Raw genomic sequence first — 60,948 nt, forward strand, 5'->3', positions numbered from 1 at the left:
ACTCATCTAGACTACATCCAGACCTCTGCTATGGAGCTTCTGGGGGTCATCAGTGGCTGCCAGCTCTGATGGGGGGGGGGAGGAAATAAATGATAGGATCATAGAACTGTAGAGCTGGGAGGGACCCCAACGGTCATCTAGCCCAACCCCCTGCAATGCAGGAATCACAGCTAAACATCAGAAACCTGATCCTAATATTTAGTCAGAAACTTCTTTCTTGTCATCTGAATCCCTGGATTTAGCAGCAGAAAACAAGCTTGCTCCATACAGCAGCCCTTTTGGTATCTGAAGATGGCTTTCATGTCCAGGCTGAACATATCCAAGCTCCTTCAACCATTCCTCATCAGGCTTGGTTTCCAGACCCTGGATCATCTTGGTCGCCCTCCTCTGCCCACCTTCCAGCTTGTCAACATCCTTCTTAAATTGTGGCACCCAGAACTGGACACAGTGTTCCAGGTGTGGTATGACCAAGGCAGAATAGAGTGGGATTATGACTTCCCTTGATCTGGACACTAGACTTCTAGTCTTGGGCTTTTTTGCTGCTGCCTCACCCTGTGGACTCATGTTCAGCTTGTGGGGCACCAGGACCCCAAGATCCTTTTCACATGTACTGCTAGTAAGCCAGGTGTCCCCCATGCAGCCGGTTTCTTCTGCCGAAGTGCAGAACTTTATTCAATTTGGCACCCCTGGTTTTGGCCCAGTTCTCCAATCTTTGGAGGTCTTCTCGAATCCTGTTTGGTCTTCTGCATTCACTGCCTCTCCCAGTTTGGTGAGTGAGAAGTCCAGCTCCTCACCTGATAAGGAAAAATCCTGGGGTACTGATTTACTCCACTGCCCAGTTCATTGGGGTGCAACGCCCTGCAGGTCCCTCTGGTCAGCAGAAGAAGGAGACTCCAGCCAAGTTAAAAGAAGCAAAACATTGGTCAGTAGACCTGATCTTTATTTGCTGTGTTAAGGGGAAAATCCGAGGGCTCCCTCGGACAAAAACAAAGACACCAACCAGGATTACTTGGAGCAAAACAGCAGCCTGTAGGCTTGGCCTTTGTTGAACTGTTGCAACAGGGTGCTCCCCTCACTTGCAGGAGAGAGGAGGGACCCAGAAAAATGGTGTGCAAGGCCTTATAAAGACTTTTGAAATTGCCACCCTGTAGATCAAGACCACCCCCAGAAACATCATACATACATCACAGAAGGGGTGTAACCCAAGACCACCCCTCAGATACATCATACCTACATCACAGAAAAGGTGGTCTAAAACAGAACATTTGAATGTTGTTTGTTGTTTATCTCCTGTCTGGCAGGTTCCTTGATTGGATTGCCTGGGGAGCCTGGCCATTCTTTTGTAGTGATAAATACTTAGTTCCTGGGCCAGGTCACAGGCTCACGCCCTATTCAAATTACAGATAGGTAGCCCTGTTGGTCTGCCATAGTCAAAATAAAAAAATTCCTTCCAGTAGCACCTTAAAGACCAACTAAGTTAGTTCTTGGTATGAGCTTTCATGTGCCCTATTCATACACAGACATACCCTTAAGATAGGATTTGTGAAGGAAAAGACAAGGGGGAGGCTTTTCCATTTTGACCTTGCAGAGAAAGGATTTAGTCAGTTTAGGAATCAAAATGGTTCCAGGTGGGTCTTCCTGTGCTGATCTATGTATGTGCTTGGTTGGTACACTTATGAACATTTAACATATATCTAAGAGCATAAAATTCCTGTCACAGCTGCAACAAGCTGCAACACACAAAGAGTAGGGTTGCGTGAACCTTTAAGACCTCTCCCCATTTCCCATAATTTCCACCCTCCCTTCCCCACAGGTAGACGGGGTTTGTGGCACTGAGAGGGGGCTCACCTGGGCAGGTGCCACCTACCTGCTTGGGCCACAGGGGGTGGGCCTAAGGCCAAAGAAAAGAGGCTGACCCCATTGTCCAAGCCTATTTTGCTGTTTTTCCTTCCAGGATCAAGATCATCAGAAGCGTGTCCAGGCGGCTGGATTGAGGTAAGTAACCGGTCTCTTTGCGTTTTGCCTGGATGGGGCAAAAATACATTTTTCAACAGCATCATGGATGCATCACAAATATGTCACAATGTAGGAGTTACAGATAGGTAGCCGTGTTGGTCTGCCATAGTCAAAAAAAATAAATTCCTTCCAGTAGCACCTTAAAGACCAACTAAGTTAGTTCTTGGTATGAGCTTTCGTGTGCATGCACACTGTGTATCTGAAGAAGTGTGCATGCACACGAAAGCTCATACCAAGAACTAACTTAGTTGGTCTTTAAGGTGCTACTGGAAGGATTTTTTTTATTTTGACAATGTAGGAGTGTTTGGCATGTAGAAACATGAGCCCATCGCCCAACCCTGTCAATAACCCCAGGTGCCAACACCTTTTAACTATCCTCTTCCCTAATTAGCAGTAGAAGTATTTACACATCTCGCTGGCTGGAAGACTTGCCTGTGCTTCTCCTTTGACAGCATCAGGATGCAATCCACCATCCCGTCTTGATCGCCTCCTGCCTCCTATTGTGTGGCTAAGTTCCCACCTTGTGGAGGGGGAAGAAGTATGTTTTCTTATGCTTGAGGGGTAATCGAGTCAGGGGGAGCCCTGGGTTCCCCTCTTCCAGAGGAGTCATAAGCCGCTGGAACCAAGGAAATCGGTCAAACTGTTGAATTTTGGCACTTATGTGAAGCTTCTACAGTTTTCTATAGTCAGAGGAAGCAGTACGATTCATGGCATCCGGTTATTGCTACAATTTTATAGACTGTTTTTCTGAGCTGCTTTGCTGTTGTGCATGTGTGGTGCCCATGCCAATGGTCATTGTCCTGGCTTTAGTTCGAGGCTGTGATGGGGACTTGGGATTTTTGGGGAGTCGTTTAACTGCCCCCCCCCATTTCTGGTTTTAGCAGTTAAAAGAGCCTCTTCTGGCGGCTGGTCAGGCTGCGTCGCTCTCTCTGCTCTCCGGAAGCCACTGTGCCCCTCCTCACTCCTGCCAGGAGTCCTTTCCCAGTTCTGTTCATGGCAGGGATTTCTGGAGACTGGGAAGCCTCAGGCCCTCCCCACAGACTCTGGGATGGCACATTCTGACACTCAGCGCCTTGAAACAAAGCCATCCTGCCCAGCCCCCCTCCCCGCAAGCAGGCGGTCTGTTCTTAAGTCCCCCCTCAGCCCCCAGCAGGAGACCCCTCTGTGCAAAACTCCTACAGCTCCATAAACGCTGAGCTATAAAAACGCCATCTGCTTCTTTAGATTCCCCCCCTTCCATCTGGGCACTTTATGGAGAGGTTTTACACCTCCTGCACTTTTACAAGCCCTTTGCAAAAAACGAGGCGGCTAAACACACCAGGCCAAATGCTGAGATGCAAATGGGAGGGGCGTGGGGGGGGCAGGGCTGAGACCTTGGGAGTCTGCAGTCGGTCAGAGGAGAAGAAGGAATAGCCTGCGCTTGAGACGAGGCAGCATCTTCCTCCTCCTCCGCCAACTGAAAGGCAGGCATCTTGGCATCGGGTTGTGGACAGCGTCTTCCATGCGGCAAAAAGCCCATCAGGGTTTCTAGGGGAGGACAGCTGGCCTCCTCTTCCCCTGCTCCTCCCCGCCTTCTGAGCAGCAGAGACGGCATAGGAGGTTCTGGAGAAAGGGTAAAAATAGCCGCTTATTCCCTGGGCCCCACTGGGGGTCGCAGAAGTGGGGTGTGCCAGACCTGGCCCGGCAGATTGGGCCCTGCGCTCCACAGCGACCCCTCTCCTCGCTTGCTAGGCTGGGAGGGAAAGGTTGCGGGACCCCCAGCAAGGAAGCGCATTGCTCACATGGCCAGGTTTGCCTCCAGGGAGAGCCTCGTCTCCATGGCGCTGCTCTGCCGGTGGACACACACACATGGCAGGATCCAGAGCGTCCTAGAATGGTCGAGTTGGAAGGGACCCCCGAGGGTCATTTAGTCCAACCCCAAGGAAAGAGAGTCCACCACCTTGTTAACGGAGAAATCTGAGGGCTCCCTTGGACAAAAAACAAGGGCACCAGCCAGGAATACCAGAGCAAAAGAGCAGCCAGTAGGCTTGGTCTTGATTGAAGACTGTCGCCACAGGATTCTGCCACCAGGTGGAACAAGATGGAGGCCCCGAACAAAAGAAGACCCCAACTTTTATTAGCTACTAATCCCCCATGCTACACCCCAAGAACTACATCATGACTACATCATTGACACATCACAAAGAGGAGGGGTTGAGGGAGGAGTTGTGGTGGTAACCTGAGTGTCTTGTCACCTGTCCGGTTCCTCCTTTCCCTCCCCATGATTACATTCCTGAGGACAAAGAGGGGTTCACTGTTTCCTTCCCCCAGAGGGAAGGGCTGGTCACTGTCCTGTGTTTCAGTCCATACTGAATCCACTTCCATATGCAGGTCCTTTGTGAGTGTGATGGTCTTCTGTCCAGGACCATCAAGGTTGGCATGCAAACTGGGTAGGGCTCACTGCGGACGTGTTGGCTGCCTTGTGTCAAGTCTCCCTCCTTTGATAGTCTTTCCCTCATGGTGTAAAATAAAAGTGGAACGGTACAGATCTGATGTATGGCTGATTTTCTATGCATTTATAACAGAAGCATCGCGTATGTTGTGTGTGAGTGTGTGTGTGTCGTGTTTGTACAAACTGAATGATTGGGAGGGGTTTTCCTGCAACACCTTTTGAGGGGGTCCACTCTGTCTCCGCGGCTGGAGATGATCCCCTTGCTGGAAACCTCAAGAGGAGCGAGTGGGTTTCTCAGGTGGGGTACCTGGTCGGCCCCCTGTGTGAAGACGATGCTGGACCAGAGGGGACACTGGCTTCATTCAGAAGGCTCTTCTGGTGTACTTAGGGAGACTGAGGCACAGAGGGAGCAGAGGAACAGAAGAGCAGAAGGAGAGACCGGCAGCCGGATCAGGCCCAACGGGGCCCCACCTGGTCCAGCACCCAGTTCTCACGCTGGCCAAACACCCAATAAATCCTTTTTGTTGTTGTTTAGTCGTTTAGTGGTGTCCGCCTCTTCGTGACCCCCTGGACCAGAGCACGCCAGGCCCTCCTGTCTTCCACTGCCTCCCTCATGCTGGTAGCTTCAAGAACACTGTCCCACCATCTCGTCCTCTGTCGTCCCCTTCTCCTTGTGACCTCCATCTTTCCCAACATCAGGGTCTTTTCCAGGGAGTCTTCTCTTCTCATGAGGTGGCCAAAGTCTTGGAGCCTCAGCTTCAGGATCTGTCCTTCAGTGAGCACTCAGGGCTGATTTCCTTCAGAATGGAGAGGCACTGTATTAAAAAAAAAAAGCAATGAATTCCTACGCCCCACAAGTAACCCAGAGATGCATTTTAAGTAAAAGGACACATTCTACTCATGTAAAAACAGGCTGATTCCCAGACTGTCTGCCGGCCAGACTGAGAAGGCGATAGGGCCAGATCCGGCCCCCGGGCCTTAGTCTGCCTACCTCTGGTCTATGCAGAGCTCATGCAGCAAGTGTGTCTTTCTGTTCTATGAAGATGGGCTAAAATGTGAAGAGGCGGAGGGAGGGAGCCCTCCTCCCCACCGCCATGTGATCCATCAGGGATGTTTCAGTGGCAGGATGATTGAGAGCAATCAGAGCGGGCAGCCCCCCCATCCCCCCCGTCTCCTGGGAGGCTTTCCAGACAAACACAGGGAGTTAGCGGGTGTCAGGATGCTGTCAGCGTCTCCTGGCTGGTTGCCCAGGAAATTATAAAGACGAGGAAAAGTTTCTTACAGTCCTTTTTTTTTAATTTCAGTCTTTACAGAGAGAGGCTATAGAACCCAGCCTCTTGGATAATGGCGTTGTCCCAAGTGAATCTCCACCTGTCCATCTCTCCAACAGCTTCCTCATCCGTCGTCGTCATCGCCTCCTCTTTGAGCTCTTTGCTCTCCTACTTTTAAGTCTCACCGGGTTCTGGGAGATGGAGGGTCCGGGATGCTTTCTGTTGATAACGTGTCAGTCAGGTGTTGTTCTGGCTTTCCCATGATTCCCCCTCTTTCTCCCTCATCTGCCTCTTAGCTGCGACCTCCCTCAACCTCCTATTGTAAATCTATACTGTCTTCCTCTTGCTCCTCCCTGGAAGGGTCAGGATGGAGAGGTAGTCTCCACCATTCCTCCTCTGCCCAGTCCTTGAAATCAGGGGCCAGGTGTTGGGATGCGTCCGGGGAGACGGGGGCATTTTGCAGGCCCCCAGCTGGCTCCAGTCACCGGCCTGCAGCCGGGCGAACTCCGGTACTCGGAACAGCATCAATCAGTGACACAAGACTCAGAGACCTTTAGAGACTTGGCACGCTCTAATCAGCAGAGTGAGTAACTTCTCACAATGGAAGTGGTGGACAGAGACATAAAAGGTAAAGGGACCCCTGACCATTAGGTCCAGTCATGGCCGACTCTGGGGTTGTGGCGCTCATCTTGCTTTATTGGCCGAGGGAGCTGGCGTACAGCTTCCGGATCATGTGGCCAGCATGACTAAGTCACTTCTGGCGAACCAGAGCAGCGCACGGAAACGCCGTTTACCTTCCCGCCGGAGTGGTACCTATTTATCTACTTGCACTTTGATGTGCTTTCAAACTGCTAGGTTGGCAGGAGCAGGGACTGAAAAACGGGAGCTCACCCCATTGCGGGGATTCAAACCACCAACCTTCTGATCGGCAAGCCCTAGGCTCTGTGGTTTAAGCCAAAGTGCCACCTGCATCCCGGACAGAGACATGTGTAAGTGTTATTTACAGGCTTTTATTCAGCATAGTTCAGGAAAAAAACATGTCTGCTTCCCTTCGCGTCCAAGCAATACAGCAGTAGCAAAAGCAATATACAAAAGGGAAGTTCCCAGCAGACTGTGCTGGAAGTAAACAGGCATGTGACACACAACAGTCATGCCTGTTCCTTTTAAGGTGGGACGGAGCTATATCCTAACACCAGGACCCCCCTCCAGCAGCACTTCGGAAGGGGCGGATTGAATCATCCCTTACAAGGCACTTGATGAACAGCTGCCCAGATGTTCTTCCCTTTCCACTGCCCCAGGTTAGAAAGCCTCTCCACCAGCCTCCTCAGCACAGGCCCCCCCCCCACCTGTCCCTCACACGGCTCCATTAACCGCAACACAGAGGCCAAAAGGGAGAGAAGGCAGCCTTGGCTAAGCGGCTCCCTGGAGCTCCTTTGCTGCTGCCGCACCAGGCAGAAGCCCCCCCCCCCGCCTCCTTCACCCCCAAGATTCACACACAACCTTGTGATACCTGTAACGCTGGACTAGATTGTCCTTAGGGGGTCCTTTCTAACTTCTTGGAGGGATTTAGATGAGTAGGAGAGGATATTTTATTTGGGAATGACCCTTCCTCTTGGCATTTGTGAGAATGCAAATGCCTATTTTGGCAGAGCAATGTCACTATCTGTATGCAGCTGAACTCCAGAAGCTTTTGGGAAAAGGTTGCAAAACCTTCTAGAACAAGTATGATATCCATTGATGCTTTAGGCAGACTTTGTTTTTTTTTTAATTGTGAATAGTTTTATCTAAACCGGAATGCCAGAATGTTTCAAGATGTCTGTATATTCTGCAATCTTGCCCTCCACATTTTTCTCTGCCTGCTTTTGGAGTTTCTTCAGTTGCTTCTTCTTTGTGTAATTTGCCTTTGCCTTGTGCTTCTCCTCCAGGGTAGCTGTGATGGCTTGGTACTTCCACCCAACCTCATGGGCAAGGTGACCCAAATAGGCAAACTTGCATGTGGGCTTGAGGTGGACCACTTTCAGAGCTGCAGGGTCCCCCATCCTCTTGTGCTTATCGTAAGGAGGAGGGATGCCATCAAAGACCTTCAGCCTCTCCAAGGCAGCCTGACCCCGTTTGGTCTTGTGTGGGAGCATTCGTTGCACTGTCCTCCAGACGATCTGGCTAGGGGCACGGAAATGGTAAGGACCACAGGACGGGTTGGTGTTCATACCCTTACGCAGGAAAGCAAGGTACTTCAGTTTGCGCCCCAGCAAGACTTGCTTAGCCCCAACGGCAGCCAGATGACCCAGCAGGTGGCCACGTCCCTCAATCACCAATACCATGGCTGCTCCTCGGCGGCCGAACGAAACAGACTTAGGCAGACTTTGCTGAGTATTATTGTTTAATTAATTGTACATTGAAATGGAAAAATGATTCTGTATGGGTCTGTATGTGTACTGCTAAAAACAGTATGACATGGAAATTTCCACTGAGTTAAACAGAAGTTCTCAGAGAGCCTAACAGTTCAGCGATTAGCTGAGAACGTATCTCTGCTAGTTCTCAGGAGGTGTTTAACTTAGATCACATGAGGTATTCAGCTGCAAGTCTCCATTTTGGGTATGTGAGTTCGTCCTTTGCTCTGAAAGCAACCAAAGAGCAAAGTCTGCAAAACTCTCTCTCTAAGGAGATCAGCCTCAGGCTAATGGAGATTGTTTGGCGAGGCAGAGCTTTAATTTCAGCTCTGGATGAAGTTATCTTATGTTTCTAAGATTGTTGCATAATATCAACAATCTGGATGTAACATTATTTGGTTTATGCTTGTTTTGAAGTAAGTTCTGTTAGTAAAGCTTTTGAACCATATTTTTGGACTGGACAATTTTTATTTCAAGGAGTCAGTTTTTACTCATCCCATGGCTTCCATATTACGAACCGCAATGGACCCGGGATATCTTCTCCTCTTTATGTTTCCCTCTGAACGAAGAAACCACTCTCAGGCTTTTTAAGTAAAACAAGAAAATATAAGGTTTACTCACATCAAAAGTCTTGCCAGGATTCATCAGTTGCAGTGCTGAAAATCAGGCAGCCAATAAACTCTGCAAGTCCATAGTCCAGTTCAAAATGGAGTGTGCTTTTTGGAGGAGAACTCACTGGCACCCTGCCCCATTGCAGGTAAGACCCAGAGTGTGAGTGACAGGAAGAAGTTCAGATTAAGTTGTGGTTATCTAGCAGTCATGCAATCTGTGATTTGGTTGCAGATCCTCCTACAGAACTACAATTTTAGGAGATTTTTAAGCAGAGCCTGGATGTCCACCTGTCAGGGATGCTTGAGCTGTGATTCCTGCACTGCAGGGGGTTGGACTAGATCACCCTCTGGATCCCTTCCAGCTCTACACTTCTATGATTCCTCATATGGGGCACAAATGCCTAGATAGGCTCCTGACAGTAGAGCTGTTCTCCCACTTCCACTTTCCCTGTCTCTCTCAGCCCTACCTAGAGCAGGGACTGAACCTGGGACCGTCTGCTTCCAAGGCAGACCCTCTGCCCCTGAGCTATGGCCCTTCTGCTCCTCAGCACAAGCAAGTGAGGTCTCTTCTTCCTTCATAGCTGCTTTATCTCCAGGCCTGGAGCTCCTCAGTTTCCTCTTTGCCATTTCAAACCTGGCCAGAACCTGGGAAGAGACCCACCAACCCAGCAAGGTGCTGCAGTGTGAGCCAGTGTGGTGTAGTGGTTAAGAGCGGTAGTCTCGTAATCTGGGGAACCGGGTTCGCGTCTCCGCTCCTCCACCTGCAGCTGCTGGGTGACCCTAGGCTGGTCATACCTCTCTGAAGTCTCTCAGCCCCACTCACCTCACAGAGTGTTTGTTGTGGGGGAGGAAGGGAAAGGAGAATGTGAGCCGCTTTGAGACTCCTTAAAGGGAGTGAAAGGCAGGATATCACATCCAAACTCTTCTTCTTCTTCTGCAGTGGGGCCAAGTTCTGCTCAACCCCTGTGAGGGCAGGATGCTGGTGTAAAGGGGCCATTGGCCCAATCCAGCTGGCTCTTCTGGTGTCCTTACAGAACCTCCAGGTCCGAGGCGGTCTATCAAGATTCCTGGGGTCTTTTGCCACGGCAGGATCAGGATGCCTCATCCTGGCCGCATCCAGCAGGCCCTTCCAATGTTCCTACATACAGGATGGGGCCAGGTGCTTCGAAGGGTTGCAGGTGACCGATCGCCCCCCATCCCACAAGGTTCCCTTTCTCTGTAGGTCTGAAGGGATCTCCATCATGAGGGTGAAAGCCCACCCACCCACCCACCCAGCCCGCTGTTGCTGTGGCTTGTCTCCCCAGCAGGCCCCATCCAGGAGATGGCTGCCTGTGTCCTTGGCCGGCGTCCGGGTGCTGATGAGCGGAATGCAAAGCCTCCCGTCCCTTCCCTGCCTGAATGCAAATGACGGTGTCGGAGCCCTGCAAGGAAGCCATCTCGCTTGGGGAAGAACTAATTTCAGCCGCGTGCCCATTGCAACAGCCGGCTGGGAGAAAACATACGTTGCGTCAAGTGAGCCCCTCTCAGCTACTTAGTCTCAGGGGTGTTAACGGGAAAATCCGAGGGCTCCCTTGGACAAAAACAAAGACACCAACCAGGATAACTTGGAGCAAAACAGCAGCCTGTAGGCTTGGCCTTTATTGAACTGTTGCAACAGGGTGCTCCCCTCACTTGCAGGAGAGAGGAAAGACACAGAAAAAATGGTGTGCAAGGTCTTATACAGTAAAGACTTTTGAAATTGCCACCCTGCAGATCAAGCCCACCCCCAGAAACATCATACATACATCACAGAAAGGAGGGGTTGAGGGAGGAGTGGTGGTGGTAACCTGAGTGTCCTGTCACCTGGCTGGTTCCCCCTTTCCCCCTCCCCATGAGTACTTTCCAGGTGACAGAGGGGAGTTTCCAGTTTCCTGCCCCCAGAGGGAAGAGCTGATCATTGTCCTTTGTTCCAGTCCATGCTGAATCCACTCCCATATGCAAGTTCTTTGTGATCTTGATGGTCTTCTGTCTGGGATCATCAGGGTTGACATAGCAACTGGGCAGGGCTCCTGTGGATGTGCTGGTATGCTGAAGGGATTATGGCTGCCCTGTATCAAACCTTCCCCATTTTGTAGTCCTTCCTTCATGGAGTAAAATAAAAGTGGAACAGTGCAAATCCGATGTATGGTTCATTTTCTATGAATTTATAACAGAAGTGTAGCGTATGTAGTGTGTGTGTGTGAGTGTGTGTGAAGGTTGTACAAACTGAATGATTGGGGGGGGGGTTTCCTGCTACAGGGGAGACAGAGCTGTTGTCTTCTTCCTCCTCCTCCTCCTAGAATCATAGAATCATAGAGTTGGAAGAGACCCCAAGGGCCATCGAGTCCAACCCCCTGCCAAGCAGGAAACACCATCAGAGCACTCCTGACATATGGTTGGCAAGCCTCTGCTTAAAGACCTCCAAAGAAGGAGACTCCACCACACTCCTTGGCAGCAAATTCCACTGTCTCAAAGATGACTGCCAGTGGTTCTGAGATCACATCTGCCAGTTCTTTTAATACTCTTGGATGCAGTTCATCTGGCCCTGGAGACTTGAATACATCTAAACTAGCCAAGTATTCTTGTACTATCTCCTTAGTTATTCTGGGCTGTGTTTCCTTTGCTGAATCATTTGCTCCAAATTCTTCAGATCGGGCATTGTTTTCTTTATCGGAGAAGACTGAGGCAAAGAAGGCATTGAGGAGTTCAGCCCTTTCTGTGTCCCCTGTTTGCATTTCACCATCTTCTCCTCTGAGTGACCCCACTGTTTCTTTGTTCTTCCTTTTGCTACGAACATACCCATAAAAGCCTTTTTTGTTGCTTTTAACCTCTCCAGCAAACCTCCTCCTCTTCTTCCTCTTCCTCTTCCTCTTCATCATCTTCAGCTTCATCTTCATCATCTTCTTCCTGGAAAAACAGCCCTGCAGTGAAGAGCAGTTGACCTTCAGGAGGAGGAGGAGGAAATTCTTGCCCTCTGCCCAAGAGGATTCCACAGCCTTTGCTCACAAGCATGTGTTCCCCTTTGCTCCAGTCATGATGGAGGGGGCTGGGGGGTTTTCCTTTTCCTTTTCTGGACACCCCCACCCCCACAAACACATTGTGGGGAATGGGAGGGCATTAACCAGACTGGCTGCAGAGCTCCTTCCAGGACCCCCATGGCTCCACCGACATCCCACAACAAGCCTGTTTTGACCCCCCCCCAACCAGCAGAACTTTGCTGGTGGAACCTGCCCACTGGGTGTATCTGGAGGGGGGCACTTTGGTGACAAAAGAGCCCCCCTTCTGCCAGTGAGTCTTTGCTTCCGCCTGCCGTGGAGCGTGGCCGTTCTGCCGCATCTCCTCCTTTTGGCCTTTGGCTTTGGGAATGCAGCCAAAGATGGCAAATGTTTATAGAGGCTGCGATTTGGTTTTATGACCGTGGCTGAATTTGCTTTAATATCTGCCCTATTAATTCTTCTCTGTGTTTTGTTAGCTGATATGCAGTTGTTTGATCTGTGTTTTAAGGATCTGAGATCTTTTGTTGTGGTCCCGTAATAAGGGTCCCCGTCCGCTCTCTGCATTCCTGTCCTGCTCAGAGATCTTTCCTGCCTGAACTTTAACACCACCTTCCCCCATTTCCGGATGAAAACAAAGACAATGGTGGAAATGAGGGGATCAATCCTGCGTCCAGGCTTCACAGCCATGAGTTTCTGAGTTTTGCCCATTCTTGTCTCAAGGGAAATGAGCTCACATCCCACAGATCCTTGTGCCGCTCTCCCGTTATGGGTGGAGCTCTGTCCCTTGGACCTCTTCAGAGCAAAGCTGGAGAAAGAAGACATGGTTTTGTTTCTGAATGACAGTTGCTGGAAGCCTCAGGAGGAGAGAGTTGCCCTCCTGCCTGGATCCTGCTTGTGGCATTCCCTTTAAGGCATCTGGTTGGATGCTGGACTAGAGAAGCCATTGGCCTGATCTGCCAGACTCTTCTGATGTTCTTGTTGTTAGCAGAGAAATCTGAGGGCTGCCTTGGACAAAAAAACAAGGACACCAGCCAGGAATACCAGAGCAAAACAGCAGCCAGTAGGCTTGGTCTTGACTGAAGACTGTCGCGACAGGACTCCCACCTGCCACCAGGTGGAACAAGATGGAAGCCCCAACAAAAGAGAAACCAAACTTTGATTAGCTGCCAGTCCCCATGTTACACCCCCCAAACTACATCACTCATACATTATGGTTACATCATGAAAGGGGAGGTCTGGTGGCAGGAATCTGAGCATCCTGGACCCTGCCCCCTGGTTCCCCTTGCCCTCCACCAAACACCTATCAAGTGTAAGAAAAGAAACATTGACATTTCCCTGTTTCCCAGCCAGGTTTATCACACCCTTTTGTCTTCATCTGGGTTTGTTATTTCTGGCATGGCTACCTGTCTGGCACTCAGGTATCAGGATGCCAGGGATTATCCCTCAGGCAGAGGGGCTGCTGAGGAGCTGAGCTCACAGGTCTAGATGAATTTCTGAAGTTTCCCCTGTGAGCCAGTACATAGATAATTTATCAGTGAATTCTTACATTTGGTATTGTGCAGCAAAGGCCCTTTGAATAGATAGGAAGAAACTGTGATGAAGTGTTTTGTGGGGACAAGTCACAAAAATGATTTTGCTGGTTTTGGTAGTGGGCTGCATGTGCATGATATCTGCTGGAGGGGCAACGCCCCCCCCCCACCTATACATAAATTCCTGCAACAGTTGAGCACTTTAGGAAAGGGCCCTCCTGTCTCTCTGGGGACAGGTGCGCAGCTGGCCTTGGAGGAGATCAGGTCCATCCAGACACCATGTCTAGGCTCCTTCTTGTGGGCACAGCTGGGACCTTCCCTTCTGCTGCAGAAGCTCACCTGGAGACGCTGCTTCTGCCCCACAGTAGAGGGCGAGGCTGGGAGAAGTGGGGTCCCTTTCAGAAGCGTCCCCCTCCCTCTCTCCCACTGAAGGCGCCAGCCCAGAGTGGCTACAAATGCGTGGCTTGTTGTTTATACCCTGTTGTTGTTCCTTGGTGGCTCTGCGCTGAGCTACGGCCCCCATTACCTGCCAGCCCCAGATTTGTAACGGCCTCCGGGGCATTCCGTCTTGTTAATGCTCCTGGTCTCAATCCAGCTATTTGTAAATCTTTCTCCCACAAGCAAGGCTTAAGCAAGGAGAGCTTTAATATGTAACACAATTTTTCTTTTTATAGCCTGTAAAGCAGCTCCTCCGGCGAGTAATGGATGGCACCTGGGACTGTTTTTATGGAGTAAACAGAGATTAAAACCATTCAAGACCCCATTTTTGCTCATTGTTCTGTGCCAGGCGCTGAACTACGTCCTCCTCCCGCAGAGTAGGGAGGGCTCAGCGCGTAAAACGTGTCCATGGAGAAGCAGCTGCGGGATGAGGAAGGTGGCAAGGGGCAGGGGAAAGAGGCATGTGGGCATCCATCCATCATCTGGGGCGGGTTGGTGGCAAAGAGCAGCCTGGTGAAGCACTGGCTCTGCCCAGCTGTAGCAGCAGCAGCAAAGCCGGGCTTGGGAAGGTGCTGTCCCACAAGGCAAGCCCTGCAATGCCCTTTCACTCGCTTCACTTTTTCATAGAATCGTAGAGCTGGAAGGGATTCCGAGGGTCATCTAGTCCAACCCCCTGCAATGCTGGGGGGTGTTGCTCCAGCCAGGAGGACTTCCTGTCACACCTGGTCTGGGGCATCCTCACCCTGCGTGAGAGACCAGGTAGGTAGGCATGACCCTGGCAGACCCCATAAAAGGGGCTGGTCACTCAGCCACCACCCTCTTCGTCCTCTTGATACCATGCTCTCCTGATACTGATGCCTTTTGCTGTCTGCTGGCTCTCAGCCAGCAGCACATGGGCTTAATCCCCATATGGGATGAATTAAAACTCTCTTATGTAACTACAAGTTTAAGCCTTCAGGGATCCAGCTGTGAACTAGATGTGAGTAAACTTCTCATTGCTTTTAAAGAAGATTGTTGTGTCTTTATTCTGTTTAGGAGGGATAAAACCAGGAATACACTCCAATCTGAACAAAGCCAGATCGGATTGCTTAAACAAAGAGATTCAAACGAATCTACCAACTAGCTTCCTGCTATATATTGGGGGATGTCGCCCTGCCTCTGACTCAAAGCGTGAGTGAGGAAGGAGACTATTAAATCCATATATCCTCTCCTAGTATCCACAACAGTCCCACAGTCTGTTCCATGGTTGAACAGCTCTTACTACCAGAAAGTTCTTCCTGACTTTTAGTCAGAATCTGCTTTCTGGTAACTTGAAGCCATGGGTTCCGGTCCTACCCTTCAGAGCAGAAGAAAACAAGCTTGTAAAAAGCAGAGAGAATCCTGCCGGACCCTTTCAGACAACGAAACCAAGCGAATGCTCCCGTTCGGACAGGCAGGATCCGAACCGTGAGTCCAGGGCCACCTTCTCTGTTCTTGTGGAGCCCCCACCTTGGATGAAGCAGGAAGTTCCCCCTCTGCCTTTGCTTAGCCCCTTATAAATATATCTTATTAACCCATATAATAAAAACAGCAGCAGCTGCATTATTGATGTGACACTGCCTCTTAAAAAATGCCCATTTTTAATCGGAATCGGGATTTACGAAGACTTTCCGGTCCTGCTGGATTTAAATGGCTTTGGAGAATACCTCTTGCAAACAAGGGGGGGGGCTTTCTCTCAGTCTTGGGTGGTCACTGCGTGTCCTGTCTAGGCTGTGGGGATGAAGCCCCCCCCCCGGATCCTAGCAAGGGGTCCCACTGGAAACACCCCCCCCCAACTTTCTCACTGTGTACTGGTGGTGTGACAGAGTGGGGCAAACTCCATTATTAGAAAAAAATTATCTCATAAAGGTAAAGGTAACCAGGGGACGAAAGAAACATGGCGATTTTCATGCTATTTGGCATGGTTTTATTGTTCATACAAATAATGAAGCACATGGAAGAACAGCACCTGCAGCATATATTATGGTCTGGCTCCTATAAATTCGTCTTATTATTTTTTGATCCATTGCCATCCTGTAATAAAGAAAGCAGAGAAACAATTAATAGCAAAATAGATGCCATAATGAGAAACCGATTCAAATGTGAAGCGGGGGTCTTGCATATACACAGAAATTCCTTGACGGATTTTTCCATTATCCTGCATTTTATTGATTTTGAATTTGCTTTAAGTCATGTTCTTCTTTTAGGTTGTCTTTGTATATACGGTTGCACCAAGAATTCAATGAAAATGGTTTTTAAAAAGAAGAAAGGACCGCCCCCCCCATATCACCAGGGGGCCACGAGGAGCCTTAGAATCATAGAAGTGTAGAGTTGGAAGAGACCCCCCCCCCCAAGAGTCATCTAGTCCGGAGCTGGAAATCGGGTCCAGGAGAACCTTCAAGCGCTGGGCTTGTTGTCCGGAAGAGGCCGTTTCTGTTGCCTGACATCAATAGGCAACATCAATAGGCAGGGAGTTCCAAAGGGGAGCCTCCGCCGCCCCACGAGAAACAATCGAGTTCCTAAGCAGACCTAAGCAGGGAGGGGAAGGGGAGTCCACCGTCTGGAGCCACCTTTTTCGACACTCAATAGACAGGATGGGGGAGAGAGGGGTGCGAGGGGGAGAGGGCTCCTCTCGATGGGAGGCAGGACTCCCCCTCCTTGGCGCCCCCCAATTCCCTTTTGCCATGCTGCGGAGCTGCCCCGTTGCTATTGGGTTTCGGGGAGCCCCCCGTCGTCCTCCCCGAGCGCAGGATCGGACCCGAAGCCCAGCCCGGCCTCCGCAGAGTCGTGGGGGGTGGGGGGTGGTTTCCTGCCAACGAGCCGCCTCCCTTCGCACTTATCCAAATTGAATCCCATCAGCCATTTTATTGCCCAATCACCCATTTTCGCGAGATGATTTGGCAGCTCTTTCATCACCGGCGCCCGACTCAACCACTCCGAATCATTTTGCATCGCCTGCAAATTTTTATCTCTTCCCGGCCCGCTCCTCCTTTGATCCCCATCTCGGCACAGCAACCCCCCGACTCCCGGCAGTGAAGGGGACCAGCCTGCTCTCGTTTCATGGAGTCATAGAATGGTAGAGATGGCAGGGGACCCCCAAAGGCCATCTAGTCCAACCCCTTGCAATGCAGGAACCTCACTCAGGCGGCCAGCCAAGCTCTGCTTAAAAACGACCCAGGAAGGAGAGCCCGCGTGTCGCTTGTTTTCCTCCTTTGCTCTTCCACGGAGCAGATCCGATCAGACGGTGGAGCGAAGACTCGAACTGGGGACCGCTCCCACCCGGCTGCCCTGAGAAACGTCCTTCCTGCACCGCGGAGGGTTGGACTAGATGCCTCGGGGGGTCCCTTCCGACTCTACCATTCTGTGATTCACGAAGGGAGCTGCTGGCGGTGGGTCGCCGCTCAAGATGACCTGGCCTTCCCCACAGAGCGCCCCACGTGCGCGCGCGCGCGTGGATGAGGAAGCCCGGCCAGCGCCCTGCTCAGCCAGAGAGGCCGTGGCAGGCAGGCAGGCAGGAGGAGAAGGAGCCTTTCTAAGCCCCTTGCGCGGGGCTTCCCTTGCGCCCGGCCCAGGGGCTGCGGTCAGGGCAGGAGGTCCGCATTTAACACCTTCGTGCTGGTCTACGCTGGTCTCCCATCTGCCACTGGGCTGAGTTCGAGACGTTTACCTGCGAGGTAGCCTCGCCCGCCCAACCACTTCGACCAGCATCACCGGCAGAGTTGCAGGCGCAGTTGTAAGAACTCGGTGGTTCAGTGTGGCAGCAGCACCTGACCCTTGGAACTCCCTGCCTCTTGACATCAGGCAGTCGCAGCTGCCAAAAACGGGCGCACGTGGGGCTCCTCCTTGTTCTCCTTGAGTTGTCATCACACAACCCGGCGAGGCTGACTGGCCCAAAGTCCCTCTGGGGGCTGTGTGGGAATTTGAACCCTGCTCCCCCCCCCCAAGGGCCTCCTCTGTCACTCTAACTGCACCCACACCCTGAAAAGGGATTTTTTTTGGGGGGTGTCTTGGGAAAGTTCCTGGCCAGACAGGAGGCTCTGCTGCCTGCACAGTCGGGGGCGGCCAGGCTCCTGACTCCCAGTTTCTGGCACCCACAGGAGGCGAGGGGGCTCTGGGGCTCGGCTTTCCACGGGCAACTGCTCAGCCACTGTGAGAACTCCATTGCCGACTGGCCTGATCCAGCAGGCTCTTGTTATGTTCGTATGGAGCCTCCAGGTACAGAGGCAGTCTATCTGGATTCCTAGGTTCTTATGGGCGTTTGGTCACTGTGAGAGGAGGCTGCCGGACCGGATGGCCACCAGCCTGATCCAACAGGGAAACATTGGCCGCTGCCCCCCCCCATGCCGTACCCTCCCCTGGGGAACTGGTCAGCCTGCTGCAGCGATGGGCTGGTGGAGCCACACCCCTGCCGGGACTGAGCCCGCGGGCACCCCGTTGGCCAAGCCGGTGGAGAGTCTCCCTCCGAGCCTGGGCTCGACTCTATGGAGCCTCGACATATCCCTCCCCGCCCCCGCCCTTCAGGCCCCTTCCCGGTGTGTCTCGTTAGTTTGCCCAAGCATGAAAGCATTTGAGCTCCTTTGAATCTCCTCGGCTCAGGTTTCGCTCAAAGTCTTTTCCGAGAGGGGGAGTCGCCTTCCTTTCATGCCAGCCCCCCAGGGACCCTCCCCTGTCTTGTCTGCCTGCTGCCTCTTTGGTCGAGGCAAGGAATGCTTTATAGTTCAGCCGGTGAGGACGGAGGATGGAGGCGTCGGGCGGGCGGGGCGCTCACCAAAGACGCAGCCACCCCCACCTTGGCTTGCAAAAAGGATCTCTTCCTGCAGACGCAGGGCTTTGTTCCCTTGGAATGGGCTCTCTGGGGCAGACGGGGGTTGGACAAAGAGAGCCCCCCAGCCAAGAATTCCCAAATGCCCAGGAAGCAAAACTAAGGAACAAATCGAGGTAGAGCTTTCGTTCCCAGTCAACGTGGAGGCCGGTTCTTGTGCCGCTCAAGCAGGAGGCGAGGGCGAATTCCCTTCTTTTCCAGTTGGTCCCAATAGCTGCGTGTGTCTACACAGGCTGGCAGCCGCGGCTCCGCAGGGCTTCAGATGGGAGGCATTCCCAGCCTTGCCACTGGGGACCGGCCCTGCGACCTTTTGCCACTTGGCGAAGAGACCCGGGACTCATCGGCTGGGGAGCCCAGAGACAACGCGCCCCCCCCCCAAGCCGACTCCTGAGAAAGTCACCTCCATCTCGAGTCTGGGCACGCATTTCCCTGCAAATGTCAAATTCCGAGTCTGAGGCCGAGCTCCCTGCATTTCCCACAGAATATGGAGAGAGACATTATTTCTGACTTAATGCGCAGGCTGGGCAGGGGACCCCCCCCCCCTTTTATAGCCTTTTTAACATCAAAGGGAATGACCTTGTAGCCTCCAATATAATCCGGCGATAAGCTTGTCATATCAATGAGACGCGGAGTTCTCAGGCACAGGCTGCTCAGCAACGGAGACAGCCTTGCCATTCTGCAAGCCCCCCCCCCACTCCTCGCGGCAACCCCCCCCCAGTTCCCTCCCTCCCCTCCCCCACCGCATGATGGGCCTGGATCCCTCCCTTGACAACCCACTGATGAGATAAGCTCCGGGAAGAAAGAGATTCAGCCTTCAAGCCCGCGTTGATGGAGGGGGAGTGTTGGCGTGGGAGAGGCAGAACGCCCCCTCCCCAATCTGCCAGGAGGGAGGAGGAGAGAAGAGGCTCGAGGGCGGGGGGACATTTCCTCTGGGGGAACCACCTCCTTCAGCCACGACAGCTGCAAATGGCCAGCCCCCCCACCCTAATGACCCTCCTTTCCCTTTTCCTCCTGATATTTATGTCGATTTGGGGGGTCTTGGGCCCAGTGAGAGGACAGGAGATTGCTGCACTGGTCAGACAAGCTTCTTGCAAGACAGGGACTTCAGCTGGCCTTCGAGTGACCTCATCAGCATCCCAGAAGAAGTTGCAAGAGGGGTGGGCCTTTCCTCCACCTTTTGGCCACCCGCTGGCTGCAAGGTAGGAGAACAAAAGCCACTGGCCAGACTGATGGGAGACAGCAGAGCTGGAGCTGGAGGCACAGACAACTGCTCTGTGCTGGATCCAAAGCTACGAGTGACCGAGAAGCAGGATCTGTTGGGAGTGTCGATGCTGCGAGCCCCACTGTCCTCTGCTCAAGTTGTATCTATGTGGTGTTGCAGGAATTTATGTATAGGTGGGGGGGGCGTTGCCCCTCCAGCAGATATCATGCACATGCAGCCCACTATCAAAACCAGCAAAATCACTTTTGTGATTTGTCCCCACAAAACACTTCATCACAGTTTCTTCCTATCTATTCAAAGGGCCTTTGCTGCACGATACCAAATGTAAGAATTCACTGATAAATTATCTATGTACTGGCTCACTGGGAAACTTCAGAAATTCATCTAGACCTGTGAGCTCAGCTCCTCAGCAGCCCCTCTGCCTGAGGGATAATCCCTGGCATCCTGATACCTGAGGGCCAGACAGGTAGCCATGCCAGAAAGAACAAACCCAGATGAAGACAAAAGGGTGTGATGAACTTGGCTGGGAAACAGGGAAATGTCAATGTCTCTTTTGTTACACTTGATGGGTGTTTGGTGGAGGGCAAGGAGAACCATGGGGCAGGGTCCAGGATGCTCAGATTACTGCCACCAGACCTCCCCTTTCATGATGTATGAGTGCTGTACTTTGTGGGGTGTAACATGGGAATTAACAGCTAATAAAAGTTTGTGGGCTCTTTTGTTCAGGGCTTCCATCTTGTTCCACCTGGTGGCAGGTGGGAGTCTTGTAGCGACAGTCTTCAGTAAAGACCAAGCCTACTGGCTGCTGTTTTGCTCTGGTATTCCTGGCTGGGGTCCTTATTTTTTGTCCAAGGGATCCCTCAGATTTCTCCGTTAGCAGTGGGAATACACGCATATAACCTCCAGGCACGACTCTGCCTGCCGGCCTTTATTCCAGGGAAAGTGGACCTCCTGGGCAATCGCTGGATTCCCTGCAGCCTGCTGGGGTGGCAGTATCTAGCAGGCCCCCCCTCTGTGGGAAGCAGCTGGCCGGCAAATGGCTCCTGAGCCTTGGCTGGCGGCGACCCGCTCCTCTCATGACATCCACAATACTGGGGCGGATGTTTTATGAACTGGCTAATTGCAGCAATTTAACGGTGGCTGCGCTTACACAGTGGAGTTATTGTCCCAAAGTCAGCTGAGATGTGCTCCCCCCGCCCCCCAGAGGCAGAACCGCCACCACCCGCCGCCCGAGAGCTGTTAGGCAGGGATCCCTTGCACCACAGCGACCCACGTTGTCCCAGAGTCCATCCTGCTCCTCGGCAGTAAACTCGGCAGACAGCCGCTGCCAGATTACAAGCGCAGCCCATGTAATCTCTTCAGCTCTGCCACTCACTGCAAATCGGATTCACCAGCCATTGCCCCCCCCAAAGGGGCCTGGGAGAGTCTCTCCTTCAAGGAAAGCGGCTTCTGTCTCTCTCTCTCTCCTCTCCCCCCCCCGCCCGTTTTCACAAGCTTCCTCCTTCCCAGTCCCATTCCATTTCCCAGGGGGCCAGATCCCTTTATGAGCAGGCTTGATGCTGCTTGGATATGTGCCCAGAAAAACTTCTCTCTTTGCCTTTCCGATACCGTCTGGCCTGGGCAGAGAAACCCGCCTGCAGGGATGATGCAGATGGACACACACACACACACACACACACACACACACACACCAAGAAATAAATTAAAAAATTGTCCAGTAGCACCTTAGAGACCGACTAAGTTTGTTCTGGGTATGAGCTTTCGTGTGCATGCACACTTCTTCAGATACACTGAAACAGAAGTCACCAGGCCCTTATATATAGTGAGAGGGTGGGGAGGGGTATTACTCAGAAGGGTAGTGGGAGATGGGTGATTGACTCAGTGGGTGTGGTAAACCTGTTGACAACTGTTGTTGCTGTTTAGTTGTGTCTGACTCTTCGTGACCCCCTGGACCAGAGCACGCCAGGCACTCCTGTCTTCCACGGCCTCCCACAGTTTGGTCATGCTCATGTTGGTAGCTTCTATGACACTGTCCAACCATCTCGTCCTCTGTCGTCCCCTTCTCCTTGTGCCCTCCATCTTTCCCAACATCAGAGTCTTTTCCAGGGAGTCTTCTCTTCTCATGAGGTGGCCAAAGTCTTGGAGCCTCAGCTTCAGGATCTGTCCTTCCAGTGAGCACTCAGGGCTGATTTCCTTCAGAATGGAGAGGTTGGATCTCCTTGCAGTCCATGGGACTCTCAAGAGTCTCCTCCAGCACCAGAATTCAAAAGCATCCATTCTTCGGCGATCAGCCTTCTTGATGGTCCAGCTCTCACTTCCATACATCACTACTGGGAAAACCAGAGCTTTGACTATACGGGTGATGTCTCTACTTTTTAAGATGCTGCCTAGGTTTGTCATTGCTTTAAGGATTGCAATTAGTCCTACAGGAAAAAGCAAGGAATAGTACTGTATGCAGATGACCAAAAAGCTTTAGCATATGTAATGAGACAAGAATCCAACATCTCTATTCACACACACCAAGAGTTCCTTTTAAGTCCCCAAAGGAGCATATGGATAACTTTATTCCTATGAGGAATGATCACATTCTTGCTTATTCCATTTGTTGAATTCATACCCCGCCTTCCTCCCAAAGGAGACCAGGGCAGAAAACAACGCAGGATTCAGCATCTTAAAATCAACTCCAACACAGTCTCAATTAAAAGCAGTGATTTCCTTAAGTATAAGGAATGCAATGACTTTGCAAAGTTTTTTGCAGATAAAGTAGCTCAGATTCGGGAAGAGGTAGACTCCACCGTGGGAGCAGGACCGGGGCGGGAGAATGCTAGAGTTCTGTCTAGTCAAGTTGAGTGGGATCAATTCCAATCCGTTACCTCCGAGGATGTGGACAGGCTGCTTGGACGAGTGAAACCAACCACCTGTCTCCTTGATCCTTGCCCATCCTGGCTTATAAAAGCTAGCCAGGAAGGGCTGGGCGATGGGCTTCGTGGGGTGGTGAATGTTTCCCTCCGTGAGGGAGCCTTCCCAGACCCGCTGAAAGAGGCGGTTATTAAACCGCTTCTTAAAAAACCATCTTTAGATGCGGCCACGATGGCCAACTATCAGCCAGTCTCAAATCTTCCATTCTTGGGCAAGGTGATTGAGCGAGCGGTTGCTGGACAACTCCAGGCACGCTTGGAAGAAGCAGACCATTTGGATCCCTTCCAGTCGGGATTCAGGCCTCATCATGGGACCGAAACTGCCTTGGTCGCACTGGTTGATGATCTCCGGCGGACTAGGGACAAAGGTGAGAGCTGCGTCCTAGTTCTGCTGGATCTCTCAGCGGCTTTTGACACTATCAACCGTAACATCCTTCTGGACCGTCTTGAGGGGCTGGGAGCTGGGGGCACTGTTATACAGTGGTTTCGCTCCTTCCTCCTGGACCGTGTTCAGAAAGTGGTGGGGGGGGAATGAGTGTTCAGACCCCTGGGCCCTCACTTGTGGGGTGCCTCAGGGTTCTGTCCTCTCCCCCATGCTTTTCAACATCTACATGAAGCCGTGGGAGAGATCATCAGGGGGTTTGGGCTGGTGTTCATCAGTATGCGGATGATAGCCAGCTCTACCTCTTTTTCAAATCAGAACCAGTGAAGGCAGTGAAGGTCCTGTGTGAGTGCCTTGAGGCGGTTGGAGGTTGGATGGCGGCTAACAGATTGAGGTTGAATCCTGACAAGACAGAAGTACTGTTTTGGGGGGACAGGGGGTGGGCTGGTGTGGAGGATTCCCTGGTCCTGAATGGGGTAACTGTGCCCCTGAAGGACCAGGTGCGCAGCCTGGGAGTCATTTTGGACTCACAGCTGTCCATGGAGGCACAGGTCAAATCCGTGTCCAGGGCAGCTGTTTACCAGCTCCATCTGGTATGCAGGCTGAGACCCTATCTGCCTGCGGACTGCCTCGCCAGAATGGTGCATGCTCTGGTTATCTCCCGCTTGGATTACTGCAATGCGCTCTACGTGGGGCTACCTTTGAAGGTGACCCGGAAACTACAACTAATCCAGAACATGGCAGCTAGACTGGTGACTGGGAGCGGCTGCAGAGACCACATAACACCGGTCTTGAAAGACCTACATTGGTTCCCAGTACGTTTCCGAGCACAATTCAAAGTGTTGGTGCTGACCTTTAAAGCCCTAAACAGCCTTGGTCCAGTATATCTGAAGGAGCGTCTCCACCCCCATCGTTCTACCTGGACACTGAGGTCCAGCTCCAAGGGCCTTCTGGCGGTTCCCTCACTGCGAGAAGCCAAGTTACAGGGAACCAGGCAGAGGGCCTTCTCGGTAGTGGCGCCTTCCCTGTGGAACACCCTCCCACCAGATGTCAAAGAGAACAACAACTACCAGGCTTTTAGAAGACATCTGAAGGCAGCCCTGTTTCGGGAAGTTTTTAGTGTTTGTTGTATTATAGTATTTTAATATTCTTTTGGACGCCGCCCAGAGTGGCTGGGGAAGCCCAGCCAGATGGGCGGGGTATAAATAATAAATTATTATTATTATTATTATTATTATTATTATTATTATTAAAAGGGTGTTGGTACTCACCATGAAGTTGGTGCCACACAGTAAGTGCCACACGTGGTGCTCACTTTGAAGGCGACCTGGAAACCACAACTAATCCAGAATGTGGCAGCCAGACTAGGGACTGAGAGCGGCCGCTGAGACCATATAACACCGGTCTTGAAAGACCTACATTGGCTCCCAGGATGTTTCTGAGCACAATTCAAGGGGTTGGTGCTGACCTTGAAAGCCCTCAATGGCCTCTAAGGCCCAGAATACCTGGAGGAGCGTCTCCACCCCCATCGTTCTGCCTGGACACTGAGGTCTAGCTCTGAGGGCCTTCTGGCAGTTCCTTCACTGCGATAAATGAGGGTACTAGACAGAGGGCTTTCTTGGTAGTGGCACCCGCCCTGTGGAACATTCTCCCATCAAATGTCACGGAAATAAACAACTATCTGACTTTTAGATAGCTGAAGGCATTCCTGTTTAGGGAAGTTTTTAATGTTTGATGAATTATTCTGTTTAATATTTTGTTGGGAGCCGCCCAGAGTGGCTGGGGAAACCCAGCCAGATGGGTGGGCTATAAATAAATTACTACTACTACTACGACAGCAACAACAGCAACAACATTTTTTGGGGGTGGGAATGTTAGGATATTTCCGTTCCACCTTAAAAGGGAGCAGGCTTTGTGAGTCACAGAGTCTGCACATTTCCTGTTCACAGGATGTTTATGTTTTCCTATTGCTTTCGTTTTCTCTCTGTGTGTCTGGAGACACTGATGCAGGCAGTCATGTTTTTCTTTGTTCTGATCAACGCTGAATAAAACTTGTAAATAATGCTCTCCTGCGTGCAACTTCTGCTGTGAACTATCTGCTGATAGAGTGTGCATGAGCTCTGGAATGTGGCAAGCTATTTCTAGAAAACTCGTGTCGCTAATTGCTGATACTGTATCTACGGGAGATCGATGGATCGTCCGGCAGACGGCTTGGAGGCCATGATGGACTTTGTCTCCCTGGCAGTATCCCAACAGGGAATGGTGCTGGTACTGAGTACCCTCTAGTACTCCCATAAAAAAGTACTGATTTTTGAAGAGGGTCTTCAGTGGGCCCTGAATGTTCCTGCCTCCAACCTTGACCCAAAGGCATAGAAGGCCTCTCCTGCCAGGTCCTCTCCCAGAATAACTCAGAATGGGTGCAGGGTCAAGTGTCCTCAGGCCACAAAAAGTGAAATGCAGCAATAGGAGAACCCAGGAAATCTGAAATTGGTGAGGAATCCAATACATAATGGGCAGCTTATCAGTAAAGTGCTCTTCAGATGAGTCACCAGTGGTCTCCACTGGTCCCTGGGTTGGGCAGGATACCAGAATTGGGGGAATCCAGGGAGCTTTCTTTGCCCCCGTAATAGAGGTCTAGTGTCCAGATCAGGGGAAGTCATAGTCCCACTCTATTCTGCCTTGATCAGACCACACCTGGAGTCCTGTGTCCTGTTCTGGGCACCACAATTGAAGAAGGATGTTGACAAGATGGAACGTGTGCAAAGGAGGGCAATGAAGATGACCAAGGAAACTAAGTCTGGTTTCCTTCTTGGCAGGGGGTTGGACTCGATGGCCCTTGGGGTCTCTTCCAACTCTAGGATTCTATGATTCTATGAGGAACAGTTGAAGGAGCTGGGTATGCTTAGCCTGGAAAGGAGGAGACCTAGGGGCTGTGGGGACTTCGGGCCCCACAATAAAATATTTGAGAGGGCTGGGTCCCCACAAAGTTGATAGGCATTCCTATTCAAATGGTGTGTGTGCATCATGTGATCAATTATGTGGGGTGGGGCTTACCTGAGCCACCACATTATTTTATTCAAGTTGGCACCCCTGGAGGAGACTGAAAGGAGATATGAGAGCCACCTTCAAATATCTCAAGGGCTTTCACATGGAAAACAGAACAAGCTTGTTTTCTCCTGAAGGGTAGGACTCAAGCCAATGGCTTCAAATTCCAACTACCAGTAAACATCAGGAAGAACTTTCTGACAGTAAGAGCTGTTCCAGAGTGGAGAAGTGGTGGACTCTCCTTCCTTGGAGGTTTCTAAGCAGAGGTTGGATGGCCCTCTGTCATGGAGGCTTTAGCTGAGATCCCTGCATTGCAGGGGGTTGGACCTGAAGACCCTCGGGGTCCCTTCCAACTCTGCAATTCTATTATTCTTTTAGCTGCTGAGCAGTCCCACAACTGGGCTTCCACTCATGGGATGCCTAGTGAGCTGTTTGAGTTCCAGTGGGGCTGCACAGGGGCAGTGGGGCAGAGCCTGTCTACATGTGCATTTGCAGGGACGCAGGTCAGGTGCTCACCAGAGGGACCCCCAGAGCCCAAGGAGACCGCAGGCTTTTACCCCAGGAGGACCCTCATGGGTGGAGGAACCAGGCAGGGGTTGGCAACTGGCAGCCCAGCTAGCTGTCAGGCGCACCCCCACGTTGTCTCCACCTTGTGTGGGTGCTGGGCTCCCGCCTCCTTTCCTGTTGTGATTTTCTAACACACACTGACTCGCACGAGAGATCCATGGCCAGTTCAGAACTGGGGAGTGCAAGAGACACACAAGAGTTCTCTTTCGCTTGCTCTGCTCTCCTCAAACACATAGACACCCCGCCGGCTTTATGGAGTTTTGTAACAAATGTCCTTGCACCAAAAAAATATTTACAAGTCAGTGTTGCTTGGTAACAAGGACTCCCCCAGCATCTGGCTCGATGAGAAGCAGGTCTGTGGAGACTCACGCACAGAGGGGGGGGGGTCCTGATGCCGCCGGTGCTGGGGCCCTTTGCGTGGAACTCTTCTGAGAAGCTTCAGACCAGCATCTGTCTCAAAGGCAGCTCACAGGTGGAGGAGGCTCTTGGGGGGAGCAGGGCCTGGGGGGTCTGCTCTGGCCTCCAGCATAGCATTGGAGAAATGGAGAACTGAAAGGGTCACCACGCCTCATATAGTCCAACCCCTGCAATGTAGGAATCGCAGCAGAAGAAAGCAAAGAGAGGGAAGGGATGGAAGTCAGGAGAGAAGGAGAGGAGAGAGAAGGGGAGTCCCCACTAGTCAGACTCCCAAAAGAGTCTGCGATATTTTCCATCAGAGCACACCCTATATAGCATGGCTGCCCAACAGGTCGATCGCACCCTAGTGGTTGAGCGCGGGCTTGTGATTTTGTGATCTCCAACTCAACAACTTTGGCTCACCCTTCCGCCTTCCGGAAAAGGTTCATCAACAAATTTGGCCAATCAATCCAATGGGTAGATCACTGACAGTTTATTTACAGTGGGGGTAGATCACAGTCTCTTGGAAGTTAGACACCCCTGCTATACAGTCACACCTCATATTACATTTGCTTCATGTTACCTTTTTTCAGGTTGCGTCCTGCAGCAACCCGGAAGTAGTGGAAAGGGTTACTTCGGGTTTTGCCACTTGTGCATTCGCAGACGCGCAAAATGGTGTCATGCGCATGCGCAGAAGCGGCGAATCGCAACCCGCATGTGCGCCGATGCGCCAATGCGGGTTGCGTTCCTTTCATGTTGCGAACTGGCCTCCGGAATGGATCCCGTTCGCAACCAGAGGTACCACTGTATTGGGAAAATACGTCCCCTTGGCTGCTTATTTCCTGCCCAACCTCTTGCCACCTCTGCACCTCACCATCTCTCATCCAAGCAGAATTCTTGAAAGCCCTTACGCAACCCAACTGTGGGAATGTTGTGGATAGTAGGAGAGGATATATTGATGAAATATATTATACTTCCTCACTCACACGAGTGATCTAGTAGCAGAGCACATTCCCTTGTACATATCAGGATGCTAGTTGATGGATTTGTGAGAACCATTTGAGTTAAGCAATCCAGTCTGGCTTGTCTAGGTTGGATTGTTCCTCGTAAGTTTCCCCTTTTATTTCCCTCGTAAAAACAATAATGACCCAACAGTCTTCTTTGAAAGGTAATGATAAGGTTTACTTACATTCAGTTCACAGTATGGTCATGAAGGAAGGCTTTATCTTGTAGTTACAGTTACAGAGAAAAGTGTGGGTTCACCCTCTGTGAGAGATGAGGCCATGTGCTGCTAGCTGAGAGCCAGCAGACAGCAAAAGGCAGCAAGAGTAAGAGGAAGCAGGAGTAAGAGAGCAAGGGGAAGATGGCTGGGTGACTAGCCCCTTTATAGGGTCTGCCAGGATCCTGTCCATCTACCAGGTCACATGCAGGGGGAGGATGCTCCAGACCAGGTGGGACAGGAAGTCCTCCTGGCTGGAGCAACATCCCCCTGTGTGTCCACTCTGGGCAAACAGGAAGTGTTGTACTTGACTGCTTCAGTGATGTTACATCCCACACAACTTTATCTGCCGTACTTGCAGAGCCCTCCTTGAGCCTCCTCTAGAGTTGCTCTTCACTCTAACAGTCAGTTGCAGGTTCCTCTGAAAGCGGATCTTGCAGTTTCGCGGTCAGGCCGCGCTGATAACAGGCTTTGCAGAATTTCTACCTCAAGTTCTAAATGGGCACAAAGAAGAGGGGCTTTGCATGGGGAAGAGGCCTCTTGGGGCTGCTTCCCAGAGGATCACAGAGCTGTGGAGTTGGAAGGGAACCCAAGGGTCATCTAGTCCAACCCCTTATATCGCACCACACACACCCCAGCAGCAACCACAAGTAGCAATGGCTTTTATGTGTGCTCAGACCTTCACATCATCACCCCGAAGAGAAATGCTTCGCAACTGGGGCAGCTCACCTGGCGATGGGGAGAGATCAGGTAATAATAATAATAATAATAATAATAATAATAATAATAATAATAATAATTTATTATTTATACCCCGCCCATCTGGCTGGGTCTCCCCAGCCACTCTGGGCGGCTTCCATAAAAACCAAAAATACAGTAAAATGTCACACGTTAAAAACTTCCCTGAACAGGGCTGCCTTAAGATGTCTCCTGAATGTCAGGTAGTTGTTTATCGCTTTGACATCTGCTGGAAGGGCGTTCCACAGGGCGGGCGCCACTACCGAGAAGGCCCTCTGCCTGGTTCCCTGTAGCTTTGCTTCTCGCAGTGAGGGAACCGCCAGAAGGCCCTCGGCGCTGGACCTCAGCGTCCGGGCAGACTGATGGGGGTGGAGACGCTCCTTCAGGTATACTGGACCGAGGCCGTTTAGGGCTTTAAAGGTCAGCACCAACACTTTGAATTGTGCTCGGAAACGTACTGGGAGCCAATGCAGGTCTTTCAAGACCGGTGTTATATGGTCTCGGCGGCCGCTCCCAGTCACCAGTCTAGCTGCCGCATTCTGGATTAGTTGTAGTTTCCGCGTCACCTTCAAAGGTAGCCCCACGTAGAGCGCATTGCAGTAGTCCAAGCGGGAGATAACCAGAGCATGCACCACTCTGGCGAGACAGTCCGCAGGCAGATAGGGTCTCAGCCTACGTACCAGATGGAGCTGGTAAACAGCTGCCCTGGACACGGATTTGACCTGTGCCTCCATGGACAGCTGTGAGTCCAAAATGACTCCCAGGCTGCGCACCTGGTCCTTCAGGGGCACAGTTACCCCATTCAGGACCAGGGAATCCTCCACACCTGCCCGCCTCCTGTCCCCCAAAAACAGTACTTCTGTCTTGTCAGGATTCAACCTCAATCTGTTAGCCGCCATCCATCCTCCAACCGCCTCCAGACACTCACACAGGACCTTCACCGCCTTCACTGGTTCTGATTTAAAGGAGAGGTAGAGCTGGGTGTCATCCGCATACTGATGAACACCCAGCCCAAACCTCCTGATGATCTCTCCCAGCGGCTTCATATAGATGTTAAAAAGCATGGGGGAGAGGACAGAACCCTGAGGCACCCCACAAGTGAGGGCCCAAGGGTCTGAACACTCATCCCCCACCACCACTTTCTGAACACGGCCCAGGAGGAAGGAGCGGAACCACTGTATAACAGTGCCCCCAGCTCCCAGCCCCTCAAGACGTTCCAGAAGGATGCTATGGTCGATGGTATCAAACGCCGCTGAGAGATCCAGCAGAACTAGGAAACAGCTCTCACCTTTGTCCCTAGCCCGCCGGAGATCATCAACCAGTGCGACCAAGGCAGTTTCAGTCCCATGATGAGGCCTGAATCCCGACTGGAAGGGATCCAAATGGTCCGCTTCTTCCAGGCGTGCCTGGAGTTGTTCAGCAACCACTCGCTCAATCACCTTGCCCAGGAATGGAAGATTTGAGACTGGGCGATAGTTGGCCATCGTGGCCGCATCTAAAGATGGTTTTTTAAGAAGCGGTTTAATATCCGCCTCTTTCAGCGGGTCTGGGAAGGCTCCCTCACGGAGGGAAGCATTCACCACCCCACGAAGCCCATCGCCCAGTCCTTCCCGGCTAGCTTTTATAAGCCAGGATGGGCAAGGATCCAGGAGACAGGTGGTTGGTTTCACTCGTCCAAGCAGCCTGTCCACATCCTCAGAGGTAACAGATTGAAATTGATCCCACTCAACTTGACTAGACAGAACTCTAGCACTCTCCCGCCCCGGCCCTGCTCCCACGGTGGAGTCTACTTCTTCCCGAATCTGGGCGATTTTATCTGCAAAAAACTTTGCAAAATCATTGCAGGAGAACATGTGGCCTGTACTGGGCCCCGATGTTGCAGGTGGTTCCGCTAAATTGTGAACCACCTGAAAAAGTCTCCTGCTGCTGTTTTCTGCAGATGCAATAGAGGCGGTGAAGAAATTCTTCTTCGCCGTCGCTATCGCCACTTGGTAGGCTCGACGTTGAGCTCTAACCTGTGTCCGGTCAGATTCGGAATGAGTTATCCGCCACCGGCGCTCTAGCCGTCTCAACGATTGTTTCATTGCCCTCAGATCCGTGGAAAACCACGGGGCTGTCCGGGCTCCATGCAATCGGAGAGGGCGCTTCGGAGCCAAACAGTCAATAGCCCTGGTTAACTCCACATTCCAGCGGGCCACCAGGGAATCGGCTGAAAGGCCATCAACATGGGATAAAGCATCCCCTACCACTCTCTGGAAACCATTTGGATCCATTAAGTGGCGGGGGCGGACCATCCGAATTGGTCCCACCTCCCTGCAGAGGGGATGGGTCGCAGAGAAGTCCAGTTGCACCAGGAAGTGATCTGACCATGGCACTTCTTTCATTTCGCTTTTACTTAGTGTCAGATCACCAACATCCATAGAGGTAAACACCAGGTCCAAGGCATGTCCACGGCTATGGGTTGGGCCAGACTTATTCAGGGACAGCCCCATGGAGGCCATGCTTTCCACGAAGTCCCGAGCGGCCCCTTGTAAGGTCGTGTCGGCATGGATGTTAAAATCCCCTAGGACGACCAGGCTAGGTGTCTCCAGGAGAACATCCGCCACGACCTGAAGCAGCTCGGGCAGGGAATCCTTGGTGCAGCGGGGAGGTCGGTACACCAAAAGGAATCCTGTACTGCCCCTATTGCCCAACTTCCAGAACATGCACTCAGAAAACTGGGTCTTCCCAATAGGACGCCTGGTGCAAACTAATGACTTCCTAAAAATCACTGCAACCCCCCCTCCCCGCCCACGTGACCTGGGTTGCTGTGCGTAAGAGAAACCTGGTGGACAAGCAGCGGCAAGGACAGGCCCATCTGCTTCCTCCAACCAAGTCTCTGTTACACATGCCAGGTCGAATCCTCCATCCATGATCAAGTCATGGATGGCAGTGGTCTTACGAATCATTGACCTGGCATTGCACAGCAGCACCTTCAGGTCACGTGGGTATCCCTTGCTGATTCTAGTATCCATCTGGACAGGACCAGACCCGGAGGCAGGGATAGTCCTCAGACAACGACTAAACCTGCCTCCTCTGTAATGACATGGTCTGGTCTTAGCGTAACTCCTCCTCCTACCCGTGATCACTGAGATCGGTTGTCCCAGTGCATCCCCCCCTGTGGAACATGCCCACTCCCCGGCAGCCCTGAACCCTCCCCCTAAAAACAAAATAACACCTTAAGCAAACAAACACCTTAAACAAACAAACAAAACCAATAAAACAATACAAACAAAAAATGTAAAAATTACAAAAACATCAAAATAAAAAAAAAAATAATTCCCCAAGCCCAACCAAACATCCATCCCACCCCCACCCCCCACATACAAAAAACCCAAAGAAAATTTTTAAAAACATTTTAAAAACACTCTGTGCCTCTCCGGCAGTAACAACTGTCCTAGTGAGGCCTGTCAGGCCCCGCCCCGGGCCAGGTGGTAAGTGGCAGGGAGGAGCAGGGCCCTCAGGCACTCACTCAGGGGACTCCTCCTGGGCAGCAGGCAGCAAGCAGCACACAGTCCTTGTGAGGCCCCAGGCCCCGCCTCAAGCCAGATGGTAAGTGGCAAAAGCAGGGCCCCCAAGCACTCACTCAGGGAGTCTTCCTGGGCAGCAGGCCGCAAGCAGCACGCAGTCCTTGTGAGGCTTCAGGCCCCGCCCCAAGCCAGATGGTAAGTGGCAAGAGCAGGGCCCTCAAGCACTCACTCAGGGAGTCTTCCTGGGCAGCAGGCAGCAAGCAGCACGCAGTCCTTGTGAGGCTTCAGGCCCCGCCCCAGGCCAGATGGGAAGTGGCAGGGAGGAGCAGGGCCCTCAGGCACTCACTCAGGGGAGTCTTCCTGGGCAGCAGGCCGCAAGCAGCACACAGTCCTTATGAGTCTTCAGGCCCCGCCCCAGGCCAGGTGGTAAGTGGCAAGAGCAGGGCCCTCAAGCACTCACTCAGGGAGTCTTCCTGGGCAGCAGGCAGCAAGCAGCACGCAGTCCTTGTGAGGCTTCAGGCCCCGCCCCAAGCCAGATGGTAAGTGGCAAAAGCAGGGCCCCCAAGCACTCACTCAGGGAGTCTTCCTGGGCAGCAGGCCGCAAGCAGCACACAGTCCTTATGAGGCCCCAGGCCCCGCCCCAAGCCAGATGGGAAGTGGCAAGAGCAGGGCCCTCAGGCACTCACTCAGGGAGTCTTCCTGGGCAGCAGGCCGCAAGCAGCACGCAGTCCTTGTGAGGCCCCAGGCCCCGCCCCAAGCCAGATGGTAAGTGGCAAAAGCAGGGCCCTCAAGCACTCACTCACGGAGTCCTCCTGGGCAGCAGGCAGCAAGCAGCACACAGTCCTTATGAGTCTTCAGGCCCCGCCCCGGGCCAGGTGGTAAGTGGCAGGGAGGAGCAGGGCCCTCAGGCACTCACTCAGGGACTCCTCCTGGGCAGCAGGCAGCAAGCAGCACGCAGTCCTTATGAGTCTTCAGGCCCCGCCCCAAGCCAGATGGTAAGTGGCAAAGGCAGGGCCCACAAGCACTCCCTCAGGGAGTCCTCCTGGGCAGCAGGCAGCAAGCAGCACGCAGTCCTTATGAGTCTTCAGGCCCCGCCCCAAGCCAGATGGTAAGTGGCAAAGGCAGGGCCCACAAGCACTCACTCAGGGAGTCCTCCTGGGCAGCAGGCAGCAAGCAGCACACAGTCCTTATGAGTCTTCAGGCCCCGCCCCAAGCCAGATGGGAAGTGGCAGGGAGGAGCAGGGCCCTCAGGCACTCACTCAGGGGAGTCTTCCTGGGCAGCAGGCAGCAAGCAGCACGCAGTCCTTATGAGTCTTCAGGCCCCGCCCCAAGCCAGATGGTAAGTGGCAAAGGCAGGGCCCACAAGCACTCACTCAGGGAGTCCTCCTGGGCAGCAGGCCGCAAGCAGCACGCAGTCCTTATGAGTCTTCAGGCCCCGCCCCAAGCCAGATGGTAAGTGGCAAAGGCAGGGCCCACAAGCACTCACTCAGGGAGTCCTCCTGGGCAGCAGGCAGCAAGCAGCACACAGTCCTTATGAGTCTTCAGGCCCCGCCCCGGGCCAGGTGGTAAGTGGCAGGGAGGAGCAGGGCCCTCAGGCACTCACTCAGGGGACTCCTCCTGGGCAGCAGGCAGCAAGCAGCACGCAGTCCTTGTGAGGCCCCAGGCCAGATGGTAAGTGGCAAAAGCAGGGCCCTCAAGCACTCACTCACGGAGTCCTCCTGGGCAGCAGGCAGCAAGCAGCACACAGTCCTTATGAGTCTTCAGGCCCCGCCCCGGGCCAGGTGGTAAGTGGCAGGGAGGAGCAGGGCCCTCAGGCACTCACTCAGGGAGTCCTCCTGGGCAGCAGGCAGCAAGCAGCACGCAGTCCTTATGAGTCTTCAGGCCCCGCCCCAAGCCAGATGGTAAGTGGCAAAGGCAGGGCCCACAAGCACTCACTCAGGGAGTCCTCCTGGGCAGCAGGCAGCAAGCAGCACGCAGTCCTTATGAGTCTTCAGGCCCCGCCCCAAGCCAGATGGTAAGTGGCAAAGGCAGGGCCCACAAGCACTCACTCAGGGAGTCCTCCTGGGCAGCAGGCAGCAAGCAGCACACAGTCCTTATGAGTCTTCAGGCCCCGCCCCAGGCCAGATGGTAAGTGGCAAAGGCAGGGCCCACAAGCACTCACTCAGGGAGTCCTCCTGGGCAGCAGGCAGCAAGCAGCACGCAGTCCTTATGAGTCTTCAGGCCCCGCCCCAAGCCAGATGGTAAGTGGCAAAGGCAGGGCCCACAAGCACTCACTCAGGGAGTCCTCCTGGGCAGCAGGCAGCAAGCAGCACACAGTCCTTATGAGTCTTCAGGCCCCGCCCCAGGCCAGATGGTAAGTGGCAAAGGCAGGGCCCACAAGCACTCACTCAGGGAGTCTTCCTGGGCAGCAGGCCGCAAGCAGCACACAGTCCTTATGAGTCTTCAGGCCCCGCCCCAAGCCAGATGGTAAGTGGCAAAGGCAGGGCCCACAAGCACTCACTCAGGGAGTCCTCCTGGGCAGCAGGCAGCAAGCAGCACACAGTCCTTATGAGTCTTCAGGCCCCGCCCCAGGCCAGATGGTAAGTGGCAAAGGCAGGGCCCACAAGCACTCACTCAGGGAGTCTTCCTGGGCAGCAGGCCGCAAGCAGCACACAGTCCTTATGAGTCTTCAGGCCCCGCCCCAAGCCAGATGGTAAGTGGCAAAGGCAGGGCCCACAGGCACTCACTCAGGGGAGTCCTCCTCCAGGTATTGTTGTGGTACGTGTGTGAGGGTGCGGGGTGTGTGAGTGAGTCTGCCCTTCAGTGGCACACTCAAGGAAGCATTGCAGGCAGAAAGGCAAGGCCTCAGGCTCAGACCTTGGTAGATCCGATACTGGCCAGCAGGCCTTGCCCTCATCTTTCTCTCTCTCTGCCAAGGGGTCCAGTTCAGGGTGGGAAAAACTGGCGCTCAGCCCCCTCCCCTTGCAGTGCCCTGAAGCAAACTCTTCCTGCTCTCAGTTTTTTTAGAAATCTGATGGTTTTCTAAAATTAATTGGTTCATCAGGGAGCCAGCAAAGATTCTCGTGAAACAATCTGAATTTTCCTTTTCAATAAATGGCTTAATCAGTAGGAATCCTGGCTTTTTGATTGAGCAATTTGTTAGAGGAATTTAATTTTATCTCAGTGCAGGGGAACGCCTTCCGGCTGGGGCTGCTTCCTGGGGCGGGCGGGGGTGGTGGTGTATTATTACTAGCGCAATCAGGTACAACATTTTTCTGTTGCTGAGAATGGACCCCCTGGGGAATGTGGCTACCAGACCTGCTCTGGAGCTTCTTCCCCTTGTGTGTGACCAGGTAGATGGGAGTGACCCTAGCTGGCCAGATCAAAGGGCTGGCCAGGCAGCCACCTCCCTCTTGGTCTCTTGGACTCTGGGCTCTTAGCCAGCGCATGGCTCAACCCTCACACAGGATGGAGCCCACAAGCAGTCTGAGATGTAGCTCACACTTCTTTTCACTGTAAACACAAGGGAAAGCCTCCCTTCAGATTACTGCTGTGAACTGAATGTGAGAAAAACTTTATTCTTACTTTGAAAGAAGACTGTGCTGTGTTATTATTATTTTAAGAGGGAAATAAAAGGGGGAACTCACCAGGAACAATCCAGTCTGAACAAGCCAGACTGGGTAGCTTAATTAAAGCAATCTAACGAATCACCAACTTGCTTCCAATAAGTTGCAAAGGGAGCGTGCTCTGCTGTTTACTCACTAGCGTGAGTGAGGAGGGATAATATCAAAACAATGTCATTTCCTACCTTCCTTAACATTCCCACAGTCTGGAGGCTGAAGCGTGGAGGTGGTGGGGGGCATATTTGTGGAAGATTTGCAGGAAACCACGATGACGCTCTTTGTTTTCATCCCTCTTGTTCCTCAGTCAATACTTGCAGGTAGCCCAAGCCACAGGAAAAGGGTGTGGTGGGTTTCAAAAGCATCTCTTCCAGGTGACCCCTGGCTCACTGGACACTTGACTTTGCAGGCCTGGGAGGGGGCCCCAGCCCACCCCCTGCATGGGATTTCCTCCAGAATAGGCCTGCTGCAGGACCCCACTTGGGCAGAACCATGGATTCAAAGAACCACAGAGCTGGAAGCAAGACCAGTCCTGGCCCCACCCTCCAAAAATGCAGGTATTGCAGCTAAAGAACCTCTGACAGGTGGTCATCCAGCCTCTAAAACCTACAGGGAAGATGAGACCACTCAAAAAGCTCTTTGTGATGTTACGGAAATTCCGGGGGAGGGGGGGCACAGCTTTAAAGTTGTTACAATGTTACTAATATTTTGCCTGAATGTATCCTTTCAATTTGACAGCTCAGGGAAGATACCTAGCTTTATAAATTTGTAGAAAATCCACACTTTAACCGACTCTCCTCATTCCAACACCATTTTGGTCCTTAAAGAAAGGTGAATTTGGGCTCCACCTCTGTCTATGAACCAAGAAGCAGGAAGTCACTGTAGGCAGCAGGAATAGGGCATCCCGCCATTATTCCCCAAGCGTGAGAGCACAGACAGGGCCCCCCACCCAGGGAGTGACCAGGGGGCAACACTAGACAGTTGAGCAAGTCAGGTGTTCTGAAAGCCCATCACCAGACAAGTCCTGAGGGAAAGGAGATGTCAAGAGTTTCATTGCTCTTTCTGTGATGGGGACTTAAGAGGTGTTGAGAAAGGTGTGTGATAAAGGGACCTAATGTTGAACTGGTGTAAGCCTCCCCTTTTGTGACATGCTAGTGATGTTGTGATGATGTATCAATGCTGCTGTTCGAAGTGTATTCTGGGGCAAAGAGAGAAGTTTTAAAAGAGGAGGTCACTCCATGCTCAGGGTTCTTACTCCTGGGGGGACCTGTTGCAAAACAATTAAAATCATGGTCTACTGACTGCTCTTTTGCTCCAAATTACTTGGCTGCAACTTCCATCTTTTACTGACTGCATAGACCCTCAGGGGACTTGCACCCTGACGAGCTGGGCTGTTGGGTAGTCTCTCACCCCAGAATTTTTCCTTAACAGTGATGTTAAGGAATCTCAGAATCTCCTTTCTTGCAATTTGAATCCACTGGGTCAGGCCCTCCCCTCCCCTGTGGAGCAGCAGAAACCCAGCCTGCTCCACCTCCCATGGCACAGCCCTCGAGATATTTGGCTACTGCACAGTCTTCTTTCCCCCTGGCTAAACAGACTCAGCTGCCTCAACCCTTCTTCTTCTTCTTCTAAGACTTGGTTTCCAGATCATCTTGGTTGCCCTCCTCTGCACACTCCTCTGGCTTGTCAATACCCTCTTTAAAGTGAGATGCCCAGAATGCTCAGTGGCTGCCAAGGGGGGGGGCAGAAAGACCAGCACCCCCCTGCTTTACCAGCCAACTCCATGACTCAGATTTCTCCTGCATGATGGGATGAAAGAAGACACCCCACCCCCCCGATTCACCCACCATGCCCTGGCTTGACAGAGCCCATCAGGAAGTCCTTCTGACATCACAAAGGCCATGAACTACGCAAGTGGAGCATGTTGTTTCCCTGCCTGGTTCCGCGTCTCTCGACACGCCCGTCCGCCTGTCGTTTGCATTCATGTCAAGCTCTTGAGCTCTTTTAATAATTGAAAAAACAAAACAAAAAACATGCACCGTGCGGAAGAAAGGCAGCCGTGTACCACCTCGGTTAAATTTTAATATTTGAAGTTGACAGGATGGCAGAGCGAGGGAGAAAACAGATTTCTCTTTAAAAGAGTTACCCAGGCCTGACAAATAAATAAACAATAGCCCAAAATAAGCCGGGGGGGGGAGGGGGAGCCTGGAAGGTAATAGGATGGCAAACTCAGGCAGAGTGGGAGATGAAGGAAGCTTCAAGAAGACCCCATAATTATTTCCGCAGATCTGTCCTACAAGAGGAACATGACCCTTAATTAATCTTAATGATAAAAAACCAGAGCAATGAAGAGAAGGTAGGACCTGATCTCTCTCCATCCAGCACTCTCATGTCCTGACAGTTGGGCTGGTCCCCCAGTATTAAGATGTGGCTGGAAAACAAGGGATTAACTTTTTATGCAGATATTTGCAGGTGGCTGTTGTTGTCGTTTAACTGCCTTAGAAAACCAGCAGTACAAAACTCCCCACATTTTTTTCACTCTGTGGTTTGCCAGGTGGGTCATTGAGAGTCCCCTTAAGGTAAAGGGTAAAGGGACCCCTGACCATTAGGTCCAGTCTTGGCCGACTCTGGTGTTGCTGCGCTCATCTTGCTTTATTGGCCAAGGGAGCCGGCGTACAATGTGGCCAGCATGACTAAGCCGCTTCTGGCGAACCAGAGCAGCGCACGGAAACGCCGTTTACCTTCCCGCCGGAGCGGTACCTATTTATTTACTTGCACTTTGACATGCTTTCGAACTGCTAGGTTGGCAGGAGCAGGGACCGAACAGTGGGAGCTCACTCCGTTGTGGGGATTCGAACTGCCGACCTTCTGATTGGCAAGTCCTAGGCTCTGTGGTTTAGAAGACAGCGCCACCCGCGTCAGCAAAGGGAAAGAAGAGGACCTTCTTCCTGAGGTCAGGTGTTATGTGCTGCTCACCCCATAATGGGATTCCAGGAGCCACTGCTCCCCACCAAGAGGCTATCGGTGGCTTCTAGCAGGAGGCTATCAATTTCACTAAGGAGGAAGTGTTAAGTTGTGGGCGAACATAGCAGACGACACAGCGATTCTTCAAAAAGCTCTTCTTTATTCAGATGTCAGAACAGAACTAAACTGAGGGGCTCAGTCAGCCTGCTTATATAGAGCTCCAGAACAATGTAACTGTTGCCATTTTCTAAAACTATCCAATCACTGAACGTCACTTTTCGATCCTTCATTTGCATACAAACTATCCAATCACTGAACGTCACTTTTCGATCCTTCATTTGCATAACTATCTACAGTATCCCCCTGCTGGCCCAAGGTGAGAACTTCAGCACATAACAGGAAGTGTGGGCCACTGGGAGGCCTCAAAGGACTGGGCTCTCCCCTGCCTTTCACAGATGAAGGGCTGGTTCAGATCCACATTAGCCACACTGAACTGCTGAGCACGTGCCATTTCCAAAGGCAGCCTTGAGAGTTTCAGCCCTGGGGCTGTTCTCCAGGCAACCTTCTCTCCTTACCTCCATCCTCTCTGAGCCATGGCTACTGGCGCATCTTCTGAGGCTTCCTAAGGGAACCACAGAAGGCTGCTGCTCCACCACCACCAGGTCTGGACTCCTCAATGGGATCAGGATGTGGTCTGGGTGGTCAAGGCAGGGCCAGATTGAGGTTTGATGCGGCCCTCAGCTCCTGAAGGCAATGGGGCCCTTTCTCTGTCCAGCTGTCCTTTGTCAACAACAAATTGTCACTGTTTTTTTGTGTTGAATATATGCTATATGGTCATTGATAGACCTCATAGGTAGCTAAAGCCATTTGCACATAACAAAATATGTATTTTATCAAAGTAATTGTTGAACTGAAATACAATTAAGAAGTATATAAATAGTGAAATACAATTAAGAAGTATATTAATAGTGAAATAATTATTAAGCTCTGACTTGAAATGATTTTTTTATTCATAACAAATTTAATAATGCAAACCCATTGGCATTTGGCAATAACAAAAGTTCCTTTCGAAACACAATTTACAAAGTCTCATAATCTGGTCTCTAGAAACTTGCTATAACATGAAATAATAAGAGCAAACCAGTAATATTTTAGGGAGCAGGCTAGCAGGCGGGACCCATAACTTACATCAGTGAAGAAGAGGAAGAAGAAGAGGAAGAGGAGGAGGAATTTGGATTTGATATCCCACTTTATCAGTACCCGAAGGTGTCTCAAAATGTCTCACAATCTCCTTTCCCTTCCTCCCCCACAACAAACAGTGGGGCTGAGAGACTTCAGAGAAGTGTGACTGGCCCAAGGTCACCCAGCAGCTGCATGTGGAGGAGCGGAGACGCGAACCCGGATCCCCAGATTACGAGTCCACCGCTCTTAACCACTACACCACACTGGCTCTCAACACAACACAGCCTACACAACACAAAACACTGTTGTTGTGTGTAGGTTTTATCTTATATTTTGGAAATGCACACCCAGTTTTTCCCCCTTAAATTTTTTTGGGGGCCTTCAAGAGAGTGGGGCCCTAAGCTAGAGCTTGTTTAGCTTATACGTAAATCCGGCAGTGGGTCAAGGGGGGGACGGACACACAAGGTGTCCATGAGACACAGCACTTTGCAGAGGGGGTTAGGACAGAGGTGGCTCCACAAGGAGGTGGGCCCTGGAGTGGCAGTTTTGGGAGGGGGGCCCGCGAAAGGTCTTAGGACTGTAGCGGATTCTTCTGGCATTGGGGTTCTCTGCGGGGCCCCACAGCTCTCCCTCAGAGCAGGGATGCCAGTGGACCCCGCAGCTAATGCTACACAGGTAAGGACCAATATTTCAGAAGAGGGTGATTGACCTATCTGGGGGGGGGAGTCTGTTAGGGGATGAGAGGGCATCTGCCCCTGGGCAGCCCTGACTTCTCCCTAGCGAAGGCGGCAGCAGCAACAGCGGACTGCCTCGCCAGAGTGGTGCATGCTCTGGTTATCTCCCGCTTGGACTACTGCCATGCGCTCTATGTGGGGCTCCCTTTGAAGGTGACCCGGAAACTACAACTAATCCAGAATGCGGCAGCTAGACTGGTGACTGGGAGCGGCCGCCGGGACCACATAACACCGGTCTTGAAAGATCTACATTGGCTCCCAGTATGTTTCCGAGCACAAGTCAAAGCGTTGGTGCTGACCTTAAAAGGCCCAGTAGACCTGAAGGAGAGTCTCCACCCTCATCGTCCAACTCGGACACTGAGGTCCAGCTCCGAGGGCCTTCTGGCGGTTCCCTCACTGTGAGAAGCCAAGTTACAGGGAACCAGGCAGAGGGCCTTCTCAGTAGTGGCACCTGCCCTGTGGAGCACCCTCCCACCAGATGTCAAAGAGAACAACAACTACCAGGCTTTTAGAAGACATCTGAAGGCAGCCCTGTTTCGGGAAGCTTTTAATGTTTAATAGACTATTGTATTTTAATATTCTTTTGGAAGCCGCCCAGAGTGGCTGGGGAAGCCCAGCCAGATGGGCGGGGTATAAATAATAAATTTATTATTATTATTATTATTATTATTATTATTATTATTATTATTATTATTATAGTGCCCGCCCTCCAGATCTCACCTTCCTCCTCCTCCTTCCTCCTTTCTCTTTTGCCATCCAGCTTGCGCTCCCGGCTTTGCCCTAGCCCCAGACACCCCAGACATGCTTGTCTTCATTTCAGAGGCTTACCTGGGGCTTAGCAGGAGCCTGATTCTAATCAGCCTGGAGCTCATCGGGAAGAAACTGCACTTGCTGCCAGATAAGGCCGCTCACATCCCTAACTCAGCAGCTTAGCCAAATGGGTTTAAATGAAAGAGGAGGAGCTGCTGAATGGAAGGGGCCTTCTCACCTGAATCTCCCCCCCCCCCCCGCTCCGGTCAGAGCTCCCTCCCTCCCTGTTTTCAGCTTAGCTGAGGTTGAATCCTGACAAGACAGAAGTACTGTTTTGGGGGGACAGGAGGCGGGTGGGTGTGGGGGACTCCCAGGTCCTGAATGGGGTAACTGTGCCCCTGAAGGACCAGGTGCGCAGCCTGGGAGTCATTCTGGATTCACAGCTGTCCATGGAGACACAGGTCAATTCTGTGTCCAGGGCAGCTGTCTGCCAGCTCCATCTGGTACGCAGGATGAGACCCTCCCTGCCCGCAGACTGTCTGGCCAGAGTGGTGCCTGCTCAGAGGGAGGGCCGTAGCTGTACAGTGGTACCTCGGTTTAAGAAGAGCCCTGTTTATGAACTATTCAGTTCACAAACTCCCCAAAACCAGAAGTAGTGTCCCGGTTTGAGAACGGTTTAAGAACGGTTTAAGAACGGACTTCTGGAACAGATTAAGTTTGAGAACCGAGGTACCACTGTACAGTATATCCTCCTACCTGCCTGGACTCACAATCACATTCTCTTCCTCTTCTCCACTATGACAGCAACGCCACAACATCTGCAGTCTGAGCTCCAGGCTCCAATTTTAAGCAAGACTTAAGCATGTCTTCGAAACCGAATATTCCATTTTAAGCCTTCCTGAAGAAAGCTGCTGTATCTGTTAGTCTTCAACAAATATTCTGAGAGAGTAAATGCTATTTTTTACCTTTTTACAAGATTTAAAATAATAAAGGGGGTGAAAAAGGGGGGAACACCAGGAGAATCCAGCCTGCCAAGAAAGCATCCTGGATTGTCTTAAACTGAAAGGCTGAAACTGGCCTATCTAAGCTTCCCTTTTATGATGCAAATGGTGACACACTGCTGAACTCACAAAGTGAGGGAGGGAGGGAGGGAGGATAATCTCTAAGAAAGATGCCCTCTCCCAGCATCTATTCGCATCCCAAAGCACAAGTGCTGAGGGCGTCATGCAGAGAGGTGAGGGGGCTTCTGCGGGGGGGGGGGGGCTCCAATCCTCAGAATGAGTTCTGTATTTGCAGGTGCTAATTTACGGACCAGCATCTTAAAAAGCAGAGACATCACCTTGCCAACAAAGGTCCATATAGTTCAAGCTCTGGTTTTCCCAGTCGTGATGTATGGAAGTGAGAGTTGGACCATAAAGAAGGCTGATCGCCGATAATTGATGCTTTTGAATTCTGGTGCTGGAGGAGACTCTTGCGAATCCCATGGACTGCAAGAAGATCAAACCTCTCCATTCTGAAGGAAGTCAGCCCTGAGTGCTCACTGGAAGGACAAATCATGAAGCTGAGGCTCCAAGACTTTGGCCACCTCCTGAGAAGAGAAGACTCCCTGGAAAAGACCCTGATGTTGGGAAAGATGGAGGGCACAAGGAGAAGGGGACGAAAGAGTATGAGATGGTTGGATGGTGTTCTTCAAGCTACCAGCATGAGTCTGGCCAGACTGCGGGAGGCAGTGGAAGACAGGAGGGCCTGGCGTGCTCTGGTCCAGGGGGTCACCAAGAGGCGGACACGACTAAACGACTAAAGAAAAACAACAACAATTTGGGGACACGGGGAGCGGAGGCGGCAGAAGAAGCGTCAGGCGGGAGGGCTGAGCCAACCCTCAGGCAGTTCTGGCGACCCAGCACTTCATGACAACACCAGGAGCCCCCTGGCCCCCCTCTGGGCCTGGCGGTGGGTCTGAGTGGGCTTACCCTCCAGCACAAGGCAAATGGGCCGGCAGTGGCCACTCCTCCCTGCTCTTTGAGAACAGCTGCGTGAGGTCAAAGGCATCACCGGATCAGAGTAAACTGATACTGTAAATGGGACTTGGAAGAAAATGAGGAGGAGGAGGAGGCGTGGGGCAGAGAGGCTGCTGCCATGGCAGCTGTGGTGTTTAGCAAAGCCTATTGGGCAGTGAGTTTTCTTCCCACAAAATCACCCTGAAAAGCCTCCTTGGAAGAGACAATCTATTCAAACAGCCCCCAGTCCTCTCTCAGAGATCTCCCTATTCTTCTTTGCAATCGATAATCCATTAAACTGCAAAGAGTCTTCTTGGAGTTAAGGCCAGCTCCTCTCTCCCTCTCTCTCTCCAGCCACGCCCCCTTCCAGGATAATGATGCCCCAAAAAGGAGCTTTCAAGACTCTCCCTTCGGAGTTCCGTCCAGCGATGGGCGCAGAAGGAAGGCGTTTCTTTCTGAGGTTCAGCAAGAAGAAGCAACTAGAAAGAGCAAAAGGGGGTTTTCTCCCCTGCCCCCGAGTAAATTACAGCTCAGATGGAGCAAATCAGGCACACCCTCTTGAGGAAAATGCTTCTTGTTCGTCTCTTGCAGAGCAAAGTGAAGTAGCTTTCCAAAGTTTCACAAATGCAGCAGGCAGACCAGGAGTAATATATGAAGTTCCGGGGTAGAGACTGAAGAGATGAAGCCTGTTTCAAACCTTTCTCTCGAGGATGGCGGGGGGGGGGGAGAGAAGAGTCCTGGGCACTGGAGGCTGAGAGTGTGGTGGGCACTTGGCAAAGCCCCTCCGCCTGTGAAATCTACTCAGAGTCGAGAGTGGATTTCATGCTCTTTGTTCAGCTCATAGTGGTGGTGAGGAATGGAAGTTCCCCCAGAATGTCTGCTTTATATACATTCTTTACACAATGGGCCCCACGTGATTGGCTAATTCCGGGATTCTCCTGTAGGCCAATCAGGTTGCGGATTCACTTCCACCTGGAGCTGGATTGGGTGGCTCCTGCGGACCAATCAGACTGCTGCATTCTGGGTCCTATTGTTCTAGGACCAATCAGACTGCTGCATTCTGAATCCTATTGTTCTAGGACCAATCAGACTGCTGCAATTTGGATCCTATTCAACTCAGTACATAACAACCTGTGGAAATGAGACTATTTTAGCCTTTAGGACAGGGTGGGTCTTCCATGAAACGAATGAAGCTTAAGTTTCAGGGCCCCATATCCCACAGGGGACCAAGAAGCAACTTCAGTTCACATTGCTGAAAAGGTTTGGGTCTAATAGACCCCCTTTGAGTGGTATGACTCAAATGGATTCATTTTTCATCGGATTTATTTGAAGAATCTCAAAGTTTTGAGAGTCGGTAGCACAGAAAAAGTGTAGCAGATCTGTCAGGGAAAAGCCCCACTGAAGATCACAGCCGCTACCCCGCAGTTACCCCGACTCGTTGCTGGTTACGAAGGGACCCCCGTGGCTGTTCTCAAACCTCAGGGCCTCAAAAGTATGTGGGATGTAATATAAACAGTCAAGTACAACACTTCCCGTTTGCCCAGAGTGGACACGCAGGGGGGGGTGTTACTCCAGGCAGGAGGACTTCCTGCCCCACCTGGTCTGGAGCATCCTCACCCTGCATGTGACCAGGTAGGTGGGTGTGACCCTGGGAGACCCCACAACAGGGCTGGTCATGCAGCCATCTTCCCTTCTTCTTCCTTTTATTCTATCCTGCTATTATTTTGCTGTCTGCTGGCTCTCAGCCAGCAGCACATGGGCTCAAACTCTTTTCGGTAACTACAAGCTGAAGCCTGCCTTCAGGGATCCAACTGTGAACTGGATGTGAGTAAACTTCTTATTACTTATAAAGAAGATTGTTGTGTCTTTATTCTGTTTAAGAGGGATAAAAGGGGAAATTAGAAGGAATAACCCAATCTGGACAGAGCCAGACTGGATTACTTAAGCAAAGAGATTCAAACGAATCTACCGACTAGCTTCCTGCTATATATTGGGGAATGTCGCCCTGTTGCTGACTCACTAGCTTGAGAGAGGAAGCATACTACTAAATCGATATATCCTCTCCTAGTATCCACAACATTCCCAACAAAGTGTAGGTCCACCACTGTTTATGAGAAGCAAGATGAATCCACAGCCCCTGCAATTGCACCGGCACAGAACATCCTGCAATGGCGCAGCACCTTTTGGGCAGCCTGCCTGCCTCCACCGGCTTCACAGCCTATAAAACCAGGAGTCCAAATGGCCGGGGTGGATTAGCAGTGTTTCCCAACCACTGTTCTGCGGCACACTAGTGTGCCGCGAGACGTTGCCTGGTGTGCCGCGGGAAAAATTAAAAAATTCGAAAGATAGCTTCATATCCGGAGAGGCGGCCTTCAGGTGAGTTTTAATTTTAATTTTCCTTCTCCCACTTAATGCCCCACGCTTGCCCGAGCAGCTTGCAGTCCTCGGTAACCACGGCGACCCGAGGGAGGGGAGGGAACAGGGAAGTTGAGGGCGGCGGCGAGCCGCGATGACGTCAGTGGGCCGCGCCGCCTCGCCCTGGCACGGTGTGAGAGCCCCGGCTAGTGGCGCGAGCTTCGGAATAAGTGGGATCCGCGTGCGCGAGACCGAGATCGCGGGTAAGGAGCTCAGCCCTGGGCAGGAGGAAGCGGGGCCGCGCGTGCGGGCCACATCCCCACAGAGAGCGAGCCTCCCCCGGCCCACCACTCCGGGCAGGTCCACTCGCATGAGGGGGCGGCGATGGCGACGGCCGGCAGCTTGCCTGCAATGCCATCCCTCGAGCAGGCGAGGAGCCCGGAGGTTACCAGATGCGAGTCCTCTTTCCCACCCTGCTCGGGAGTCCAGAGCACTTGGTCGCATTCAGGATCTAGAGTGGGGAAGCGGGGCTTGTGTCTGGGCTGGACACATTGGGCTGCGTGTGCCGCTCGACCTGCGGGGAGAAATCAGGGTGGGAGTCACGACCATGAGGCAGGGCTGCCAAGTGTGGCAGAAGAGGACACGGCCGTCGCACCTGTCCTTAGGTAGGAGCTTCTTCCGTGTCGACCTGCTGCCCTAAAGTCTTGGCTTTTTTCTTGGCTTTTTGGCAGTTGGCACAGAAGGAAGGCAAGGGGGAGGGGGGAAAATTGAAACTTACACTTTCGTGCGTCCCTCCCGGCGTGACGCTGCGCGCTGGTGTCACGGGGCTGTGGTGTGCCTCGAGATTTTTTTCATGAAACAAGTGTGCCTTTGCCCAAAAAAGGTTGGGAAACACTGGATTAGAGGACCCTTTGGGGTCCCTTCCAGCTCTATAGTTTTTGTGGTTCTAAGAAGGCGCCATCCACAAAGAGACCAAGAAGGAAGGACCTGTGGGATGTGAAACACAGGAGCAGTCAAGTACAGCATTCCTAGAGTGAACATGTTTACACAAGGGGAGGAATGTTTGTCCAGCCAGCAGGTCAACTTCCTGTTTCCTTCTGGGCTGGGACAGACTTCCTCTGCATGTGACTAGAGGTGGGCGTGGCCTCACCTGTGCAGGTAACGACAAAAGCACAGGGCAGGGCAGCCATCTCTCCTCTTTTTGACTACATGCATTGAAGAAGCAACATCTGCTTAGCCAAAGATGCTCTCTTGACCTCCAGCCCAGAGAGGACAAAGGGACTGTCTCCTTATGAAAAAGTTTCCAGGTGTATGTTACCTTTCTAAGCTAAGTCTGCCTTCTGGGATCCGACTGTGAACAGAATGTGAGTGAGTAAACTCTTTTTATACTTTTGTAGAAGACTGGGTTGCGTCTTATCTTTTGTGAGGGAATAAGAGGGAAATACCAGAACAGTTCTTATAGGGGCTTTAGCGAGCCTGAGCAAATGCATCCGCTGAGTTTTTAAAAAGGGGAATGTTACTCTGCTAAATTGTGAACTTGTTAACACAAGTTGGAAAGGCTATAATCAAACAATAGATCCTCTCCTGCATCCCTGAACATTCCCACAGGACCAAGAAAGTGCTCCTTCCTTCCCCCTTGGGGTCCTCACTCGGCCACTAAGTGGCTGCCGCTTGTTATAGGGCTTCACCCTGGCAGTGTTGCAATCTGTCTCTGGAGCCGCCTGCAGGCTTTGTCAGCAGGTGCCGCGGGAGCGCATGTGTGGCGTGGAGGGTCAGCGAGGAGAGGGCTGGTGATGAAGCTCACCCCCACCCTCATTTTCTCTCATATTCTCTCTCCTGCTCCCTGCAGAGAAATTAAGCTGCGATTGACCCTCTTCAACAAAGCTGCTGATTTCATCTGTGACGATAAGTGAACATGGCAGGAATATTATGCCGCCATCTCCCCACCCTGCCCCTTAAGCAGGGAGGGAAAAAATCGCTTGGATTGAGTCAGGTTCACCTCCGACAAGAGAGGTCACCGCGACGAGTCCTCTTGCATATGGATAAGTTATTCTGCCCTGGTGGCCTCTTGGCCTCCCTAATTGTGGGCCGGCCAGCTGCTCGTTAGAGCCCCGCTGTCGGGATGATGATGTTGGAGGGCTCTGCAAACATGGAGTGTTCAGGGGGGGGGGGTTGAGGGCCAGGCAGGGACCTCTCCTCAAATGAAGTGGTTTATCTTCTGGAAAGTGGTTAGAATAACAGGCCAACTCTCACACAAAGAGCCACAGCGGCAGCTGAGCAGCGAGGGGGTGGGCAGGAAATATGGTGGTGGTGGGAGGGAAGAGGGGCCAGGAGTCTCTCCCCCTCCCCCTCCAACCTTCCTGGAAACACCATCAAGCTTATGGCAGCAGGTTGGCAGCCCATGGAGACCACCTCCACTGGGGAAGCATGCAGAACTTGGGGGAAGATGTCCTACCAAGTCTCCCACCCATCTCACCAAGCGTTAACAACAACAACAACATTTTTATTTATTTGTGCCCCGCCCATCTGGCTGGGTTTCCCCAGCCACTCTGGGCAGCTTCCAACAGAATATTAAAAACACAATAAAACCTCAAACATTAGAAGCTTCCCTAAACAGGGCTGCCTTCAGATGTCTTCTAAAAGTCTGGTAGTTGTTTTTCTCTTTGACATCTGGTGGGAGGGTGTTCCACAGGGTGGGCGCCACTACCGAGAAGGCCCTCTGCCTAGTTCCCTGTATCTTGGCTCCTCGCAGTGAGGGAACCACCAGAAGGCCCTCGGCGCTGGACCTCAGTGTCTGGGCAGAACTGTGGGGATAGAGATGCTCTCTCAGGTCTACTGGGCCTTTGAGGCCGTTTAGGGCTTTCAAGGTCAGCCCCAACACTTTGAGGGAGGGTCCATCACTTTTGTTGTGTTTCAAGCATTGTGTTATTTCATGGATTTCATGGGTTTTTTAATTTTATTAGATTTCCCCCCCCCCTAAACTGGTGTCTAAATGAATCAAACTGAAATATCTGGGCTGGAGCCACATCGGTTCTGTTGCAAGGCATCTTGAGAGGGGCTGAACTCTCTCCCCGACCCCAAAGTGGCTCTTAAGAGAAAGGGGGAAATGTGCTTGCAACACAGCCGTGCTTGGATTATTTTATTTTTAACATGCCGAAAACTAATACTTGGTTTTACTGCAAAGTGTAAACACGGGCGTGGGAATGGAGCGCTTACACCCGAAAAGTGGGCGTTGAGATCCGCGGAGGGCAGATTTGGTGATTTATGACAGATGTGAAACTCGAGAAATGGAAAAGTAATAAAGATCCGAAATGAAAAGTAAGCAGCAGCAGCAGTGACAAAGGCCAGCCTAGGGGAGGAGCCTGCCCAAAATTGGCAACAGAGGAGTGGGGGGGGGGAGCAGCGAGAAAGGGGGGGTAGGGAGGCACACATTTGCAGCCTTATTCATTTGCATTTCTATACCAGGGGGAGCTAAAACCACAAAATACAAAATCTGACGCAGCTTCTTTTTGAAGCAGAAAATAATTTTATTTCAGATTTGAGGAACACAGTTGTATTCATTAAGTTATCAGCCACAGCATTCAGACTGTGCTTGTAAACTGGATCAGTAGACAGTCTAGTGTAAAATTGGCTAGGCAAACAACTGCTCAGAGGCAATTCTCAATTCCATCTCACCACTGTCAGAGCAAAGAAGAGGGATGGAATGTTATTTATGATACTTGAAATTCAAGCACAACATTGCAGTGCTTGAGCAGAGGGATAGATATCCATTAGGCACTTTCCAAGGTAAAAACAACAAGATTAGGCAAATATATCTCGTACTAGAAAAAAAACACCATTAAGGCCTTGAGAAGAAGTGGTTGGATTCATAGTACACTAGAAGGGATCTTTGGATCAACGGAGCTTTACACAGAGAAGATCTCTTCATATCCGGGACCATATAACACCGGTCCTAAAGCAAAAATCAAAGTGTTGGTGCTGACCTTTAAAGCCGTAAATGGCCTCAAAGGTCCAGTAGACTTGAAGGAGCGTCTCCACCCCCATTGTTCAGCCTGGACACTGAGGTCCAGCTCCGAGGGTGTTCTGGTGGTTCCCTCCCTGCGAGAAGTGACGTTACACGGGTACCAGGCAGAGGGCCTTCTCGGTGGTGGCACCCACCCTGTGGAATGCCCTCCGACCAGATGTCAAAGAGATAAACAAATATCTGACTTTTAGAAGACATCTGAAGGCAGCCCTGTTTAGGGAAGTTTTCAATGGCTGATGTTTAGAATGGTTGTGGAAACCCAGCCAGAAGGATAGGCTATGTATGCATGCATGCATGTATGTATGTATGTATGTATGTATGTATGTATGTTGTTTTTGTCCATGGAGTTTTCTTGGCAGGGATACTGGAGTGGCTTGCCAGTTCCTGCTCCAGGAAGAAGGCTGGTCACCAAAGAATTGATGCTTTTGAATTGAATTCTTGAGAGTCCCATGGACTGCAAGAAGATCCAACTTCTCCATTCTGAATGACATCAGCCCTGAGTGCTCACTGGAAGGACAGATCCTGAAGCTGAGGCTCCAATACTTTGGCCACCTCATGAGAAGAGAAGACTCCCTGGAAAAGACCCTGATGTTGGGAAAGATGGAGGGCACAAGGAAAAGGGGATGACAGAGGACGAGATGGTGGGACAGTGTTCTCGAAGCTACCAACATGAATCTGACCAAACTGCAGGAGGCAGTAGAAGACAAGAGTGCCTGGCATGCTCTGGTCCAGGGGGTCATAAAGAGTCAGACACGACTAAACGACTAAACAACAACAACAACAATGTACGTACGTACAGATAGCTAGATAGCTAGATGATAGATAGATAAAATTATTATTATTCCAGTTCACAAACTGCAGTAGAAGAGCTCACCAGTTAAGACCTGAGGTTCTTTAGATGCATAATTGCATCACGTCTTAACTATTTTCCAAAGAGAGGCTTCCTCTGAGCCAGGATTGCAGTCAACCAGAAGAGGCGGCAGCAGAGGGCACAGGGCACCAACATGGTCTTGACAACACCCCATGAGGCCGCTTGGGCATAAACTACGGCAGGACACTGCTGACCACCCCCAGAACATGCTCATGACAGTGATGGGCACCTCAAGACTGCTTGGGGCTCCCCCCTTTTATCAGGACAGCAGAGTGATGGCGTTTAAGGGGGCCAGTCATCTCAGCCCCGCTCATCCCAGTCCTGTGGATAAACGCAGACGCCTCTGTGCGCTCACGCGGCTCCTCTTGTGCCGCTCCTGAATTGCATCGCTGAAGGTCAGGTGAACAGAAGATGCTGGAGGGATGGAAGCCACTTGCACCCACGCAGCAGCCTTGAAGGGAGCCATGTGACTCCCTGGCGTAAACACACCAGAGGCCCCAGGAATTTCCCCCTTTCACGGAATATCACTGCTTCCCGAATAACCTTCTGTTTCTCACACAGAGAAGCTGCAGGCCGGTTGTGAAAAGAGGAAGAAGAGGAGGAGGGAGGGGGAAGAGGAAGAAGAGGAGGAGGAAGGGGAAAGAGGAAGAGGAAGAGGAACAGGAAGCTTTTTCCAGCATGCAACATTGAGCACTGCATCCCCACTGCAGAAGAGCTCCTGCTCTCAGGTCCTGCAAGGGTGCCTCTTTTCCCAGGGGACAAGGTCTCTGTGAGGCCAGGATGCTTGACTAGGCAGCCCCCTTGGGCCTGATCCAGCTGCCGCCGCTGCAGGACTCTGCTCATGCTGAGAGAAGTGCAGTGATTTGAGCTGCTGGGCTTAATTCTGCCTTTGGAGAATAGCAAGGGCTGCTGCTTATGAGAGTCCTGGGCAGGTCTGGTGCTTAGCCCAGGGAAGAGAAGACTGAGAGAGGGCTGTCATGTGGAGGAGCGGGCCCTCCCCAAACCAAAGGGACCAGAGCAGCTCAATTCACAGTGGATATACTCAGTGCTTTTTCAGGGAAAAGGTGGGGGGACGAGTCACCACCAAGTTTGTTTGTTTGTTTACATTCTTAATTACTTATTGTGGGCCCAGTCGCAGTGCCTCCCCACTCCCGGCATTGGCTAAATGTAAGATGCGATTAATAAACGAGGATTGCCACATTTCAAACAGTGAAAATCGGGACAGCCGTGGAGTTGTTTTTTTGCAAATTCCCCCCCATACAAAGAAGTTGTTGAGCTATTTTTAAGGAACATTACCAAAAGCGACACTGCCGACACAGGTTGCCAGGATTTCCCCAGACATTTTTGCGATTTCCGCCCGGACACTGCTTCCAAATGCATTATTCAGGATATGTTCGGGAAATTCCAGACAAAAGGCAACACTAAATAAACTCCAGCAGACAATGATCTGGATCAACGTTATTGATTTCAGATACAGGTGGATTTGGGGACCAGGCAATGGGTGCATATTAGTTCCAGCCACCCCCACCCCCTGCCCTGGACAAAAAAAGGTCTAATTTTAAATTGTGAAGGAACTCAGTTCCCCCAAGTGCTCAAAACACCCCCTGGTGAAGCGCAGGGCCCCCCTCCCAATGCTCAGAGTGGACCGTGATCTGGAGCTTTAGGGAGCAGCCCACGTGGTTGTCTCCCTAACAGGGATACTCCTCCTCAGGCTTCCCTGCAGCCCATAGCTATCAAGTGTCCCTTATTTGAAGGGACAGTCCTTTATTCCAGCGCCATGTCCCGCTGCTGTCCCTTATTGATCGATGTCCCTTAAATGTCCCTTAAATGATGTCCCTTAAATTTCAAAGGAAGCAGCTCCTCTCCCTCCCTCCCTACCGGCCAGGGAGGAGGGAGGCTCCAACTGTGTTGCTTGACTGTGTTGCTCACCCAATAAGGAGTCTAAGAACGACTGGAGGGTGGAGCTTGAATGCCTCCTGTGTGGCTAGTTAATGCAAGCTGAGGAGGTTTTTGAATGCTGGACGCCATTTTGTTGCACATGCTGCTGCAAACTTTGCAGTGCAAAGCCAGGCCGGGGAGCCATCTTAAGTTGAGGCTGCATAGGCCTTGTGGTGCACGTGATTCAGATTCTATTCAGTTGAACCTCTGGTTACAAAGTTGGTTGGACAGTGTTCTCGAAGCTACCAGCATGAGTTTGACCAGACTGCGGGAGGACAGGAAGACTGGAGTGCCTGGAACAGGTGAGGCTGCAGGTCCCTTATTTTCAAGGCTGTTGGTCCCTTATTTTTAAATCTGTAAGTTGACAGCTATGCTCCAGCCTCCCGTCTGCAATGGAGATATTGCAGCATCTCAGCTACCAGGTGCAGTTATCTTGCAGATAACAGGCTGCTAGCTGTAAGGCAGGTGGCAGGAGCAGAGCCAGCGATAAGAGCGAGAGATGGGCTACCTGTTGCTCAGTTCAGGACGAAAGCCAGAGCCACAGCATCCGGGCAACATTTTCCACAAAAGCTCGGTATTCTGTGAGCTCTTAATTGCACAAAAGCTCTCCCATCCAAGTACTAACCAGGCCTGACCCTGCTTAGCTTCCGAGATCAGACGAGATCGGGCATGTTCAGGGTAGTATAGCTGGGACTTCCGGGTTGGCGCGATCTGGAAATGGCGGATTCCCTCCGAGCTGCGGAGGGAATCTGCTCAGCTGAGGACGGGTCTTGCCGCGCCGGCGACGCGGGGACCCTTAAAAACCGCAGGCGCTGAAGCCTGCGGACTGAAGACTCGGTGGGCGCCTTAAGCGCCCCCCGACTCACGAAGAGCCTTTTTAAAGGCTGCGGAGAGGGTACAGAGGGTGGCGTGGTGCTGAGAGTCGATCGCTACCTCGGTTGAGCGAAGCCGCGAGCCATGACTGGAGAGCGCTGACTTTCTTCCTTGAAATTCGGACTGAAAAGAATAACCCGTGAGTAAGACGGAATTGGATTTTAAGAATTTTATCCCGTGAATTTGAGACGACCGGGGGGTGTGCTAAAAGGAAGTCCGCACCCCCCCTTTTGCAGACGATCTAAAGCAACGACTTAAGAACTAAGCTGGAGAGCCTACCCTTTGTGGGGTGAGTTAAAAAAGATCTTAACTTCCAAGATTTGGCAAAAAGAAATTTTGAGCTGGAGAGTGGAGTTTTGGAAGCTTTCTTTCTGTTGTAAACAACCCCCCCTCCCGGGCCCGGGAGCGTCCTGTTTTTGAGCTTGTGGAAGAGGTGCGGACTTTGACAGCTGTCAAAGCTGTCAAACGGACAGTTTAGAGTGGAAAAATTTGTTATTTAAGATCCCTCTGGACTAAAATGAGTTACAACTGATCTAAAATTGTTGGAAACAAAGTAATAACAATAAGTAAGAGGATTGTTGGAGAAAGATTACCAAGTAACCAGATTCCCTCTAGGGGGAACTCTGTGAAACTACAATGGCTGTGGATGGAAAGTTACTAGTGGAAATCGAAAGAATGTTTCATTTTGTGGGAATCTTACAAGAGCAGAGTCTAGCTATGAATAAACAACTTATGGCCTTGACTTCTGGAACAAGCAGCTCTGCTGAATGTATTGAGGACCTGAATGAGAAAGAATCCACAGCTGAATTGGAAATGATATCAAAAGAAGTGGAAGAGACTAAACAAGAAAAAGAGGAAACAAAGTTGGAAAGCACCAACCAGAAGCTGACATCTGTGGAATATAAGCAAGGAGACTTTTGGATCATATCTACCACAAATCTGCGAAAGATGCAAAAGAAGAAGGAGGAGGCCCCGGGAGTTTATGGAATACAGGAACTTAAAATAAAGAAATATGATTGGGGCCTCCACTTTGACTCTGACTCTGAAGATGCAGGCCTTGTGGAAACTTTCCAGCAGCTGTTTTTAAATGCCCTTGTGGGAAGAGAATATGGTTGGATGGTGATAGAACTTTTTCGAGATCCGACGACCGACATAAAGGACTACCAACAAGACCGGCGGAGAGGGACTGAAAGAGACTTGAAAGCCTCGGACGTGAGGAATCCAGGCTAAGAATTGTTATTTTGGACATGTATTGGGGAAGGGACGAAAACCGGGGATGGGAGGGAGGGAAGAATAGAATTTTAAAAAACACTCAAGATCTTTGGGTTTAGTTAATATGACTTTTATTTAAGACAAAATGGGAAATCGATGGAAGGGAATTTGAGTCCAACTTAGGAAAATTTATTTTTCTTTATGAAAGAGGTAATATTAAGATGGTTAAGAGGAGAAATACCAATTTGCTGACATAATTCTGGGAATTCGGATGCATGAAGGGGGGTGGGGGGAAGTCAGGGAACAAGGTTAGGAAAGTAGGATTTTCTGAAATTATACATGTTTTTGTCTTTTGTCTTTTTTGTGTGTAATTTGTCTTTATAAAAGGTGAAAAACCAATAAAAATTTGTTTTTTTTAAAAAAAAATTGCACAAAAGCTAGTAGCTTTGGAAACCAGCCATTGTTGAAAGCAGACTTGGAGGCAGGTTCTCTGAGGACTTTGCCTGGTCTCCTGACATGTCTTTGGCATGGCATCATGATAGAGGGGTGAGTTTGTCCAGTCAGAGGATGACTTTTGAGGAGGCGCATGTGGCGACTGGTGAATCCACCACAGGTGGTCTGAATCGGAAGGTTGGGCAATGCAATCGCAGGAAGATCAGATCCTAAAAGAAGAGGAGGGGGGACATTCAGACACACACCTTTTGCTTCCAGCATCTCCAGAAGCAGGGAGACAGACAGATGCTGCACAGTTGAGAGAGGAGCTGCCCAGCTATGAGATAGTAGCTAAGCAACCAGAAGGGAGGGAGCAGCTGGGTGATACATCAATCAAGAGTAGAGGGGAACCCCCTCCCTCCTCCTGAACTCAGAGGACTGAGCGTGTCAGAGAACAAAGGAGACGCAGGGGGAGGAACTTCCATTTGGCTCGCTCCTTGCTCCTGAAATTGCAAGGAGGAGTCAGAGTAGGCAACTTGGATGGCCTTCAAGGAGGCTGAAACTCATGGAGGATGAGAGGGACATTGAGGGCTTCCATCCAGGATGGCTCTGCTCTGCCTCCACGTTTGGAGGCTGTTATTGTTGTTGCTGCTGCTGCTGCTGTGAATGGGAGTGTGGGTGGTGGTGGTGATGCTGGTGGTATCCTCCATGCTGCATTGAAGAGGGGTGAATGGACATCACAGGTGGGGGGCCATAGCTGTCACCTCCTTGCTGCTAGCCCCCCTGGGATGGACAGCCTTCTGAGGTTGGAGTGTGGAGGGGGGTGCAGCTCCCACTGCGGAGAACACCTGCTGCTGGTGGTACGTATAGTAATTGTGGTTGGAGGGCTTCATGTCACCCAGGAGGGAAGAGAAATCATGCTGGGATGAGGAGGATTTCTCAAGCATGGATTTATAGAGATTTCGGAAGGACCACCTCAGGTGCTGGAAGTTGATCTCAGAATAGGAGAATTTCAAGTCGTTGCTGGTACTGTAATGTGGAGGTGGCACATCTGTACCTTCGCGGGCCTCACCACCAGCCACTGTTGCTGCCACATCCACAGGCCCTGTGCTCTGCTGGCTGTAATTGCCAATAGGCAGTGTGCTTTGCAAGGAGAGGTGCTGGGTGGATTCGGGGAAGAGCGGTGATTCTGCCCCAACAGAAAGAGGCCCCCGGGGGCTCTTGCTTGCTTCTTGCTCTGGGGGATCCTGTGATAGATCATCACCTGGTGGGTGACGCCTGTTCCGGGAAATATCAGGACAGGTATCTATGGTCCACGTTTACAGGCAGCCATGCCTCTGAATCTCAGGGGCTGGAACCACAGGAGGGGAGCTTCTGGCTCTTGCGGTCAGATCCTGCCTTGGGCACCTGCTTGGCCACTGTGGGAAGAGGGTGCCGGCCTGATCCAGCAGATGCTCTTCTGATTTTGGTTGTTGTTGTTGTGTTTTTGTAAAAAGTGTTCGGTTTATTCTGCAGATTTTTTTTACACTAATTAAACTTAAAGCTGCAATTAGAGGCTGCGGCAGAAAAATTGCCTTTTATTTTTTATTCCCTAATTGCACCTGTAATGAGGCAAGTTTTAAAACAGTGAACTTTGGTGCTTACATTTTTTCCCCTGCTGCATGCATAATTTCTCCCCCCCCCCTTTTCTTTTCTTTTTTTGGACAAAGTAATAATAATAAATAATAAATAAATTAAAATGTGCACACACACACCCCGAGACCCTTCCACTGCAACTATCCAACCTCCCAAAATTTCAACACCTCTTGCAATGGCTTGACCCCTTTCCGTTTTAACAGTACAAATTCTACAAATACTTTCCATATATCCGCAAAATCATTTCTCCTGCATATTCCCCGTTTTACCTTAATAGCACATGTTAACTTATCATTAATAGCTATATCCCACACCTCTTTGTACCATCCTTCCATTTTATGCTCTGCTTGCCACTTCCTAGCTAGAATAACTTGTGCAGCTGGCAATAAATTTGGGAGCAAGTCCTTCCTAGCCTGCGAACCGTCCACCCCATCCAAGGTCCTTATGTTCAAGCATAAACCATGCGTATGAACTGACCCACTTTTTGAGATAAACATCAAAGGTCTGCCCTGCTGGTGTCTCTCATGGCCTTCTGCAAATACACATTTTATGGCACTTGCATCCACCACATGGTACTGATTAAGAAGATGGGCCTCAGGGTTGTCCAGGAAGTGGCCCAGGTGGCCCTGGACATTCTGCACCCTCTCTGGGGTCACCAACATGGCGCCCATGGGCATAATGATCTCCTCTTCTCCATGGCGCCCAGAAAAGGGGAGGTTGTTGTCTCCATAGGCACCACGTTGGAGACCCCCAGAGAGGAGGAGATCATTTTGCCCATGGGCACTGTGGGGCACCCACCCTCTAGTGCCTCCAGGCACATCTGGAGTTCTGAGACCCTCATGGATCTCTGCAGGTTTTATTCTGCAAATCGCAGAATGTCTTTTCAGGGATGAAGGGAACCTCTGGTTTGATGGTGGTTTTGAGATGCTCCCTTGTCAAAAGGAGGAGCCATTCCCCAGAAAGAGCCATTGCTGGGGGTGGGGTGTCTTGCTGGCAATGGCGTGCATTGAAATTTTTCATAGGGGAACAGTTAGGGCCAGAGCTGCCAGCTTGCAAGGGGATTGGGGAGCACGATGTCATGCGTGTGACATCGTGATGTCATGCACATGAACATTGCACCTCCCTCCCTAAGCCAGTCAGAAGCTTCCTGGGCTTTGTGTAGGAGGTACCAGGGCTCTGACAGGTGGGCTTTGGGAAGATGGCAGTGTTGCAGGAATTTAAGTATAGATGGGGGGGGGTTTGCCCATCCAGCAGATATCACGCACATGCAGCCCACTACCAAAACCAGCACAATCACTTTTGTGACTTTTGTGATTTGTTCCCACAAAACAGTTCATCACAAAACAGTTCATCATCAGGGCCTCTGCTGCATGATACCAAATGTAAGAATTCACTGATAAATGTCTCTATGTACTGGCTCACTGGGTCAGAAAGTCATCTAGACATGTGAGCTCAGCTCCTCAGCAGCCCCTCTGCCTGAGTGATCATTCCTGGCATCCTGATACCTGAGTGCCAGACAGGTAGCCATTCCAGAAAGAACAAATCCAGATGAAGAAAAAAGGGTGTGATTGACTTGGCTGGGAAACAAGGAAATGTAAATGTCTCTTTTGTTACACTTGATGGGTGTTTGGTGGAGGGCAAGGGGAACCATGGGGCAGGGTCCAGGATGCTCAGATTATTGCCACCAGACCTTCTCTTTCATGATGTAACTATGATGTATGAGTGATGTAGTTTGGGGGGGTGTAACATGGGGATTAGGGACATGGGTGGCGCTGTGGGTTAAACCACAGAGCCTAGGACGTGATGATCGGAAGGTCAGTGGTTCGAATCCCCATGACGGGGTGAGCTCCCATTGCTCGGTCCCTGCTCCTGCCAACCTAGCAGTTCGAAAGCACATCAAAGTGCAAGTAGATAAATAGGTACCACTCTGGTGGGAAGGTAAACGGCGTTTGCATGTGCTGCTCTGGTTCGCCAGAAGCGGCTTAGTCATGCTGGCCACATGACCTGGAAGCTGTACGCCGGGTCCCTCGGCCAATAAAGCGAGATGAGCATCGCAACCCCAGAGTCGCCCACAACTGGACCTAATGGTCAGGGGTCCCTTTACCTTTACCTAAGATGGGGATTAGTGGCTAATAAAAGTTTGGGTTCTCTTTTGTTCTGGGCTTCCATCTTGTTCCACCTTGTGGAAGGTGGTAGTCCTGTCACCACAGTCTTCAATCAAGACCAAGCCTACTGGCTGCTGTTTTGCTCTGGTATTCCTGGCTGGGGTCCTTGTTTTTGTGTCCAAGGGAGCCCTCAGATGTCTCCATTAACAGCAGGATAGATCCTGGACCCACCAGATCCTCGGACCTTCCTCCCTAAGCCAGGCAGAAGCTTCAGGGGCTTCAGGGGAGCTTCTAGAGGGGAAGCCCAGTCCTCTTAGTCCAGTGACTGCACACCGCTGCTAGCTGGGTTTTTTTGTCCTGGCTGAAGCCTCCAGAGGGGAGCCTTTGAGACTCAAAGCCTGTGCTTGTGTGTGTACACAAATGTGCATGGGGTGTGTGTGCCAAACTGGGTCTTTGACTTGGGTGACATAAAGCCTAGTTTTGCCCCTGCCTCAGAACCAGGTCCTCCTTTCATGGTCATACTAGAAAGCCCTAGATCTGTGGGTCTGATGATTCAGTTAATGGAGATGTTGCATTCTGTTACGTGATCACCATGCTGGGTAATTCCAGGCGTTGAGTGCATCCTTCTAAGAAGCAGCTGCTTCTTGAGGAAATGCTCTGCCAGCGCCTCTCTGCCCCCCAACACAAAGGCCCCCTCTTTACTCACAGGGACACCCCCTCCCCAAACCCTTGCAAGGTTTATGCCTCGCCTTTATCAGCAGCAAGCTAGCTGTGCAACCTGATTCTCTGGGAATGCTGAGATACCCGCAAGCAGGGAGGTGGGGAAATAATCTCTCAAGAACTCGTGCAAGACCCAGGAGGATTGGGGTGGGGGTGGGGCAGCCTGTGCAGGTGGCACAGGAAGAGCTGTGGAAAGGGAAGAGAGCCCCCCCTTAAATCAAGTGGATGAATAGTCAGCACACAGGAGGAGGAGGAAGAGAAAGAAGCTGGGAGGGAGAGGAGGGGGAGAGGAGGGCTGGGTGGGCTTTTAGGGCCAGATCCAGCTACAGAGCTCCTCTTGGCTACTTCTGTTGGAAGATACCAGGAGGGGGGATTTAGCAGCAGGGTGGGGGGAGGCAGAGGGAACCTCAGCCAGGTGGAACAACTCATGTCTCACATGCAGTCAGAGGCGTACCTAGGCTCCCTTGTGCCCTTGGCAAGGAGAGAACGTGGACAGGTGGGCTGGCTCCTGGCATTCTGGCTCAGTGGAGTGGAGAGGTGAAATTTTTGTGCCCCTCTGGCGCACCTGGCAGGGGACAACCTGGCCAATCCTTAGGTATGCAGGGTGTCATAGAATCATAGAGTTGGAAGAGACCACAAGGGCCATCGAGTCCAACCCCCTGCCAAGCAGGAAACACCATCAGAGCACTCCTGACATATGGTTGTCAAGCCTCTGCTTAAAGACCTCCAAAGTAGGAGACTCCACCACACTCCTTGGCAGCAAATTCCACTGTCGAACAGCTCTTACTGTCAGGAAGTGCTTCCTAATGTTTAGGTGGAATCTTCTTTCTTGTAGTTTGGCTCCATTGCTCCGTGTCCGCTTCTCTGAAGCAGCAGAAAACAACCTTTCTCCCTCCTCTATGTGACATCCTTTTATATATTTGAACATGGCTATCATATCACCCCTTAACCTCCTCTTCTCCAGGCTAAACATGCCCAGCTCCCTTAGCTCCCTCATAAGGCATCGTTTCCAGGCCTTGGA

General features: G+C 51.5%; 1 long non-coding RNA gene and 1 pseudogene across 2 annotated transcripts; both read right to left on the reverse strand.

Moving 5' to 3' along the window:
- Positions 1–7,470: 7,470 nt before the first annotated feature.
- On the reverse strand, positions 7,471–8,054 carry LOC308591427 (large ribosomal subunit protein uL13 pseudogene; annotated as a pseudogene). Its single transcript has one exon. The product of its transcript is annotated as a large ribosomal subunit protein uL13 pseudogene (transcript).
- Positions 8,055–26,895: 18,841 nt separating this feature from the next.
- On the reverse strand, positions 26,896–42,792 carry LOC308590655. The gene is made up of 2 exons (XR_014009844.1): positions 42,522–42,792; positions 26,896–27,258 (listed from the first exon to the last, which is right to left on the reverse strand). It is a non-coding gene; the product is annotated as an uncharacterized lncRNA (long non-coding RNA).
- Positions 42,793–60,948: the final 18,156 nt, after the last annotated feature.

This window comes from Podarcis bocagei (genome assembly GCF_964188305.1).
Source record: "Podarcis bocagei genome assembly, chromosome: 7".
Taxonomy (NCBI): domain Eukaryota; kingdom Metazoa; phylum Chordata; class Lepidosauria; order Squamata; family Lacertidae; genus Podarcis; species Podarcis bocagei.